Source organism: Bufo bufo, chromosome 1 (genome assembly GCF_905171765.1).
Source record: "Bufo bufo chromosome 1, aBufBuf1.1, whole genome shotgun sequence".
Taxonomy (NCBI): Eukaryota; Metazoa; Chordata; class Amphibia; order Anura; family Bufonidae; genus Bufo; species Bufo bufo.
The window spans coordinates 270092949-270165037 of record NC_053389.1 but is presented as its reverse complement, the minus strand read 5'-3'; positions in this window follow the sequence as shown (position 1 = coordinate 270165037).

Below are 72089 nucleotides of genomic sequence, written 5' to 3'. Positions count from 1 at the left end.
AGACCTCTTCAGCGTCTCTCTGGACTGACTGCGCAGACGCACTCAAATCAGTAGCTTGCCGCGCAGCAAACTCGATTAAAGCAGCGCTGGCTCGCTGCTCGTTATACAGCAGACCTGAGCTTTCATGAATCTGATGCTAAGCAGCAACGGGAGAGAGTCCTTGAAATGTGTGTAGATTTTGTATTTCTAAACTACATTTGGATTTTATGTGATGCCATCCAGCTACAGATGCTACTATTGTCATTCCATTAACTGCCTGTGGAACTGTAAGGGCTCATGCACACGACCGTTGGATGCTTTACAGTCCGCAAATTGCGTATCTGCAAAACACGGATACTTCCCGTGTGCATTGCTCATTTAACGGAAAGGCCGGCCCCTAATAGAACAGTTCTATCCCTGTCTGTAATGCGAACAATAATAGGACATGTTGTATTGTGGAACGGACATACGGACATGGCACACACTAAGGCCTCATGCACACGACCGTTGTGTGCATCCGCGTCCGTTCCGTCATTTTTCACAGTTTAGCGGATGTCCCATTCATTTCTATGGAGCTGTGAAAAAAAACTGATAGTCCTCCGTTTTTTCTCCCATCCGTGATTCCAGTCTGTCAAAAAAATATAACCTGTCCTATTCTTGTCAGTGGAAAACGGAGGACGGACCCATTCAAGTCAATGGGTCCGTCAAAAAAAAACGGATGCACATCTGGTATGTCATCCGCGTCCGTGTCCATTTTTTTCTACAAGACCTTGGTGCAATAAAATTACACTTTTCATTAACCTTCCTTTTTTTTTCCCCTGTCAGACAAAAAAAAGGAAGACACAAGGAAACACAACTGAAGCAAAATCGGACACGGATCACTGAAGCCAAATCACCGACAGTGAAAAAACACTGTCGTGTGCATGAGGCCTTAGTCAGTTCCCTTTTTTGCGGCCCCATTGAAGTGAATGGTTCCGCATACGGGCCGCAAAGAAAAAAGGAACGGACACAGAAAAAAATATGTAAATATGTGCATGAGCTCTAAGACTCAAGACTAAGGCTGGGTTCAGACCTGAGCGTCTTTGATATGCGCGTTTAACGCGCGTTTTTGACGCGCGTTTTTGACGAGCGTTTTTTGCAATAGTAAACGCGCGTTTGACGCGCGTTTGTGTGATTGACTGCAATGTCCTATGGCCACAAACGCGCGTCAAAACGCCCCAAAGAAGCTCAAGTACTTGTTTGAGCGTAGGGCGTTTTACAGCGCGTTTTTCAGCGCTGTAAAACGCTCCAGTGAGAACCAGGGCCATAGGGAAGCATTGGTTTTCATGTGTTGAGCGTTTTACAGCGCGTTTGAACGCGCTGTAAAACGCTCAAGTGTGAACCCAGCCTAAGGCTCAAGCCTAGGACCGCTGTATCCTAATTGGGAAGCGAATGAACTGCTGCACTTAGGTGCTTGCCACTATCCAGCATCTGCCTGTGATTGTCAGCCTGTGGAACTACAAGACTCAGCAAGCTCATGTCTGCTGTATAACGAGCAGCGAGCCAGCGCTGCTTTGCTGGAGTTTACTGCGCGGCGAGGTACTGATTTGAGGGCGTCTGCGCAGTCGCTCCAGAGAGACGCTGAGGAGATCTGTGCTAGCAAACAGCAGCAGTGAGTAGCATCAGGAGTAATACCACAATTACTACATCTCCCCACATTTCCTTTCTATTTATTGTCATTTGTGAATTTTAATCCGGATAGCATATTATTGCTACTTCTAACAATTATGTGATTTAGTATATCATATGCTTGTAATTTATTTTATGACTTTTATGATATGTGGAAACTCTTACAATGCTTTCTAGCCCTCCAGTTGTTTCTGACTGATTGCCTAGAGAGCCCAGATGTATCTTATTCATTTCTGTACTTTGCATGTAATGAATTCAGCAGAATCCTCATCTATAAATTCCCTTCACCTCCTGAACCATGGAAGCCCCCTGCCTTACAAATAATGGGGTTCTCTATGGCCTCATACACAAAGACAAAAAATAGATAATTATAGATGGATAGATTCATAGATGGATAGATAATGTAGGTGGTTAGATATGTATTATATACAGGTAAAACTCCCAAAAATTTGAATATCGAGCAAAGTTCTTTTATTTCAGTAATGCAACTTAAAAGGCGAGACTAATATATGAGAGAGACTCATTACATGCAAAGCGAGATATTTCAAGCCTTTATTTGTTATAATTTGGATGATTATGGCTTACAGCTTATGAAACCCCAAAGTCACAACCTCAGGTCCCCTTTGCTCAGGGGGTATGGATTAATTAGCTGACTAGAGTGTGACACTTTGAGCCTAGAATATTGAACCTTTTCACATAATTCAAATTTTAAGCTGCATTAATGCAATTCCTTTTAATTTGCATTACTGAAATAAATGGACTTTTATACGATATTCAAATTTTCCGAGTTTCAACTGTAGAGATAAAAATGGCAGCACGGATAGATAAACAGATTGATACATTATATATACACAGTGTAACTCTTTTTAGGGTACTTTCACACTTGCAACAGAGTGATCCGGTAAGCAGTTCCGTCGCCTGAACTGCCTGCCGGATCCGTCAAAACGTATGCCAACTGATGGCATTTGTAAGACTGATCAGGATCCTGATCTGTATGACAAATGCATTGAAATGCCGGATCCGTCTTTCCAGTGTGATCCGGAAGGATGGATGTTCAGGCAAGTGTTCAGTTTTTTTTGCCGGAGATAAAAACGTAGCATGCTGCGGTATTATCTTCGTCCTGAAAAGTCAAAAGGACTTGGTACCGGATCCGGCATTATTACATTTCAATGTATGCTGCGGTATTTTATCCAGCCAAATACCGTAAGAGGGACTGAACTGAAGACATCCTGATGCATCTTGAACGGATTGCTCTCCATTCAGAATGCATTAGGATAAAACTGATCAGTTATTTTCCGGTATTGAGCCCCTAGGACGGAACTCTATGCCGGAAAAGGATAACGCTAGTGTGAAAGTACCCTTTATATTACGATAACATAAAATGCAGCTTATGTAATATTGCAATGCTTCACATTACAAAGAACCATAAAATGGCTAAGGGTACTTTCACACTTGCGGCAGAGGATTGGCAGGCAATTCCGTCGCCGTAACTGCCCTCCGGATCCGGCAATACGGATGCAAACTGATGCCATTTGTCATACCGATCAGGATCCTGATCGGTATGACAAATGCATTGGAATGCCGGATCCGTCTCTCCGGTGTCATCCGGAAAAATGGATCTGGCATTAATTTCTTTCAATTTTTTTTTCGGTCTTAGCATCTGCAGACAGCAATGCCAGATCCGTTTTTGCCGGAACTGTTTTTGCCTTGGCCGGCATTAATACATTTTAATGGGAAAAAATGCCGGATCCGGCATTCCGGCAAGTGTTCCGGAATTTTGGACATAGATAAAACCGATTTTTGCGGACCGCACATTGCTGGCACTTTCATAGAAAATGCCTTTTCTTGTCTGCAATTAGCGGAACGATCCAGAAGTGCAGATCCGCAAATGCGCATGCGGACAGCACTTTCTGGCCCCATTGAAAAGAATGGGTCCGCACCTGTTCCGCAAAATTGCGGAACGGATGCGGACCCATTTTGCGGACCCTTAAATTTGAGGCAAGGTTAATGTCTGTATCGGGGATTTGGTATGATGTGGAGCTTTTACAGTCAGACATATTTGAAGGAACCTCATAAGCAGATTACCATAAAGCTTTTATACTTGAGCATTGCCGCCATATGTAATAATAGGTGCCCTCCTCTGCCCCACACCTCCAGCACGTAGGGCTCACTTCCGGAAAGAAGGTATTATAAAGGACTAACCAGGTGGCATTACACCCCTAGAAAGTAACATACTGTGTAACTCTCGACCCACTGCTGTAACGGGGTGCCGAAGGCGCACTCGGTCTCCCATCAGCCACAGACCTGCTGCTTAGCTTCGGGAGCGAAGATCTGTGTTTGACCTCGTTCCCAGGGCAGCATTGCTAGCTGGGAGGCTCCCTGCTCCTAGGTCTGCCTTGAGCGCCGAGCTGATCACTCGGTGCTCGACTGGTCGGTCTGTCGGTCATGTGACGCTGGCCACGTCACATGACCCTCACTTCCCACTATAAATACAGGCAGCCTGCTGGCCACAGGTTGCCTGTTAATTTAGGTTCCTGGCGTTTGTTGGATACCTGTACACTTACCTGATCCTGTTCCCTGACGATCCTTTGCCTGCTCCTCCTGTACTGCGCACTCCTCCTGGTATTTTGACCTAGGCTTCCACCTGACTATTCTTTGCGGACTCCTTTGGTACTTCTCGACTCTCCTGGTATTTATGACACCGGCTTCTCCTGACCATTCTTTGCTTATCTCTCTGTACTGCGTTGTCCTCTTGGTTTTGACCCGGTCCATTCATTATCCGTTATTTGTTTTGTCTGTCCTTCCCGCACGTATCCTAAGTTAGGGACTGCCGTCCAGTTGTCCCCTGTCATCAGGACTCATGAGGCAAGTAGGCAGGGCCAGGGGTGAGGGTGGAGGGCAGTGGTCACTATCCTCCCCCCTGTGTGTGTGTGTACGTGACCGTTACAACTGCACTATGAATTTGTAATCTCCAACTACAACTCTCAGCAGGACTTGATCTCGTTTGTTTGCAAGGGCATGCTGGGCATTGAAGCTTTACAACAGCTGGGAACCCACAGTTTGCAGATTATTGTCCTAGACCTATAGTATAATACCACTCCAGCACATCATATCCCTCATGTAGTATGAACCTGCAACTTACAACCACTAGATGGCAACAGAGTACAGGACAACTCATCCATCATCTTCCAGCAACTAGATGTGTTACTTTCTCTCAGGAAATGTACTCTAAGCATCAATATAAGAAACAATATTTATCCGCCATGTTAATATTTTCCACATCTGTATACTGCGTTCATGTCACAGTACAACTTCAAAGACTTGTCTCAAAATGATAACCTCTATCCAAAAGCCTCATGGATCATAAATATATAGGAGCCCAAAGAGGAGTGGCGGTCGGGGGTTGGGGCAAGACATGATATTAATTGAGACCTGTGAATTTCCACTGATGTGAAGTGAATGGTGCCATAGGTTTCTACATTACTGCCCGTTGATGAGACCGTTGCCCGTTGATGAGGTGAGACCTAGCCCCGTTATTTGTGTGGGTCCCTGACCGCAGTACCATCTCTACTGCCCTGATAGCCCTCTTCAACCTCCACCTCTTATTCAGTTGGCTCCTGTAGGGAGTTTGCTCAGAGGGCCAGACATGGGTTGGTTTCAGGACACACACCAGCTTTCTTCAGAGAAGGCGTCTTGTTGAGACAACATCTCTAAGTACAGTAGGACTATGCTCATTATGTTCCTAACCACGTGAAACTAAGGACTTGCGCTTAAAGAAGTGCTCTTTTTTTTTTTTTTTTCTAAAATACCCTTAGTCTTTCTTTACTCCAGTTCTCCCCTCCTCTACCCTCAGTAGTTTGATCGTGTGACCAAAGTCTGAACACTGCTCCATAACAGCAAGGCTTGAACAAGCCAGAGGTCGGGATTGGCATGCATCACTGACTTCCTCTGAACTACACGGTGACGTCAGCACATTAAAGTCTCCTCCTTGACTCAGACTTTCTCTCCTCCTTGTCCCACAATTCACTGCCTGTGTATGGTGTCCATGCTCTGTTCTGGCACTTTGGGGGAGATTTACAACAGTCAACCAATCAGATTCCACCTTTCATTTTTCAGAGCTCCACTGGGAAATGAAAAGTGGAATCTGATTGGTTACTATGGGCAACTAAGCCAGTTTTCCTTTCCACCAGTTTTGATAAATCTCCCCCATGTGCCTTTGTAGGCGCACAAGAGCTACGCCCCCTTTGGAGCTCGACATTCTGGGGCTTGTAGGAAAGCTGGGCAGTGCGTGGGGCAGCATAACCAGAAACCAGTAAGAAGGGGGGGGGGGGGGGGGGGAACACAGCAGAGTGCTTCTTTAATATTCCTGCTCACTCACATACCTCACTAATTCACTGAAATACAATGCATAGGGTCAGAGAAATCTCAAGCGAGAGAATAATTTATAGATAGACAGGGGAAGATCCTTTACGTAGTTAGGGTCCATTCACACGTCTGTTGTTTCTTTCCTGATCTGTTCCGTTTTTTGCGGAACAGATCTGGACCAGTTCTGTACCCATTCATTTTCAATGGGTCCTGAAAAAAATCGGCAGCTCAATGTCTGATTTTTTTTCAGGACCCATTGAAAATGAATGGTTACAGAACTGGTCCAGATCTGTTCCGCAAAAAACGGAACAGATCAGGAAAGAAACAACGGACGTGTGAATGGACCCTTATTCTAGGCAGCTTGTTGACAGTATCCAGGCGTTTGGACAGTTTCTCTACACTGCATGCAGTTCAAAAAAAATAATTATAGTGATATATATATATATATATATATATTACTATAAAGGGGTAATTTTTTATAGAAATATACACCACTTTTTAGCATATTTAAAATCGCAGATTTTGAAGCAAAATCTGTGACTATTCCCTTCTCACGCCACTTTTCCAAGGTGAATAAAGTGGCCTAAATGGAAGGAAATGCTCAAAAACCCCAAACACTGTAGCGTATTTATAATCGGAGGAGCAATTCCTCTGCATGTTATCCGTTGCTAACTGCATTCCCCAGCAAAAATGCATACAATGGAGGATGCCGGAAAAGTGTGGAATGCACACGGACTGCAAAACTGATACGGTCGTGTGAATGTAGCATTAGGAACGTTCATCCGCTGTTTCTGAGTTGTCCTAAGCTAAGAGAGCTGCACTTCCAAACTTGCCGATGTAACTTGTAACCCAGCTTTTCACAGATACTGAATATACAGTCCCAGTTACACCCTGCTCCTTCCCTACTAAATGTCAGTCTTCACTGTAGATTCCTGCATTCTATTCATTAATCAGGAGGTTCAGCCTGAACATTGTTCAGTATTAAAAGTAGTCAATATACCCACCACTAAGTAATTCTATACTTGCAGAGCAATTCACATTTTTTTAGACCCCTCCCCCCCCGCCCCCCCTACATTCATTGCCTAAGATGACTCTCCGTCTCTTTGCTTCCCTGCAGGATATCCCCAGCTTTTAAACATGCATCATTACCACGAACCAGACTGCGAACATAAATCTATGGTCTGCTAAAATATGAGCATATTTTACAGGCTATTAAAATTTCCCACTTTGACGTCGGTCATTTCCAATTAAATGCCTTCATTTCCCCAAGTATTCCCGGCATGAATATGGAATATGTTAATGGTCAGTAAACTAGAGCTATGTTCCCCATGCCATATAACGAGATGATTGTTTTTATGTAATATACAAAGTTATTTAGTCCGGAATTTCTTCAAAGCCACAAATAAAATTAATCAAAAATCACAGAAAAACATACTAAACATCCTGAACGATATGATAACTGAATATGCGGATGTACATGACAACATTTAAAAGGAAACTAAATGTAGCCATGCACATTCGCATATTGAGCTATCATATCGTGCAGGATGTTTTGTATGTTTTTCTGTGATTTTGAAATGTATGTTCTTGAAGGAGAGGCACTTTCAGGTGTGAATGCGCTTCTATTATGGGAGTAGCATCCCTGTGCACTTTTTCCCCACCTATTTAAGGCTACCTTCACACTAGCATTTTCAATTCCGCTATTGAGATCCGTCATAGGATCTCAATAGCGGGGGAAACGCTTCAGTTTTGTCCTCATTCATCGTCAATGGGGACAAAACTGAATTGAAAGAAACAGACTGCGCCAAAATGCATTCCATTTAGTTTGGTTGCGTCCCCATTGCGGACCAAATAACGCTGCAAGCAGCGTTTTTCTGTCCGCGATGTGGTGTGGAGCAAAATGGATCCGTCCTGACACACAATGTAAGTCAATGGTGACGGATCCGTTTTCTCTGACACAATAATGGTGTTGATGACGGATCCGTCATGGCTATATAAGACATAATACAACCGGATCCGTTCATGACGAATGCATGCGGTTGTATTATTGTAATGGTAGCGTTTTTGCAGATCCTTGATGGATCCGCAAAAAAAAACGCTAGTGTGAAAGTAGCCTAATAGGCAACCTTGATTAGGTGATACATATAGCTGTGTGCGCTCCTCCTCTCATTGGTTGCTTGGTGCACACAGAGGTAACTAGGAGCAGCACACTATATGTGCAGGGTCTGCTCTCCTGAATGTAGATGCACAACGGCATAGATAGGTTTAGAGTAGGATCTGTCTGACTGAGACCACCTTGGCGCTGGTAGGCGGGCACAGATGTGTTTTGATCAAAATACACTGCTCAAAAAAAATAAAGGGAACACTTAAACAACACAATGTAACTCCAAGTCAATCACACTTCTGTGAAATAAAACTGTCCACTTAGGAAGCAACACTGAGTGACAATCAATTTCACATGCTGTTGTGCAAATGGGATAGACAACAGGTGGAAATTATAGGCAATTAGCAAGACACCCCCCAATAAAGGAGTGGTTCTGCAGGTGGTGACCACAGACCACTTCTCAGTTCCTATGCTTCCTGGCTGATGTTTTGGTCCCTTTTGAATGCTGGCGGTGCTTTCACTCTAGTGGTAGCATGAGACGGCGTCTACAACCCACACAAGTGGCTCAGGTAGTGCAGCTTATCCAGGATGGCACATCAATGCCAGCTGTGGCAAGAAGGTTTGCTGTGTCTGTCAGCGTAGTGTCCAGAGCATGGAGGCGCTACCAGGAGACAGGCCAGTACATCAGGAGACGTGGAGGAGGCCGTAGGAGGGCAACAACCCAGCAGCAGGACCGCTACCGCCGCCTTTGTGCAAGGAGGAACAGGAGGAGCACTGCCAGAGCCCTGCAAAATGACCTCCAGCAGGCCATAAATGTGCATGTGTCTGCTCAAACGGTCAGAAACAGATTCCATGAGGGTGATATGAGGGCCCGACGTCCACAGGTGGGGGTTGTGCTTACAGCCCAACAACGTGCAGGACGTTTGGCATTTGCCAGAGAACACCAAGATTGGCAAATTCGCCACTGGCACCCTGTGCTCTTCACAGATGAAAGCAGGTTCACACTGAGCACATGTGACAGACGTGACAGAGTCTTGAGACGCCGTGGAGAACGTTCTGCTGCCTGCAACATCCTCCAGCATGACCGGTTTGGCATTGGGTCAGTTATGGTGTGGGGTGGCATTTCTTTGTAGGGCCGCACAGCCCTCCATGTGCTCGCCAGAGGTAGCCTGACTGCCATTAGGTACCGAGATGAGATCCTCAGACCCCTTGTGAGACCATATGCTGGTGCGGTTGGCCCTGGTTCCTCCTAATGCAAGACAATGCTAGACCTCATGTGGCTGGAGTGTGTCAGCAGTTCCTGCAAGACGAAGGCATTGATCCTATGGACTGGCCCGCCCGTTCCTCAGACCTGAATCCAATTGAGCACATTTGGGACATCATGTCTCGCTCTATAAACCAACGTCACGTTGCACCACAGACTGTCCAGGAGTTGGCAGATGCTTTAGTCCAGGTCTGGGAGGAGATCCCTCAGGAGACCGTCCGCCACCTCATCAGGAGCATGCACAGGCGTTGTAGGGAGGTCATACAGGCTTGTGGAGGCCACACACTACTAAGCCTCATTTTGACTTGTTTTAAGGACATTACATCAAATTTGGATCAGCCTGTAGTGTGTTTTTCCACTTTAATTTTGAGTGTGACTCCAAATCCAGACTTCCACGGGTTGAAAAATTAGATTTCCATTTTTTTATTTTTGTGTGATTTTGTTGTCTGCACATTCAACTATGTAAAGAACAGTATTTCAGAAGAATATTTAATTAATTCAGATCTAGGATGTAACATAACATAGTAACATAGTACATAAGGCCGAAAAAAGACATTTGTCCATCCAGTTCGGCCTGTTATCCTGCAAGTTGATCCAGAGGAAGGCCAAAAACCCTGTGAGGTAGAAGCCAATTTTCTCCACTTTAGGGGAATAAAAAATTCCTTCCCGACTCCAATCAGGCAATCAGAATAACTCCCTGGATCAACGACCCCTCTCTAGTAGCTATAGCCTGTAATATTATTAAGCTCCAGAAATACGTCCAGGCCCCTCTTGAATTCATTTATTGTACTCACCATCACCACCTCCTCAGGCAGAGAGTTCCATAGTCTCACTGCTCTTACCGTAAAGAATCCTCTTCTATGTTTGTGTACAAACCTTCTTTCCTCCAGACGCAGAGGATGTCCCCTCGTCACAGTCACAGTCCTGGGGATAAATAGCTGATGGGATAGATCTCTGTACTGGCCCCTGATATATTTATACATATTAATTAGATCTCCCCTCAGTCGTCTTTTTTCTAAAGTGAATAACCCTAATTTTGATAATCTTTCAGGGTACTGTAGTTGCCCCATTCCAGTTATTACTTTAGTTGCCCTCCTCTGAACCCTCTCCAGCTCTGCTATGTCTGCCTTGTTTACAGGAGCCCAGAACTGTACACAGTACTCCATGTGTGGTCTGACTAGCGATTTGTAAAGTGGTAGGACTATGTTCCTATCACGGGAATCTATGCCCCTTCTGATGCAACCCATTATCTTGTTGGCATTGGCAGCAGCTGCCTGAAACTGGTTTTTGCTGCTTAGTTTGCTGTTTATTAAAATTCCTAGATCTTTTTCCATGTCAGTGTTACCGAGTGTTTTACCATTTAGTATGTACGGGTGACTTGCATTTTTCCTTCCCATGTGCATAACTTTACATTTGTCAGTGTTAAACCTCATCTGCCACTTATCTGCCCAAGCCTCCAATCTATCCAGATCCCTCTGTAGTAGTATACTGTCCTCATCAGTGTAAATTACTTTACACAGTTTAGTGTCATCTGCGAAAATTGATACTTTACTATGCAAGCCTTCTACAAGATCATTAATAAATATATTGAAGAGAATAGGGCCCAAGACTGACCCCTGAGGTACTCCACTAGTCACAGTGACCTAATCTGAGTGTGTACCATTAATAACCACCCTCTGTTTTCTATCACTCAGCCAGTTACTTACCTACATACAGATGTTTTCTCCCAGTCCGAGCATTCTCATTTTATATACTAACCTTTTATGTGGTACAGTGTCAAATGCTTTGGAGAAGTCCAGATATACGACATCCATTGATTCGCCGCTGTCAAGTCTAGAACTTACCTCCTCATAGAAACTGATTAAATTAGTCTGACATGACCGATCCCTCACGAAGCCATGCTGATATGGCGTTATTTGCTTATTTCCGTTGAGATGCTCTAATATAGCATCTCTCAGAAAACCTTCAAACAGTTTACCCACAACAGATGTTAAACTTACTGGCCTATAGTTTCCTGGCTCTGTTTTTGGCCCCTTTTTGAATATTGGCACCACATATGCCACGCGCCAATCCTGTGAGACATTCCCTGTCAGTATAGAGTCTGCAAATATCAGAAATAACGGTCTGGCTATGACATTACTTAATTCCTTTAGGATACGGGGGTGTATGTCATCCGGTCCTGGCGATTTGTCTATTTTAATCTTTTTAAGTCGCTGATGTACTTCTTCCTGGGTCAGACAGGACACTTTTAATGGGGAATTTATTTTTACATTCTGCATGTCATCTGACAGTTTATTTTCCTCAGTGAATACATTGGAGAAAAAAATATTTAACAGCTTTGCTTTCTCCTCGTCGCTCTCTGCGACTCCCCCCTCATTACTCTTTAAAGGGCCAACACCTTCAGATTTATACTTTTTAACATTTATATAATTGAAGAACATTTTAGGGTTAGGTTTACTCTCTTTGGCAATTAATCTCTCGGTCTCTAGTTTGGCCGCTTTTATTTGTTTTTTACATGTTCTATTTTTTTCCTTATAGTTTTTCAGTGCTTCCGTGCTACCCTCCTGTTTTAGTGTTTTATATGCTTTCTTTTTGTCATTTATTGCTTTCTTTACAGTTCTATTTATCCACATTGGTTTCTTTTTGTTCCTTGACCTTTTATTACCATACGGTATGTACCTCTCACAATGAGTTTTTAGGATGTTTTTAAAGATATCCCATTTTGTGTCTGTATTTGTGAGGACTTTGTCCCAGTTAGTTTGGCCTATGGCCTCTCTTAGTTGGCTAAATTTAGCTTTTTTGAAGTTTGGTATTTTTGTTCCTCCCTGTAACGCTCTTTTGAATGATAATTGGAAGGTTATTACTTTATGGTCACTATTTCCCAGGTGTCCCCCAACCTGCACGTCTGTTGTTCTGTCAGGTCTATTGGTTAATACTAAGTCCAGTATGGCCGTCCCTCTAGTCGGGTCCTGAACCAGTTGGGAGAGGTAATTGTCTTTGGTTATTGCCACGAACCTGTTTCCCTTATGAGATATACAAGTTTCAGTTTCCCAGTCTATATCTGGGTAGTTGAAGTCCCCCATAATAACCACCTCATTATGATTTGCCGCCTCGTCTATCTCGTTTAGTAGTAGATTTTCTGTGGACTCTGGTATATTCGGTGGTTTATAGTAAACTCCTATTAGTAATTTATTGTTGTTTTTAGCTCCATGTATCTCTACCCACAGTGACTCCACATGTTCATGTCCCTCACTTATATTTTCTCGGACTGTGGGCTTTAGACAGGACTTTATATAAAGGCAGACCCCTCCCCCTCTCCGGTTTTGACGATCCTTTCTAAACAGACTGTAACCTTGTACATTAACTGCCCAGTCATAGCTTTCATCCAGCCATGTCTCAGTTATTCCCACTATGTCATAGTCCTCCTCACACATCACTAATTCCAGTTCACCAGTTTTATTAGTCAGGCTTCTGGCATTAGTATACATACATTTGAGAGGTTTATGTATATTTTTTACCCTACACCTTTCCTTCTGAACTGTTCTAGTCCCTCCTTCCATTCCTCCCCCATTCTTATTACCTTGCCCCCGGTCTCTATCTGCACTATCTTCCCCTCCTATAACGTAATTACCCTCCCCCCCAGTCCCTAGTTTAAACACTCCTCCAACCTTCTAGCCATCTTTCTCCCCAGCACAGCTGCCCCTTCCCCATTGAGGTGCAGCCCGTCCCTACGATAGAGCCTGTAGCCGATAGAAAAATCAGCCCAGTTCTCCAGGAACCCAAACCCCTCCTTCCTACACCAGTTTTTGAGCCACTTGTTAATCTCCCTAATCTCCCATTGCCTTTCTTGTGTGGCTCGTGGTACAGGCAGTTATTTTTGTGTTCCCTTTATTTTTTTGAGCAGTGTATATTGGCTGAGAGTCTCAGATTTTATCATATGAGATTGAGGGCTTAATCTATATGTAATGTTTGCATCTATTGTGTTTGTGCATTATTTTCCGTGATTTTTTCCTTACAAATAAAATTCCTCAAGAAACTGCCTAATAATCCGGCACTAGTAGTTTCTTCTAAAGGGGTATTCCATCTCATATCCACAGGATCCCACAGGATCCCACCTATGGCATAGGCATATCGCAATCCCCATTGGCTGCATTTGCTCGTCTCTTTCCATTCTGTTCAATAGGAATTAAAGGCTATGGACACCATCGGGGTATATATTTTTTTATAATTGAATTTTAACCAAATTATTTTTTTGTTAAATATTTTCAATAGTTTTTGTTCTACAGTATTCACTTTCAGTGTATTAGGTTTCTGTGTTACACTGAATCTGTAAGGGAGCTGCTCTGACAGCTCAATGTGTAGCCCTTATCTCTGAACTCCTGGCAGCTCAATGTGTAGCCCTTATCTATGAACTTCTGACAGCTCAAACACTCACTTAAGCCAAACTGATAAGAATATGGCTTAAAAGAGTGTTTATGAGCTGTCAGGAGTTCAGAAATACAGGCTGCACATCCAGCTGTCAGAGCAGCTCCATGACATTCGGTATAAAAAAGAAAGCAATAATCTGAAGATACACTGAAAGTGAAGGCTGTAAAAAAAAAAAAAAACGGTGGAAAATTTAGAATAAAGACCAAGTGAAAAAAAAAATGATTTAGCCCAAAATGAATAAAATGCAATGATTAAAATTGTCTTCAAAGGTGTCCATGGTCTACAAGAATACAGCCAGGTAAGGCTACTTTCAGAGATCCTTCATAGGGTCTCAATACTGGAAAAAAAAGCTTCCGTTTTGTCCCTATTCATTGTCAATGGGGACAAAACGTAACTGAACCGAACGGAATGCTCCAAAATGCATTCCGTTCCGTTCTCATTTCGGAGAGCAAACCGCAGGATGCTGCGGTTTGCTCCCAGTCCTGGGATGCAGAGCAAAATACCCACTATCATGACTTATAATGCAAGTCAATGGGGACGGATTAGTTTTCTCTGACACAATCTGACACAATAGAAAACGATCCGTCCCCCATTGTCTTTTAATGGAGTTCCTGACGGATCCGTCTTGTTAAAGATAATACAACTGGATCCGTTCATAACAGATGCCGATGGTTGTATTATCAGTAACAGAAGAGTTTTTGCTGAACCCTGCTGGATCCAGCTAAAACGCTAGTGTGAAAGTACCCTATTCAAGATGGGTTTGGGGACCTATGTTCTCTACATAAGTACACATAGTTGCCAACAGTCCCGAGAAGGAGTAGGGTGTGTGCATATTTGCCTCAAAGTGAGCAGTTTAGGTGGTCTTTGGGGCAAGTCTTAAATGTCCCAGAATATGTTTCAACTATACTGCAGTCTTAGCAGTGGAACCCGTACCTATCAGAAATATATGGAATATCCTGCTGGAATTATCAGTGAGGGAACCTCCAGAAAAGCTGTTCTATGGCACCCCAAATTTGTCAAAACACTCTATTTAACACAGAGTACTTTGATATAGCACTCGAATAGGGGCTTCCTAAAGGCTGTATTACACTGGCAGATCATTGCTAACGAGGGTTCATAGGAATGCTCAATAGCGATGATATGGCAGTGTAATGCTGCTGCGGCTCGTTCATCGGGCAATCCAGAATTTTAAGCATGTTTAAAGATCATTGCCGGCGGCAGAGCATGCCGTCTAATAATGATCTGCTGCTGGTAAGCAATGAATCAGTATGGGGACGAGCGATGGCATTAGTGATCCCCATACTATGGAGGAGATCACTGTGTACTCAGCCACACTCCCAAAACACTCAGATTTGACCAATTTCGTAGACATTAGCATAAACTTTGTCCCTTTTGTATATCAGTTGAAATGATAGTCCAGTGATCTCACTGTTGTCAACACTGGTGGGCACCAGGGGCATGTGCAGCAGGTCTGTTGCCTTTTCAAATTCAATTGAGTATGAATCCTCCATCTCCTCCCCAAGGTGCCCTAGATATCTCTACCTACTTCCCAACAGTTTATTATTTTGCGAGCTTATGAAACATACTTCATAAGGGCAGGAGGAAGCTTAGGCAAATATGCCCAAAAGGGGCAGTCTGTGAGCTTTTGTGAGTAATGATCAAAGACAGAGCTTAAAGGGCATCTGTTAGCAGATTTGTACCTATGAAACTGGCTGACCTGTTACATGTGCGCTTGGCAGCTGAAGACATCTGTGTTGGTCCTATGTTTATATGTGCCTGCACTGCTGAGATAAATTATGTTTTAATATATGGAAATGAGCCTCCGGGTGCAACAGGGTCTTTGCCGTTGGGGCGTCTGTGGCGAAACCAACCTCGCCACTAGGTTTTGGAGGGGCCTGTTTGCCAGCCTCTTGCCTCAGGATTATGGCCCATACTAACTTTAAAGGAGAAGACAGACCGGCCGCACAGCTTAAATCTGTGGAACTGTTTTGGGCAAGAAAGCCATGCTTGCGATCGGCCAAATGTGACTTCCATGGAATTCGGGAACCCCTGCTCGGATCTGGGTGATTTTTGGATATGTTGTTCACCCAGATCAGAGCTATCCATGGATGTATACATTGTGGGGATATGTGGGGTTTTGAGGTGTGTGACAGAACCATCTGTCTTTGGAGTTTTGTTGTATGTTATGTGAAGGTACCCAGATAGCTAATTTTATTGTATTCGTGTATTCTGAGTGCCATTCACCTAATAATATGCACTCAGACCTGAGCTATCTGGGGATATGTTAAATGTCTGTGTTTACTGTAAGGGTTGTGACATTGTATGTTTAAATGGTGATTTCTGTCCTGTTGTCCCCACATGTGTATTGGCGATTTCCCTTTGTCCTGAGAGATAATTGAATTACTCCTCGGGTGTCTCCAGGGCAGAGAGGAGGAAACCATGATGCATTGTGGGGATGTATTGTGTCTGTGTATCCTAAATTGCTGCATATCTGTCCTGTGTCACAGTCTTCCATCTGGTCCCCTAGGGGAGTGTCCACCAGATGGGGACCTGCATAAATACGGGCAGGTAGCCCTCAAAGAGTTCCTGTTTTTACCCTTTACCAAGTTGAGGCTGGTGTTTGGGTAACTGATCGACACTGGGGGATTGCTATACGCTGAAGATTTGCTATACTTCCCTGGCTATAACTACTAGCTCTTGTAAGAGCTGTTCCTGCTCCCTGGATTTAGGAGAGGTTCACCCACTGGAGCCTGGAGCGTTGTCGTAGGTCCAGGGTGGGTAGGAGACGGTGAGACCTCAACCAAGCTTCGGCGGTTCGTGGGGTCTGCAGCGCTTACATTGTCAAGTGGAGTGCTTGGAGTCCTCGGGAAGCACTAGGAGCATCATTCAATGGAGGTACCTGGTCGGGGTGCTAGGAGATTCGTTACAGCGTCAAAGCAGCATCAGGGGCAGTGATAGGGCAGTGTCTATGTAACTAGCTGGTGGGAGGAGCTATAAACTAGCTGGGTATTAGGGGCAGTGATAGGGGAGTGTATATGTAATTAGCTGGGAGGGAGGAGCTATAAACTAGCTGGGTGTTATTATGGGCAGTGATAGGGGAGTGTCTATGTAACTAGCTGGTGGGAGGAGCTATAAACTAGCTGGGTGTTATTATGGGCAGTGATAGGGGAGTGTCTATGTAACTAGCTGGTGGGAGGAGCTATAAACTAGCTGGGTGTTATTATGGGCAGTGATAGGGTAGTGTCTATGTAACTAGCTGGTGGGAGGAGCTATAAACTAGCTGGGTGTTGTTTTAGGTGGTGCTCAAGCTGTGGAAGAGAAAGAAGTGCATCATGGGTTTGGTTGGATACAGCAACAGGAAGTGCTACATACAGGATGTAGACAAACCAGAGTGATTGGTTTACATGGTAAAAGAGGTAATGGCGGAGATGTACATGAGATAAGTAACTACATGAACATATCTATTAAAAACCATAGTAATCTCACAAAACCTCTTTAATAGTGTCTAGCAAATGAGGATTCAGGTATTGGGAGGTATGTCTTCAGAGTCTACTCCTAGTTGGAATCAGGGGCGTAGCTTAAGGCTCATGGGCCCTGGTGCAAGAGTTCAGCTTGGGCCCCCCTTCCCTCAAACCTTCGTGCTGCATGAGGCAAAAATTGAAACTGCACCCCCCCCCCCCCACTCCTCCATACCAAATTCTTAATCTAACCCCTTCTGTCCAGCCAGAGGTGTAACTTGTATACACTTTCTATAATATCAGTGTCTTTTTATGTGGCACAAGGGTCTTTGGGCCCCTCAGGCTCCTGGGCCCGGTAGCGACTGCTACCTCTGCACCCCCTATAGCTACGCCCCTGGTTGGAATGTATGGCATATGTGTACAAAACTGTGTACGTACCAATGGTTCGTCTGCTTGTCAACAGTAGTTTCCCTGTTGGTTAGGCTAGTTTCACACTGGCTCTAGGAACAGCCTAGTAGCCAGTATCCAGCCACCATGGTAGTGCCAGAATATCAGGTAATTTACATTAAAATCTGACTCAGGACTATTTTTGTCCAGTACCATATTATCATTATTTCTAAACCATAGGAAGCATTTACAGTCCAACGAAACACCTCTGAGCATGTTGGATTATCGGAATTGTATTGTGCTTTTCCTGCAAAACAGTCCAGCAGCACCTCAGATCATTCCGGATTATCAGAATTTTTCCAGCATTTTTCCTTTAAGTTGTTTTTTCAATATGAAATGTTCATTATATATATTTTTTTTTCACATGCTCAAAAAACATTAAATGCCCCCAGCTTTGAAATGAGTCCTGAATGTCTATGTAAATATTGAGTGGAGCCGCCGTGAACTGCTCGTGCTCGGCGAACGCTTTCAAAGAGTGCCTTAACCAGCCTAAGTAAACAGGACTGTGAACTTAAAATTGCTGGGATTTTGTAAACACACTAAAGTGCTGTGCTGCATGTCTGCAGAGCCGAGGTACCGCATGTCTGTCAGAATTTAATCATGCTTCCCCGAGCTTTGAAAATAGCTAATTATTTGTGAAAATGCCCTCTGTGCGCTTGACGGATATCAAGAGGAACATTTTCGCAGAGATGTGCGGTGGCCGAACACTTTCCCGTGTGCCGGGAGTAATTGAACAAGTCTCTTCTAATTAATGTGCCCACTGCGATTTATTAAAAAAAACGGGTTATTAGATAACGCTGGCAATGTGTGGTCTGTGGGTCAGCGGTACCAAGCTGTGGACTGGTACAACCCGGGTGGCTGCTCAATTGTTTTGATTGATGTTAATTGGAGTGAAAAGATTCCAAGCTTCATTAAGTTAAAGGGAAATGACAAAGATTGTGTCAGAGTTAATGATATAATTGCTGGGGCTGATTGTATGGCTGTTTACCGTGAAGTTTCTCAGGCTTTCCTGATTTGGTCCAAAATATGATCTAAACTACTGTACGTCTGGAAAACTGGGAACATGGAAATCGTGAGATGTCTGGGTTTCTAGATCATTTATTATGTACTTATGTCTTTATTCATATTTCTTATAGATAAATAGATATGAACAAATAAATATTAGAGAGAGATAGATATATATATGAGATAGATAGATAGGAGATAGATGTATATGAAATAGATATACCGTATATCAGATAGATAGATATGAGATAGATTTGAGATGTATTTTAGATAGATAGATAGATAGATAGGAGATGGATAATAGATAGATATGAGATGTAGATAGCGAGAAAAATTCCACGGCTTCCTGGGACTGCTTGAGAAAGATCCCAGGGAGCGGATTGAAACGTTGCGGGTCTGGTGAATAAAGTTTGGTACTATTTTACGCCTTGGAGGTGCCGTGGAATTTTTCTCGCTAATTATCTGAAGGGGTATCGCCTTCACAGCCGCTGGCACTCCGCCTCTTATTGATATACAGCTGTGCTGCCCAACCCTTATATTTTTTCTATGAGATGTAGATAGCTAGATATAAGATAGATATGAGATGTAGATAGATAGATATGAGATGTAGATAGATAGAAGATAGACTAATGATAGATTTGAGATAGATGTATATGAAATAGATATACCGTATTTGAGACAAATAGATTAGATAGACTGATAGATTATATAGGAGATAGACTGATAGGAGATAGATTTGAGATAGATATGAGATGGAGATATGAAATAGATAAGTATTAGATATATAATATATAAGTCAGTCACCAACCGATATATGAAGTGCTTCTCGGTGTGGTGGAGAGTTTGGTGGAGGATTAGGTTCAGGAAATGATAGATGGTCTATATATGGAGAGGATTTACATCATGGGATGTGATCGGACACCCTAAAAATGTGTTTTTAGGAAGCGCCTAAAACTGCATATGTTGTCATTTAACCTAATTTCTAGTGGTAGGGAATTCCAGAGAACTGGTGCAGCTCGGGAGAAGTCTTGGAGCCAGGAGTGAGAGGTTTGAATTATGGTGGATGTCATTCATAAATTGTTTCCAGAGCGTAGAGCATGGGTAGGGTGGTAGACAGAGATGAGGGAAGAGATGTAGGGGGTGCAGCACTGTGGAGAGCTTTGTGGGTGAGAATGAGCAGTTTAAATTGGATTCTATACTGTATGGGCAACCAGTGCAATGACTGGCACAGGGCGGAGGTATCGGAGTAGCAGTTGGACAGATAGGTGACCCTGGCTACTGCATTAAGGATAGATTGGAGAGGGTAGAGTCTGTGAGGGGGAGGCCAATTAATAATGAGTTACAATAATCGAGGCGGGTAAAACTTGTACGTTAAACGGATGCCATACAGTGGCATTCATCACCATAGAGTTCCATTGTAAGAAAACTTTTTTTCACCAGACTCTGCAGGATGGATAAGCGTGGTGTACTACGCCTTTGCATTTTTTTTCTCCAAACGTATACATTAAAAGTAGTGCAAAAACGTCCTGTGAACCCAGCCTAATAATCACTATTTTCATTGTTTAGTGTTTCTACCTGTTAGTTTGCCTTTCTTTTCTGAAGACTTTCCATTTTTTTTATAAAAATCTGCAGGTATTTTTTTCCCAGTCTTTTCACAATTAACCCTGAGGCTCAGTCTTTGACATTTTGAGCATTTTATTTTATTCAACGTCAAGTGATATTTAGGTCTGGGCTCTGAGGTGGCCCATCCGTTATTCTGAGACCACAGTAGCTTTTGTGTTTTAGAAGTACAGTAAGTCTCAATCTTCCCAAGAGTTGCTTGGGGTCGTTGTCTTGTAGAATTAGTCTTCTCCCAAGCTGAGGCCTTCCATAGGGTATTCCATGATGTATTCAAGTTCATTTGTATTCTGATCATCACTCATGCCTCCAGATCTGGTTTTACATCTCCCAGACTTGCCCTGATCTTCCCCCATGTTTGAAAAGTCTTCCATTGCTTCATCATTCATATACAGGATTACTTTATGTTACTTTAGATTTTTAAAAGGGCTTATATTTGGACTTATGAGTTGAACCTTCAACCACATCTCAAATGACAACTTTTTGTTTAAAATTTTTAATAGTTCTGTGAGCCAACTTTAGAAATGCCTGTATTTTTTATACTCTTTATTTTTTTGGGAACTTTCTTTGTGCAGGTGAATCATTTTATACCCAAACTCCTTTTATATGTCATTTAGCCATTTTAGTAGGGCAGCTAAGGTGTTTTGAAGGCCAAATCAGAAGTGGATTATAAAAGGATAGATAGTATTATGGACAGATACTACTTCTCTTTTTTTTTTATCCATTCTTGGTTTTGGCTTCAAAAATGGCACTAAAGACCTTAACCTGTTTTCCTATGTAGTTGCAGGTCAGCATGTACCCTTTCTAAAAAAAAAAAAAAGACTGACCCAAATGTTGCCTTGTAGCATTAGCCAAAGTGTCTATTTGAAGGAAAGAGTGCTAAGTAATATTGATATACTTGGCATTGTTTCCAAACTACAGTCAAGTCACTCTTTCTCATTTTCACCTGGTAGTACACATCTACATGTTACATGTATGAGTGCCTATGCTGCTGTAATTACAGGACTTTAACTAGCAGCTGTCCTCTACAGATAGGTTAAGAGCTCATTACTCCTTGTTTAGGAAAGATATATCTCTTATACCTTACTGTATTATTAGAACAATCTACATGATGAAATAAGAAATGCTGGAAACCATAGATGGTGCTTATACTGGGTATTGTAACTCACAAAAGAGCAATGGCTGGTCCCAGCTGACCAAGAGCAAAGGTCTTTTTTTATTCATTTATTCTTTCATTTTTTCTATTATAGGAGGGGGTCAAGGAACTTTTTGCAATGACTTTGCATTTACATTTTCCTGACTAGAGCTAGCAACACACCCACGGGACATCTCAGTGATACCCACTGTTGAGAGTCAGCTCACCCCCTGATCCCCTGCTGTGTGCCGCAGGGTGCTAATCAATGTTTTCTTTTATAAAGTGGGAATAACTATTGAAAGCATTGTCAACATATTATAAATATCAAGTGCTTCCAATTATCAGGAGATCTGTTAATCATGGCCCCTACACTTCATCGACCCGTGCAGAAATATCAGGCTGTATGTGGCTGACTCAACATAGGACCCTCCATTATTATATGACACTGTATAGTTAAGATCCAACACACAGTCTGTAGACTGACATTTCTTGTAGCATACAGCTCTTACCCAGCAGGCGTCGCTGTTGCCTTTATTGTGTAAGGAAACTTCTAGTATTTGGCAGAGCTCGCTAATGACAGCTTCTGGACTCAGACGAAATCCTGAAAAGCATGAACAACATGAAAATAATTCAAATAAACAGCTGTATGTGTACGAAAGATATCCATTGCCTCGATATTGTGAGTTCTGGGCAGGTTTAATCTACCAGATGCTTCCAAAAACCTTTACTCAAAGCAAGCAGCATAGAATAAGATGCTCTAAAGTGAAAAGGCAATGAATCTACCATGTACATACATAGGGTATATGGATGTGCGTGTGAACAATTGAAACCCCTATTTGCAACATTTAGGCCTCTTTCACACTTGCGTTGTCCGGATCCGGCGTGTACTCCACTTGCCGGAATTACACGCCGGATCCGGAAAAACGCAAGTGTACTGAAAGCATTTGAAGACGGAACCGTCTTCCAAATGCGTTCAGTGTTACTATGGCACCCAGGACGCTATTAAAGTCCTGGTTGCCATAGTAGGAGCGGGGAGCGGGGAGCGGGGGAGCGGTATACTTACCGTCCGTGCGGCTCCCGGGGCGCTCCAGAATGACGTCAGAGCGCCCCATGCGCATGGATGACGTGATCCATGCGATCACGTGATCCATGCGCTTGGGGCGCCCTGACGTCACTCTGGAGCGCCCGGGGAGCCGCACGGACGGTAAGTACACTGCTCCCCCGCTCCCCGCTACACTTACCATGGCTGCCAGGACTTTAGCGTCCCGGCAGCCATGGTAACCACTCTGAAAAAGCTAAATGTCGGCTCCGGCAATGCGCCGAAACGACGTTTAGCTTAAGGCCGGATCCGGATCAATGCCTTTCAATGGGCATTAATTCCGGATCCGGCCTTGCGGCAAGTGTTCCGGATTTTTGGCCGGAGCAAAAAGCGCAGCATGCTGCGGTATTTTCTCCGGCCAAAAAACGTTCCGTTCCGGAACTGAAGACATCCTGATGCATCCTGAACGGATTTCTCTCCATTCAGAATGCATTAGGATAATCCTGATCAGGATTCTTCCGGCATAGAGCCCCGACGACGGAACTCTATGCCGGAAGACAAGAACGCAAGTGTGAAAGAGCCCTTATATGAACACATATCACTTCCTGCAGCAGTAGAGGAGGAGAGTTACTCTGTGGCTGGGTGGCAGTGCATGGAGGGTCTCCCTGACTATTACTGTGTAAGGAATTCTCTGTCTGGGAGTCTCTGCCTGTGTATGGCTGGTTCCCTTTATGGGGAACTCTCTGGTTGGAGCCCTCTGTATTAAGGCATTTTCTGACTGGAGCTCTGCATATGGGGGCGCTCTCTAGCCGGGGAACTGTTTATAGGGGAACTCTAGCTGTGGTAGTGCTCTCTGACTGGAGACTGTGTAAAGGGCAACTGTATAGCTCTAGTAATTATTTCTTAACGCCATGGTGGTGCACATACATAATACAAAACAATTGCAATAAGCATGAACAAGACAAGTTACAGACTGGTAGAGAAGGAGAGAGGACCCTGCCCATAAGAGCTTACAATCTACAAGTGATGAGGAAAGGATACAGTAGGTGAGGGTAAAGCTGGTCATATATCGGTGTAGTGGCAGGAGGCTTACTGTAGGTTGTACACTTGTCTGAAGAGGTGGGTTTTCTGGTTTCTTTTGAAGGTTTCCACTGTAGTTGAGAGCCTGATATGTTGGGGTAGAAATCTTGGAGGCAGTTGTAGGTAGGGTTGTCACGATACCAAAATTTTGATTCGATTTCGATACCAAAAAGTATTGCTATACTCGATACCACGCAAAAAAAAAAATAGAACATCAAGAAAGCCGCGTACATTCCGCATTTTATGGAACGTCCGGGCCATAATCGAACAGTCCTATCCTATTTTTGGGGAGGGACAAGGTGACAAAAAAAATGGCGAATTGCGCAGTTTTTATTTTTTTATTTTTTTCCGTTACGGCGTTCACCGCATAGGAGATTTTTTAAATATTTTAATTAGTTTGGACTTTTCGGACGTGGCGATATGTAATATGTTTATATATTTTATGTAGAATTGGGAAAGGGGTGATTTTATACTTAATATTTTGGTGTTTTTATTTAACCATTTAAGGTCCATATTTTTTTTTTTATTTTTTTTTGCATTTTCGTTTTGCTCTCCCTGCCTTCCCAGAGCCATAACTTTTTTATTTGTCTGTTCACATAGCCATATGAGGGCTTCTTTTTTGCGGGACAAGTTGTACTTTCCAACGCCACCATTTAATATTGCATATAATGTTGTAGGAAGCGGGAAAACAATTCCAAATGGGGTGAAATTGCTAAAAAAAAAAGCTATTCCACCACAGTTTTATGGGTTTTTTATTTAAGACATTCATTGTGCGATAAAACTGACCGGTTAGTTTTATTATACAGGTCAGTACGAATCCGGCGATACCTTATATGTATATTTTTTCTTGCATTTTATTTTTTGTTGCCATATTTTGACCCCTATAACTTTTTTGTAATTATGTGTATGGAGCTGTATAGGGGCTCATTTTTTGCGGGGCGATCTGAACTTTACATTGATACCATTCTGGGGTGTGTATGACCAAAAACGTCCAATCGGCCATTGGACACTTTTTTTCCGTTTTGCTGTTTGCCTTGTGAGGAATGTATTTTTATACTATGGACGTATATGTAAGAAAGCAGGCGGCCACCCGCGGCTATGGCCCACTCAGCGGGCAGGAGCAGGCGCCATCTTTAAACACCCGCCCAGCCTGGCGTGAAGGGGTTAATAACCATTTCCCCCCTTAGGGGCTAGAACCTGGGATCTTTTAATCCCTTGTCCTATTCACGCTAACAGAGCTCTATTTGGCCCCCTGCAGACGAGCGAGTATTCAGTGTGGGTGCAATGCGTGATGCGAACTCTGCTCATTGGTGGCAGCAGCAGCAGCACAGGGGGAGGGAGAGACTGCTTCCTTCTCCCTTGTGCTGCTGAGGGAACATAGCACGTGCTGAGAGCAGCGCATGCCATGTTCTGGGATACAAGGCTGCACAGTAGCACAGCCTAGTATCGGTAAAAGGCAATTCCCGGTATTGAATTGATACCGGTACAAAAGTATCGATTGGGTATCGATAATTCAATACCCGGTGCAACCCTAGTCTTAGGAAGAGGCAATAATAGGGTAGACATTACGTGGGGAGATGTATCTGGAAATTAGTCAGAGACAGGTTGTGAACGGCGTTATATGTACAGTGGCATGCAAAAGTTTGGGCACCCCTGGTCAAAATTGCAGTTACTGTGAACAGTTAAGCAAGTTGAAGATGAAATGATCTCCAAAAGGCATAAAGTTAAAGATAAAACACATGCTCAACATTTTAAGCAATATCCGTGTATTATTTTGGTCAGGCCAATGATACTAGTCGTGACGTCACTGGGCCTGCGGTAAACAGCGAGAAGGCCGCGGCGCTACTGCCAGCGCTGCTGCCTTCTTAGTCAAATCTGTTTTTATTGTTATATAAAAGTTCAGTATACACATAATCAATGTAGGTCAAATACAGTCATCATAAATCAAATGACAGATTACAAATATTCACATTAACATATTCTAGATCATTTTAAGCTTCCAGGTTATCAACCCCACAATACAGGTAGGTGAACCAATGCAATCATGCAGACCCTACTTGCTATTCACTAGGTGAAAACCTAAGTGCTTGTAGAACACGAAAATAAGGAAATAAGGAAATAAAAGACAACGTAAAAAACACATAATAACAATAATAAACCTGTCCTCTGTGACTTCCCCGATTTCACGGCTGTTCGTCACCTATCTGGTTAAAGAAGGTATACAATGTACTAAGCTAACATAGTATATCTTGTCAAGCATATATTTGCTGATCCCTCAGGATATCCATCCTTTTAATTGCGTCTCCAATATGTTCCAGCTCACTCGACATTCCTGTTTTTCGCTGCTGCCTTCTTAAACAGCTGATCGGCAGGGGTCCCGGGTGTCTGACCCGCGATGATCAGATGCTGATGATCTATCCAGGGTACAGATAATCAGTTTAAACAAACTGCAGAACCCCTTTAACTGTTCACAGTAATTTTGACCAGGGTTGCCCAAACTTTTGCATTCAATTGTATTTGTTAGTATTTTAAACTGAATTCAATGGGCAATGGGGAGCCAGTTAAAGGGATTGGCAGAGGGGAGAGGCAGAGGAGTAACAGGGGGAGAGAGGGATTAGTTGGGCAGCAGAGTTGAGGATTGATTGGAGAGGTGCGAGGGTGCTAGATGGAAGGCGACAGAGGGGTATGTTACCGTTTTCAAAAGGCGGGCATGCACAAGCATTTTTGCAGACTCCTGTTTGAGGCATGTGTGGATCTGAGTGAAATTTGGGAAAGATGATAAATTCTGTTTTATCCATGTTAAGTTTTAGAAAACGAGAGGAGAAGAAGGAGGATATAGCAGATAGGCATTGTGGGATTCTAAATAATAAGGAGGTGAGATCTGGCCTAGAGAAGTACATTTTCATGTCATCAGCATAGAAGTGGTACTGAAATCCATGGGACTCTATGAGATGCCCCAGGCTGAAGGTGTCTGTTGTAGTTATGATAGTACCCACTGACTGGAGCTCCGTATATTAGAGCACTCTCTAGCTGGGGTACTGTTTATAGGGGAACTGTAGCTGTGGTAGCACCCTGTGACTGGGGCACTATTTGTAGGGAAGACATTTTCTCCTGTGGTAGCACCCTCTGCCTAGAGCTCTGTGTATAGGGGATCGCTCTAGTTTGTTTCATTTATGGACCACCCTCTTCCTTGGTTATTGTTTATGGGGATTAGGGATCACTCTTTGACTTGCACTGTACATGGAGCATGTTGGCAGCAGAGACCATTTTAAGAGATTACTATACAAGAAATTCCCTAATAGATCAAAAGTGTACCGTTGATTTGGAGGTACACTTAAAATTAATAGTAAAACCACCAGGGGGGGGGGGGGGGAACCATTTCTGTAAGTCGTGTCGCTAGAAAATTAGGGGCTGTTGGCACCTGCGCTCGGTAAATGTGGACGCGGCTAATACTGTAAATATTTAACCGCCCTTTATTAATGTCTTAGACAGTTTTTGCAAACACTCTACCAGTAGCCACTGTACATTTGGCATTGAATTATCAGTGATCCCTGGTGTATATACAATATGTTTAAAAACTACTCGTCGTATTCATATCCTCTGATATTCGCCAAAGAACTGTCTATTACCTATCTGTTTATTGTATGGCTTACAGAAGATGGTACACATACAGTAGCTATCACAGAGTGAAGGTTCTCTGTAATAACCATATATGCCAACCATTGTGAAGGGACATAAAAGTGGTGTTCAAAGTAGCAAATTATCTGTGCAGAGTTTTTTTTTTACTCTATGCTCTGCCCATTTTAATAGGCCTAACCTCTAATCTACTTACTTTTGTATCACGAATACTACCTATGACTCCTACTTTACAGACTTAAATGGAAACATACTCCAGACCAGACCCGCTGCACAAATGCAGCCACAATAGCAGACCCTCTAAATCAATACAGATACCCTGATCAGCCCCCCAAACTAAATATACATCCCAAACCACCTATATACAAACTCCGGGCATGAACCCCTTAACCCCTTCAACCCCGGGCCTGTTTTCACCTTCCTGCCCAGGTAATTTTTTGCAAATCTGACATGCCACTTTATGTGGTAATAACTTTAAAACGCTTCTACTTATCCAGGCTATTCTGAGATTGTTTTCTCGTCAAATATCGTACTTCATGACATTGGTAAAAATAAGTTAAAAAAATAATCATTTTTATTCATAAAAAAATACCAAATGTACAAAAAATTTCGAAAAATGTGCAAGTTTCCAAATTTCTATTTCTCTACTTTTTATAATAGATAGTAATACTTCCAAAAATAATAATTCCTTTACATTCCCCATATGTCTACTTCATGTTTGGATCATTTTGAAAATTACATTTTCTTTTTTGGGGACGTTAGAAGGCTTAGAAGTTTGGAAGCAAATCTTGAAATCTTTGGGAAAATTTCCAAAACCCACTTTTTAAGGACCAGTTCAGGTCTGAAGTCACTTTGTGAGGCTTACATAATAGAAACCACCCAAAAATGACCCCACTTTAGAAACTACACCCCTCAAGGTATACAAAACAGATTTTACAAACTTTGTTAACCCTTTAGGTGTTCCACAAGAATTAATGGAAAATAAAGATGAAATTTCAGAATTTCACTTTTTTGGCAGATTTTTAATTTTAATCCATATTTTCCAGTAGCAAAGCAAGGGTTAACAGCCAAATAAAACTCAATATTTATTACCCTGATTCTGCGGTTTACAGAAACACCGCACATGTGGTCGTAAACTGCTGTACGGGTACATGGCAGGGCGCAGTAGGAAAGGAACGCCATATGGTTTTTGGAAGGCAGATTTAGCTCAACTGGCTTTTAGATGCTATATCCCATTTGAAGCCCCCCTGATGCACCCCTACAGTAGAAACTCAAAAAAGTGACCACATTTTGGAAACCTCGGGATAAGGTGCCAGTTTTATTGGTACTATTTTGGGGTACATATGATTTTTAATTGCTCAAAATTTATGTTTTGGCACCGTTTTTAATTTTTTATTTTTAACAACATTCATCAGGTTATATCATGCGCTATTTTATAGAGCAGGTTGTTACGGACACAATTATATAATTATATATAATATGTCTACTTTCTATGATGTTTGTTTCAGTTTTATATAATAAAGCATTTTTTAAAACAAAAATTAGGTTTTTGCATCTCCATTTTCTGAACGCCCTATTTTATTTTTTTTTTTCTGTCGATCGTCTTGTGCAGGGGCTCGTTTTTTGCAGGAAGAGTTGACGTTTTTATTGGTACCAATTACGGGTACATATGATTTTTTGATCATTCATTATTACAATTTATGGGGCAAGGTGACCAAAAAATTGGTTGTTTTTGGCTCAGTTTTTATTTATTTATTAGGTCATGTGACTTTTTTTTATAGAGCAGATAGTTACGGACGTGGCAATACTTTTTTTTATATTTTTTTTAACTTTAGCACAATAATAGCAGTTTTGAAGCAAAAAATAATCATATTTTTGTGTCTCTATTGTCTGAGAGTGATAGCTTTTTTATTTTTTGACCGATTCTCTTAGATAGGGTCTAATTTTTTGCTGGATGAGGTGATGATCTGATTGGTACTATTTTGGGGGGCATATGCCTTTTTGATCACTTGCTGTTGCAATTTTTGTGATGTAATGTGACAAAAATGGCTTTTTTTTTATTTTTATTTTTTTTTATTTTGTTTTTATGGTGTTCACCTGAGGGGTTAGGTCATGTGATATTTTTATAGAGCTGGTTGTTAAGGACGCGGTGATACCTAATATGTATATTTTTTTTATGTATTTCACTTTAGCACAATAATAGGAGTTTTGAAACAAAAAAAAATAATGTTTTAGTGTCTCCATGTTCTGAGAGCTACAGTTTTTTTTATTTTTTTGGCGATTGTCTTAGGTAGGGGGTATTTCTTTTGCGGGATGAGGTGACTGTTTTATTGATACCATTTTGTGGGACATACGTCTTTTCGATCGCTTGGTGTTGCACTTTTTGTGATGTAAGGTGACAAAAATGGCTTTTTTTTTACACCGTTTTTATTTTTATTTTTTATGGTGTTCGGACAGGGTTGATCATGTGATATACCTAATATGTGTGTTTTTTTTCTTTTTTACTTTATTAATTTTATTATTTTATACATTTTATTAACTTTTAACTTTATTAATTTTATTAACTTTTTTTTCCTTTACTTTATTTCTGATGTTCACTTATAGCGGTCTGATCCCCTCGGCAATACATTACAATACATCTGTATTGTAATGCATTGCCTGTTAGTGCATGACTCAGTGTCATACACTAACAGGTTGCCTAGGAGACCTAGCCTGAGGCTGGATATCCTTTGCACCCGTAGAAGGCAGTTCCCGATGCCGCGCAAGGGCTGCCTTGTCACGCATCGGGTCCCCGCCACAACAGCGCGGGGACTCGATGCGATCACTCTCCCGACACAGAACCAGGTTATTATGTACTCCAGGCCGGACAGTAGACCTCAGACCAGACACCCTTTTTAAAGATACCATGTGCTATTCACACAAACCCAGGACTAAACCACCTGTCCTTAATACATACACAAGACTAGCCCTTAATTCAGAGCCCAGTCCAGCTATATAGCTACTCACCTCTCCCCGTTCCAACACCCCTCTTCACCTGCTGTGCACTGCCACAGACAACAACCTGATGCTGGGAATGGCCTCAGAACAATCTCTGCAGCAGCGTCTAGGAGTGAAGAAGAGTGCAGGAACTGGGAAAGGTGAGAATATTTTAAAAAAATATAGCACTTCTAAAATGTGCTTGGTCTAGAAAGTCCAGAAATTCTCTCCATTTTTACAGTAAGGCTACTTTCACTTCTGCATTTTTGCTGGATCCGTCATGGATCAGCAAAAAACGCTTCCGTTAGGATAATACAACCGTCTGAATCCGTTGTGAATGGATCCGGTTGTATTACTTCTGAAATGAACAAGACTGATCTGGCACTAAAACCATTGAAAGTCAAGAAGACAACCCCACTTGATTCTGACTGAGAAAATTACTTAAAATTAGAGTCTGTCGCTAATTGGATGATTACACAATTAACTTTATTAGACATCACAGATGATAGATGATATATCTTGTGTTTGCAACAATACCAAAAAAGCTTATGATGGCGTTTATAGTTGACATGCATCGTGCATAGATGGAAGACTGGGCCCTCAGAATTATTTTAAGGATACTGCCTGCAAACACATTACACATTTTTTTTTCACTGATATTTGCTAACTCTCTTGCTTAGCAACAGACACTGGGTGACCAAGTCTAATCTCAGGTTGATATTCAGTAGCATTACTTAATTTACTCATAAGGACTGATGACACCGGTCCCTCTCCATTTTCACTCCCTGAGCGATAAGATGTTAAGCTGGTCATAAAAATTCAGTAGCCGTCGGGCAAATGATTGTTTGGCCGAAGCTATCACTGCCAACTCCCCCATACAAGTTTGGTTTGGCTGCGTGTGTAGGCGTTGTCAATGGAGACAGAGGAGGAAGCCGTTGCCAGACACTTCTGGTGGTAACTTATCTCCTGGTAGAATAAAAAGAACGGGCAAAAATATTCAGGTTTACCCATTCCTTCTCATTTGGCTGACGGCTCTCTCTCCCGACTCCACCATACATATACATGTTCAGTTTGGCATGTGTATACGTTGTCAATGGGGACACTTCTGGTAGCAGCTTATCTCCTGGGAGAACAAAAGGATCGGGTGAAAATATTCAGTTTGTCGAATCCTTCTCTCCCCCGACTTCATATGTCATCATCAGGGGCAGAGTCTGGAGCTCCCCATACACATTAGGGGCTGTTCACATCTAGTTTTTACTGTATGTCAAGCGGAAACAATTGTAAGCAGAAAAAACATATAGGAACATATAGGCTTGACGTAGTTCAAAAGTCACTGTTTATGTTTCTGTTTGTCTTTTTTGCAGGACAGATTAATGTAGCATACCACACTTTTCTGTCCTGCAAAAGAAACAGATAGAAACGTATACTTTTGTTTTACATTGCAGTGAATGGGAGACGAATTGAAACGTAAGACAGTATGTTTCCATCCAGTAAACGTATCAGTTTTTCTTTTTCAGGTAATTTCTTCAACTCTTAAAAATAGGTTTCACAAAAAGATATGCATTTTTTCTTTAAAAAAGGAGACTGTCACAATCATTGTGGGGGAAAAACTGCACACTAAACACAGGAGGGAAGGTAAACAGTAACTTGGCCTGGAGACTAGGGAAGGAACAGGTCACCTCCTAAACAACCCTAATCTACCTATCAATATGAATAGACCTTGAAGATAGGAATATTCATATGCTGGATACCTAGGCCCTTATATCCATATAAGGCCCTGGAATGAGGTTAGGACCAGAGACAACCCATTCCTCCCCAGATGGACGAATGGAAGTCTCTGTCTCAGGCCCAGATACAAACAGGGAATATACCAGACCCAAAACAATAGGAAAAGAAAAGACTTATCTGAAAGTAGAAAACTGGCAACTCGAAAAGCACCACAGAGTACAACCGACCAGCTAGTTAGAAGGCAGGAAGAAAATCTATAAACCGCGCCCTGAGAAGTGGCTACTTATGGGAAAAGTAAATTACCAACACGCAACACCTGAAGCAAGGGGTGTGGCATTCACCAAAACACAGATACAATAAGATCCACAGTGAATTTGTCAATTTAGCCCACGAGTTGCCAGTCTCTCCGATCTCCTGGTACCATGGGAAAGTCTGTGACAGTACCCCCCGCCCTTCTACGGGTGACCTCCGGGCACCCAGGACTGACCTTATCCGGGTGAGATCTATGAAAGGCTTTCACTAAATGATTGGCATTAACGTCGGATGCCGGCACACACATCCTCTCCTCTGGTCCATAGCCACTCCAGTGGACAAGATATTGAAGGGATCCACAGAGAACTCTAGAGTCAACTATTTCCGCGATCTCGACTTCCAAATTACTGTACACCATGACCGGAGCGGGTGGCAAGGAAGATGGCTGTAAACTTAAAGGTTCCACATATTTTTTCAGCAAAGACCTATGGAACACATTATGAATTTTCAGGGCATGAGGAAGACGAAAAGCTACCGGATTAATAATGGTCCTGATCTTATATGGGCCTTTTATTAAACCTTGGACCCAATTTCCAGGAAGGTACCTTCAACTTAATGTTTCTTGTGGACAGCCACACAAAATCACCCACACTTAGGTCCGGACCATTCATACGTTTCCTGTCAGCCACACGTTTATATTTGTTGCCCATATTTTTCAAGTTATTTAGAATTTTTCGCCATATTAATGACAATGATGACAAAAAACATTCTTCCTCAGGGATACCAGAAGGATTAGAACCAGAAAATGTGCCAAACAGCGGGTGAAATCCATAGACCCCAAAAAACGGCAACTCGCCAGTGGACTCCTGACTACGATTGTTTATGGCAAACTCTGCCAAAGACAAAAAGAAAGACCACTCCTCCTGGTTCTCAGATACAAAACATCTCAATTAAGTCTCCAGACTCTGATTAGTGCGCTCTGTCTGTCCGTTCGACTGAGGATGAAAAGCTGAAGAAAAGGACAGTTGAATTCCCAGACGAGTACAGAACGCCTTCCAGAATCTGGAAACAAACTGAGTCCCACAATCTGAGACTACGTCAGAGGGAATGCCATGAAGTTTCATAATGTTGTCAACAAATACCTGTGCAAGGGTTTTAGCATTAGGTAGGCCTAATGCTAAAGCGATCAACTACCACCAGAATAACTGTCTTTCCTGAAGAATTAGGTAGTGTAACGCTCCAATGGGTGTGGACCTGCTGTGCCACTTACCAGTTTGGCTTTGGGCCAAACTTGGGAGCGGAATCTAAGTGTTCCCCTGGGCTTCACCCTTTATCCCCCTCCAGGATGCGGTAGCTGGTCTTAGCTGCAGGGGAGACACCAGGTCGCTACCGCAAGAATGGTCCCGGCTAAGTGGCAGCTGGACGAGCAGGCCAGAATGCCCCAGTGCAAGCACTGGGGATACAGGCATGTGGATTGAGCTGTCGCTGGATGGAAGAAGCGCAGCAGCAGAGTCAGATAAAGCAGAGCTGAGTTGGTCATTAAGCAGAGCTGAAGCTGTTAGAACAGCATTGCTCAGGTGCAATTGGTGTAACAAGCTGAACAGCAGACAGAGGCGTGGTCAACAATCCGAATCATACACTTTAGAGCAGCGAGGTACAGGAGGATCAGGCAGAGACGAGGTCAGGATACAGGCTAAGGTCGGAAGCAGGATAGCAACACAGGAACAACAAGCTGGAACCTTCGCTGTAGAAAACTACAATATTGCACAGGAAGGGGAAAGCACCCTTATAAAGGTGGTGCCTGGCTAGGATTGGAGAGAAGGCGGAATCAGGGGCGTGCACGAACCCTTAAAGAAACAGGACGCGTGTGGCTCCTACAAGGTGCAACTGAAGCTGTCGCCGACTGCGACAGTGCAGTAAAGCTGGTCCGGAGCCTGCAGCGGGGAGGAGGAGCCTTGTGTGCAGTTTGACTGAGGTACATAGCAGAATGCGCTGCACGCTGGCGGCTTCCAACTGCTATTGTTACAGTATCCACCCTCTCACTCCCCTTCTTCTTGGTCCTGATGTGCTGAAAAAATATTTTGAGAAGATTCAGAGCATGTACATTTTCCTCCGGCTCCCAGGAACTTTCCTCAGGACCATAATTCTTCCAGTCTACAAGGAAGTGTCATGCTCTGCTACAGATAAGTTGGTTTTGTTTCTCTCTTGTGTTCTGTCTAGGCTTTTAGGGAGACACCTGCTCCCTCCTTGCTTGAGGAAGCAGGCTGTCTCTTTTCCACTATCTTAGGGATCTTAGGGTTTCTTCAGTCTTCGGCACGGGGGCACGTTTATTCCCACCTTCAGGGTCTGAACATGGGCACAAAAGTCCAGGGAGAGTTGGTAGGGATTTGCTAGGAGGTGACCTTTATCCACAGCTTCTGGCCTAGACACTTGTTTCTTAGTTTTCTGTGTTTCTATTGTATCTTGTATCCTACTCAGCGTGACAGAAAGTACCTATTGCCACCAACTACCTTGAAATAGAGGATGTTCTGTACTTCAAATTCATATTCTTCGCTAGTAGGAACGGAAGTAGTGGAGGAGGGGGGTCTGAAAAAGGAGTTGAGGACCAATGGTTTCAGGAGAGATACATGGAAGGAATTTGGAATCCGGAGGGTAGGAGGCAACCGGAGTTTGTAGGAAATAAGGTTGATGCGCTGTATGATCTCAAACGGGCCCAGAAACCGGGGAGCAAATTTGTAACAGGGTACCTTTATGCAGATGTTCCGCGAGGAAAGCCAGACCTTGTCACCAGGAGAGAACTGAGAAGGTGGTCTAAGTCTGGTATCTGCATTCTTCTTCATACGGGTAACTGCCTGAGAGATAGAGTCCTTAGTCTGTCTCCAGATGCTGAGGAAGTCTCTGAACAAAGAATTAGCAGCTGGTACCTCAGAAGATGCAGACAGGGGAAAAGGAGCACTGGGATGAAGTCCATACACTATATAGAAGGGAGAAGAGCCCGTAGATTCTCCGGAATGGCTGTTGAAAGAGAATTCCGCCCAAGGCAGGAGCCGAACCCAGTCATCATGCTGAGCAGAGACAAAGTGACGTAGGTAAGATCTGGTTAATTTGTTCAACTTTCCTATTAGACTGAGGATGGTAACCAGAAGAGAAATCCAACTTGACCTCAAGTAGCCCACAGAGCGCTCCCCAGAATTTGGAAGTGAATTGTACCCCTCGATTAGACACAATGTGCAGAGGTAGACCATGAAGGCAGGAGATGTCTTCTATAAACAGACAGGCCAATCGATTAGCAGAAGGCAATCCAGAAAGCGGAATAAAATGTGCCATCTTGAAAAATCTGTCTACCACTACCCAGATTACGGAGTGGTCAAGTCGGGGGAATAGATGAGGATATCATCGAGATACACCACTACACAGTTGTACAACAGGTCCCGGAAGATATCGTTCACAAATTCTTGAAAAACTGCAGGAGCATTTCATAGGCCGAATGGCATGACCGGGTACTCATAGTGGCCATCACGGGTATTGAACGCCGTCTTCCATTCGTCGCCTTCACGGATTCGGATCAGGTTATACGCACCACACAGATCCAACTTGAAAATATCTGGGCGCCTCGGATGCGGTCGAACAGTTCAGAAATCTGAGGCAGAGGGTACTTGTTCTTGACCATGATCTTGTTCAGCCAACGATAATCTATGCACGGACGAAGTGAACCGTCTTTATTGGCCACAAAGAAGAAACAGTCTCCCGCCGGAGAGGTAGACTTTCGGATAAATCCCCTCTGGAGGTTTTCCTTAACATACTCGGCCATAGCCCGAGTCTCAGGCAGAGATAATGGATAAATCCTTCCGCGAGGTGGAGAAGTCCCAGGTAGAAGATCGATCGGGCAGTCATAAGACCGATGAGGTGGTAAAGTCTCAGCCCTCTTCTTACAGAAAACGTCCTCATATGCCACATATTGCGGAGGCAGACCTTACAGTTTCATAGGGACGGACGAGGAGATGTTGAGCGAACCACAGACAGACAGGAAGTGTGACACTGAGGACAAAGTGGAGAATATCGCCCGTATGCCAGTCTAAGACGGGAGAATGCTGCTGTAGTCAGGGCAATCCCAGAAGCACTGTGGAATCCGGCAGGACATAGATATTTCTTCTGAATTTAGCACCCGGACCAGTTTAACAGGAGCAGTGATTAACTGAATAGGTCTGGGCAGGGGTTGTCCATTTACAATAGTTGCCACCAGAGGCTTCGCTAGACGAGAAGTGGATAACTGGCACTGGGTCACCAGGGCTTGATTAACAAAATTTCCGGCTGCGCCGGAATCCAGGAAGGCAGGTACAGATATACTGGTTTTCCCAGAGGACAAGACTACAGGAACAAGAAGTTTGGGACAATTGTCTTTTACCTAGGGTCACTTCTCCCATAGAGCATAGGCACAGAAGTTTTCCGCCTTCTGGGGACAGGTACGAACAACGTGACCCTTTCCGCCACAGTAGAGGCACAAGTCTTTTGCTCGCCGCCGCTGGCACTCCTAATCAGAGAGCTTCAGGCGTTCCACCTGAATAGGCTCTTCAGGCGGAACCGCAGCAGGAGTCTGAACGGTCCTCTGGAAGACAGGTGCGAGTCTAGATGTCCGCCTGACCCTTGCGGCTTGAGAGAAACGTTCTCGAAATCGCACGTCAATACGTGTGGCCAATGTGACTAAAGCGTCCAGAGAGACAGGAAGATCCCTTCCCGCAAGTTCATCTTTCATACGGCTTGTTGGGCTTTATCATACCAGGACAGTTCTGCGGACAGAGTACGGAACTGAATTGCGTATTGTCCCACTGTCATTGTGCCTTGACGCAGACGAAGGAGGGCAGTGGCTGCAGACGAGGCACGACCTGGTTCCTCAAACACCGTACGGAAGAAAGGAAGGTTTGAAGGTTTGCAGTCTCATGTCCGCTTCGCTCCCATGTAGGATTAGCCCAGGCTAGAGCTTCTCCAGAGAGCAGAGACTATGAAAGCTACTTTCGCTTGGTCAGACTGGAACTTGTCTCCATCTAGCTCAAAGTGGATCAGGAACCCTCTGGAAGGCTTTCGGATCGCCACTGTAGCGTGGAGGCAAACGCAGCTGAACAGCAGTTATGCCATGGTTTGAATACGATGCAACAGGATTTGCAGGAGTTGCTGGGACTTGTGGTACGGCAGGAGCAGGTGTAGATAGCGCATCCAGATGGGCAGATACACTGCAGCAGGACATCTTGGCGTTCGCTCTGGCGTTGTAGCTCTTGCTATAAATCTTGCACCACAGGCTTGGATTTGCCAGCGGGGTCCATGGCCTGAGCAAACTGTAACGCTCCAACGGGTGTGGACCCGCTGTGCCACTTACCAGTTTGGCTTTGGGCCAAACTTGGGAGCACAATCTAAGTGTTCCCCTGGTCTTCACCCTTTATCCCGCTTCAGGATGCGGAAGCTGGTCTTAGCTGCAGGGGAGACACCCGGTCGCTCCTGCAAGAATGGTCCCAGCTAAGTGGCAGCTGGTTGAGCATGGCCAGAACGCCCCGGTGCAAGCACTGGGGATACAGGCAGTTGGAGCGAGCTGTCGCTGGATGGAAGAAGCGCAGCAGCAGAGTCAGATGAAGCAGGGCTGAGTTGGTGATTAAGCAGAGCTGGAGCTGTTAGAACAGCATAGCTGAATAGCTCAGGTGCAGCAGGTGTAACAAGCTGAACAGCAGACAGAGGCGTGGTCGACAATCCGAATCATACACTTTAGAGAAGCAAGGTACAGGAGGATCAGGCAGAGACGAGGTTAGGATACAGGCTAAGGTCGGAATCAGAATAACAACACAGGAACAACGAGCTGGAACCTTCGCTGTAGAAAACTACAATATTGCTTAGGCATCACAGGAAGGGGGAAGCACCCTTATAAAGGTGGTGCGTGGCCGGGATTGGAGAGAAGGCGGAATCAGGGGCGTGCACGAACCCTTAAAGATACAGGACGCGTGCGGCTCCTACAAGGTGCAACTGAAGCTGTCGCTGCCTGCTACAGTGCAGGAAAGCAGGTCCAGAGCTTGCAGCTGAGAGGAGGAGCCTTGTGTGCAGTTCGGCTGAGGTACATAGCAGGATGCGCTGCACGCTGGCGGCTGCCAACTGCCATTGTTACAGGTAGATCAGTGATAAAGTCCATGGATACATGAGTCCATGGTCTGGACTTAATGGGTAACGGAAGTAAAGATCCAGAAGGTCGAATATGTGTCACCTTCGCACGTGCACAAGTAGTACAGGCTGACACATAGTCCATAGTCACACACTTACGCCATCCCGGCCACTAGAATCTTCAAGATATGAGGTTGGCAGTGGACCTACTCCCAGGATGTCCTGTAAGAACCGTACAATGATGTTCCTCCAACACCTTGTGACGCAATTCCGGTGACACAAATAGTTTCCCAGAGGGACACGAGTCTGGTACGTCTCCCTGAGCCTCTAACACCTTTACCTCAAGGTCAGGGTAGGGGGCGGATATCACCACCCCTTTAGATAGTATGGGACTCGGGTTTTCAAAATCACCACCTCCAGGAAAACTACATGACAAGGTGTCCGCCTTGACATTCTTAATCCCAGGACGATAGGTGACAGTGAAATTGAATCTGGTGAAAAACAGTGCCCATCTGGCTTGTCTTGGGTTCAGTCGTCCAGATAAGCAAGATTTTTGTGATCAGTGAATACTGTGATCGTATGAATCGCCCCTTCCAACCAATGATGCCATTCCTCAAAAGCCAATTTAATGGCCAGCAACTCTCTGTTACCCATATCATAATTTTTCTCAGCGGGGAGTAGTTTTTTTGAGAAAAATGCACATGGTCGCCATTTACCAGGTGATGGGCCCTGTGACAAAACTGCTCCTACCCCCACCTCGGATTCGTCCACTTCCACAATAAACGGTTGTGACACATCTGGCTGCACCAGTATGGGAGCAGAAGAGAAGCATTCCTTAATCGCAGAAAAGGCTTGCAACGCCGAATCACACCATACAGAGACATCCGTCCCTTTCTTAGTCATGTCCGTTAAGGGTTTTACTATTGTCGAATAATTTTTAATACATTTTCGGTAATAGTTGGTGAATCCTGAAAACCGGCTAAGGGGCTTCAGATTTTCGGGTCGATCCCAGTGTAATACAGCACAGACTTTTTCAGGATCCATTCGAAAACCTGAAGATGGCAGGTAGCTGTAACGGGGTGCCGAAGGCACACTCGGTCTCCCATCAGCCGCAGACCTGCTGCTTAGCTTCGGGAGCGAGGATCGGTGTTTGACCTCGTTCCCAGGGCGGCTTTGTTAGCTGGGAGGCTCCCTGCTCCTAGGTCTGCCTTGAGCGCCGAGCTGATCACTCGGTGCTCGACTGGTCGGTCTGTCGGTCATGTGACGCTGGCCACATCACATGACCCTCACTCCCCACTATAAATACAATCAGCCTGCTGGCCACAGGTTGCCTGTTAATTTAGGTTCCTGGCAGTTGTTGGATACCTATGTACTTACCTGATCCTGTTCCCTGACGATCCTTTGCCTGCTCCTCCTGTACTGCGCATCCTTCCTGGTATATTGACCTCGGCTTCCACCTGACTATTCTTTGCGGACTACTTTGGTACTTCTCGACTCTCCTGGTATTTATGACCCCGGCTTCTCCTGACCTTTCTTTGCTTATCCCTCGGTACTGCGTTGTCCTCTTGGTTTTGACCCAGTCCGTTCACTATCCGTTATTTGTCTTGTCTGTCCTTCCCGCACGTATACCAAGTTAAGGACTGCTGTCCAGTTGTCCCCTGTCATCAGGACTCGTGAGGCAAGTAGGCAGGGCCAGGGGTGAGGGTGGAGCGCAGTGGTCACTATCCTCCCCCCTGTGTGTGTGTGTGTGACCGTTACAGTAGCCCAAGATTTGCACCTCGTGTACAGCAAAAACACATTTCTCTAATTTTGCAAACTATGTATTATCCCTTAGAATTTGTAACACCTGTCTCACATGATTTTGATGTGTTTCCATGTCAGGAGAATAAATAAGAATGTCATCCAAATACACGATCACAAACCTCCCCACCAGGTGATGAAAGATGTAATTCACAAAATGTTGGAAGACCGCCGGGGCATTGGTCAACCCGAAAGGCATGACCAGGTTCTCAAAGTGCCCCTCAGGAGTATTAAAAGCTGTCTTCCATTCATCCTCTTCCTTGATCCTAACCAGATTATATGCCCCCCTTAAGTCCAACTTTGAGAACACCTTGGCACCAATAATCTTGTTAAACAAATCTGGAATCAAAGGAAGAGGGAAAGGATCACGGATAGTAATCTGATTGAGTTCACGAAAATCCAGACATGGCTGGAGACTTGGAAGGTCTTATGTGCCCTTTCTTCAAACTCTCGGCAATATATTCTCTCATGGCCTACCTTTCAGGTTCAGAAAGATTATACAACCTAGATTTAGTCAATTTAGCCCCGGGAATAAGATTGACAGGGCAATCATATTCCCGATGGGAATGTAAATCCTGACATCCACTCTCAGAAAACACATCGGCAAACTCGGATATAAAAGAGGGTACAGCCTTAGTAGTAACCAAAGAAAAGGATGTATTGAGACAATTATCAGTGCAATAGTCCCCCCAATCCAGAATCTGCCTAGCTTGCCAATCGATAGTTGGATTATGCTTGGAAAGCCATGGTGAACCCAGAACCATAGGTGCAGGGAGACCTTCCAAGAAAAAACATGAGATAACTTCTTGATGAAAGCCACCCACACTTAATCTGATATCATGCAAAAATTGCGACAAGCTCCTCTTAGTAAGAGGGGCAGAATCAATAGCAAATACAGGAATGTCTGTCTTTTTTTTTATGTACTTGGTGATAACCTGTGCATGTGGACAAACTGAGCATTAATCAGGTTCAGCCCGGCCCCGCTTTCGATAAATACTTCAATTTCCACCGTTTTTGACTCTAGCGCCAGCTCGACAGTCAAGAGAAATCGGTTACTACTAGCAATGGACAAATGCACATTCTCTGACTTCCCACTCACACCTCCGATAGTCAGATGGGATTTAGACACCCCTTTTTGTTTCTCTTTTTGCCGCTGAATGCTTGGACATATAATGACAAAATGTCCCCTTTGACCTCAGAAAAAACATACTCCCTGCTTGCGACTCTTACTTTTGCAAGCAGATCCCAGAGTTGCTCCCCCTAATTGCATGGGTTCATCCCCAGGTATAAGCTCAGGAGTATCTTCACCCAAAGAGTCAAAGGAATACGGTATGTTCTGTAATAAAACGCCCTGAGAGAGTGGGCCCTTAGATCTCTCTCTTAGGCCTCTTCAGCCTCTCAGATAATCCCTGACAAAACTGGCTATGGAGAGCTGGATCGTTTCACTCAGTATCCGTAGCCCACCTCCTAAATTTGGAACAATAGATCTCCGCTGAACACTCTCCCTGACGCAGGCCGCGTAATTTAGTCTTGGCCAAGGAAGGTTCGGTCCGTGTCATCATAGATGAGACCTAAACCTCTGAAAAATGCATCTACTGATCGAAGAGAAGAGAAAAGCCCAAGACTGGGCGTCCCCTTTAAGCAGCATAATAATCACACCCACTCTCTGGCTCTCGTCCCCAGATGAGTGTGGACGCAACTTAAAGTACCATTTGCATGTTTCCCTGAACCGAATAAAGTTATCACTCCCCCCCGAGAATCTATCCGGAAGAGCAACTTTAGGTTCAGGATAGGTCAGGTAACCACTACTAGGATGAGCCAACAGTGATCTCTGCATTTGTAAGACGGTCGTGCGGAGGTCATCCACCTCCAGCGACAGCCCCTGTAGCTGTCCGCTCAGTGCAGCGATAACATCCATTGCTGAACTGATACAGACAACAAAATGACGGTTATTCGGCAGTTTATAATGTCACGATCAGTGTGGGGGAAAAACTCCACACTTAACACAGGAGGGAAGGGGAACAGTAACTGGGCCTGGAAACTAGGGAAGGAACAGGTCACCTCCTAAACAACCCTAATCCGGGCCCTAACTACCTATCAATATGAATAGACCTTGAAGGTAGGAATATTCATATGCTGTATACCTAGGCCCTTATATCCCTATAAGGCCCTGGAATGAGGTTAGGACCAGAGACAACCCATTCCTCCCCAGATGGACGAATGGAAGTCTCTGTCTCAGGCCCAGATACAAACAACAGGGAATATAACAAACACAAAACAATAGGAAAAGACAAGACTTACAGTGAGGAACAGAAGTATTTGAACACCCTGCGATTTTGCAAGTTCTCTGACTTAGAAATCATGGAGGGGTCTGAAATTCACATTGTAGGTGCATTCCCACTCTGAGAGACAGAATTTTTTTTTAAAAAAATCAGGAAATCTCATTGTATGATTTTTATAAAAATATATTTGTCTTTCACTGCTGAACATTAGTATTTGAACACCTGAGAAAATCAGAGTTAATATTTGGTACAGAGGCTTTTATTTGCAATTACGGAGGTCAAATGTTTCCTGTAGTTCTTGACCAGGTTTGCACACACTGCAACAGGGATTTTGGCCCACTTCTCTAGATCTATCAGTTTTTAGGGCTGTCGCTAAGCAACACAGTTTCAGCTTCCTCCAAAGATGTTCTATTGGATTTAGGTCTCCAGAACCATGATATGCTTCTTACGGAGCTACTCCTTGGTTATCCGGGCTGTGTGCTTTGGGTCGTTGTCATGTTGGAAGACCTAGCCATTACCCATCTTCAATGCCCCGACTGAGGGAAGGAGGTTGTTGCTCAAAATCTCACAATAAATGGCCCTATTCATCCTCTCCTTAATACAGTGCAGTCTAGAGTTGTTGCGATACCAAATTTTTGATTCGGTTTCGATACCATGAAAAAGTATTGCGATACTCGATACCATTCGATACCACGCGAAAAAAATAAACAAAAAAAGCCACGTGCATTCCTCATTTTTAAAAATGGCGAATCGCGCAGTTTTTATTTTATTTTTTCTGTTCCGGCATTCACCACCTAGATTTTTTTTTTTATATTTTAATAGTTTGGACTTTTCTGACGTGGCGATGTAATATGTTTATTTATATATTTTATATGTGAAATTGGGAAAAGGGGGGTGATTTTTTATACTTCATATTTTAGTGGTTTTTTTTTTTCACTTTTTATTTAATAACTATTTCCCCCCCTTAGGGGCTAGAACCTGGGATCTTTCATCCCCTTTTCCTATTCACCCTGATAGATCTCTATCAGGAAGGTGAATAGGACTCCACACTGTCCTGCTGCTCTGTGCTTTGTGCACACAGCATCAGGGATGTTACCATGGCAAACCAAGGGCTTCTGTAGCGTCCCTGGCTGCCATGGTAACCGATCGGAGCCCCAGGCTTACACAGCTGGGGCTCCGATCAGAAGCTGCCACTGCACCACCAATGAGGGGGAGTGGAGAGGTCCCTGTGGCCCACTGCCACCAATGATTTTAATACTGGAGGGTTGAGAGGGGCCGGCGCACTGTGCCACCAATGATTTTAATGGGATGGGGGGATTGAGGGGGGGGGGCACACACTGCACCACCAATGATTTTACCCCTTTATACAGGAGGCGGGTACTAGCAGATCAGCGGCAGTTAACTGCCGCTGATCGCAGCTCCCTGTCAGGGGCAGGGTGCCGGCAATGCGATTCTGCTGCCGGCACCCGCCTCCTGTATGTGTTAAAGACTGACTACTGTATATGAGTCCAGACTTTCACTATCAGGCCACACAGAGCGGCGCCCAGCGATGTCTCAGCACTCACCATTTAGTCCTGGGCGCCGCTCCGTTCGCCCGCAGTGCCCCATTACTGTCTCCTCTCCTGCTCCACATGCTGCTGATTACTATCGGAGCGATGGGAGGAGACATCAGCTTCACTAGTGGGCGTTCCTTCTCCCTGGCTGTAGCGCTGTCCAATCGCAGCGCAGAGGAAAAGGAACGCCCACTAGTGAAGCTGATGTCTCCTCCCATCGCTCCGATAGTAATCCTATCATTGCTGGCGCAGTGCGCCCCGCCCCTCCTCCGCCCCTCTCTTCTTATTGCCGCCCCTCCTCCACCCCCTCTCTTCTCATTGCCGCCCCTCCTCCGCCCCTCTCTTCTCATTGCCGCCCCTCCTCCGCCCCTCTCTTCTCATTGGTGGCAGCGGCAGCAGCACAGGGGGGAGGGAGGACAGCTTCCTTCTCCCCGTGCTGCTGAGAGAGAACATGAGCGCGCCGATAGCAGCGCGCTCATGTTCAGAGATACTAGACTGCGCAGAAGCGCAGCCCAGTATCGAAAAAACGGAAATCCCGGTATCGTATCGATACCGGGACAAAAGTATCGATTGGGTATCGAAATTTCGATACCCGCAACAACCCTAGTGCAGTCATCCTCTCTCCTTCGCAGAAAAGCACCCCCAAAGCATGATGTTACCACCTCCATCCTTCACAGTAGGGATGGTGTTCTTGGGATGCAACTCATCCTTCTTTTTCCTCCAAACACGACGAGTGAAGTTTAGACCAAAAAGTTATACTTTAGTCTCATCTGACCACATGACTTTTTCTCCCATGCCTCCTCTGGATTATCCAGATGGTCATTGGAAAACTTTAGACGGTTCTGGACATGTGATGACTTGAGCAGGGGAACCTTCCGTGCAATGCATGATTTGAAACCATGACGGCGTAGTGTTCTACCGACAGTGACCTTTGAAACTGTGGTCCCAGCTCTCTTCATGTCATTGACCAGCTCCTCCCTTGTAGTTCTGGGCTGATTCCTCACCTTTCTTATCATCAGTGATACCTCACGAGGTGAGATCCCGCATGGAGCCCCAGTCTGAGGGAGACTGATAGCCTGTTCCAATTTCTAACAATTTCTCCAGCAGTTGATCTATTTTCACCAAGCTGCTTGGCAGTTGCCCCGTAGCCCTTTCCAGCCTAATGGAGTTCCACAATTTTGTCTCTGGTGTCTTTTGACAGCTATTTGGTCTTCCCCATGGTAGTAGTTGGCATCTGACTGACTGTGGGTGGACAGGGGACTTTAAAGAGCTCAGACAGGTGCTACTAAGTTAGATTAATGAGTGGAGTAGAGGTGGAATTTTTTAAGGCACAGTAACAGGTCTTTGAGAGCCAGAATTCTTGCTGTTTTTCAGGTGTTCAAATACTGTTCAGCAGGGCAAGACAAATAAATTCTTTAAAAATCATACAATGTGATTTCCTGATTTTTTTTTAAAAAAAATTATTCTGTCTCTCAAAGTGGGAATGCACCTACAATATGAATTTCAGACCCCTCTATGATTTCTAAGTGGGAGATCTTGCAAAATCGCAGGGTGTTCAAATACTTCTGTTCCTCACTGTATCTGAAAGTAGAAAACTGGCAACTCCAAAAGCACCACAGAATACAACCGACCAGCTAGTTAGAAGGCAGGAAGAAAATATATAAACCGCACCCCCAAGAGTGAGAAGCTGCTACTTATGGAAAAAGTAAATTACCAACAAGCAACACCTGAAGCAAGGGGTGTGGCATTCACCAAAACACAGACACAATAAGATCCACAGTGAACTTGTCAATTTAGCCCACGAGTTGCCAGTCTCTCCGATCTCCTGCTACCTGCCACGGGAACGTCCTTGACAGAGACACAAACGTATTGAAGAGTATGAGCAAATATATATATATATATATATATATATATATATATATATATTTGTGTATGTTTGACATATAGCAAAAACGAGATGTGAACAGACCCTTAGACTGATGGCCAAACCTGACGTTCTTAACAGGGTCGACGAATAATGCACTAATGTGTATGCTTACAGGAGTTGTTTCATCTGGAACTTTGATGGCATATCGCTAGGATATGCCACCAATGTCAGATAGGTGGTGGTGGATAGGTGGAAAATAGATGCACACAGGCTCAGCTATTTCCAGCAGTCTCACAGAAGTGAATTGGGCAGTGACTGCGCTTGCGTGGTGCGCTCTCCATTCATTTCCATGAGTCTTCCGAAAGTAGCCGAGCTCTGCCTTTTTTGGCACTCCCATAGAAAGACTGGAGAGCATGCCACGCATGTGTGCTCTCCTTCACTTTGGGGGCCCATTTTAGGGGCTGATAGTTGGCATATCCTAACAATATGCCACCAATGTCTCGGATGAGACAACCCCTTTAAGATTTGTAGATTAGCGAGATTGCGCGTATTTCAGTTCTCCCAATCACAGGTATAACCACTCCCACTGCGGCAAAGAGAAGTCAGGTCCCACAGACATCCTCTACTTTAGAACATCCTGTGGAGCATCAAAATGCGCCAATAGTGAAGCACAGCTATTTAGATCTCAACTAAAACTGCGCTGATATACTCACAAGCGCACGCAGGTAACAGGCACATCAAGTAAATTCAAGTCTCCTTTTCTCTTCAATAATCATCTCCTATGTTATTCTGGTCCTAGGAATAAAGTTCCTTCCATAGTGAAGTACCATCAGTAACTGTATACAAAAGGGTTTATTGTACTCACAAGCGTCTTTAAAATCAAGCATATAAAACACAAATCCCGCGTCCTCCTACAGCCCGACCCGGGCTTCGCTTCATTAGCTTCATCAGGGATATAACCCCTTTAAGATGACCACTGGCTAAGAAAGGGGTTGTGTCATGAGAGGGGGGACCCATACCTATCCGACATTGGTTGGCATATCCTAGCAATATGCCACCTGTATCTCAGATGAGACAACCCCTTCAAAAGGACCACTGGTTAGAATTGTACCTGACAAAAGAAAGACTTCGCCAGATACTGAAGTGAAAACACCACCTGTGAATAACAAGGTATATCTTGTGGTTTCAATGTACCCAAAATTTTGTATAAGGGGCTATTTGCACTGTGTCTTTTGCAGACAGAATTTGGCACTCATTCCTTTCTTGGAACTGTGGGAGATCTTATGAGACCCAAGCCACCAAGTCACATGTCGGACAAGAAAGTGTAGATAAACCACAGTCTGTGTCTGGGGATGACCAGCTGGAACTTTGAAAGCCACTATGGATGTTAGAAAAGAAACGAGGAATATTTAAAACGTGTACAATAATTTATTCAGCTATATAGTTAGATTAATACCGTACGTTTTGCAGATGGAGTAGACTCTGTCGTAGTAGATGGGGTAATGTTTTCAGGGGTTCTTGTATGGTGAAAGGTTGTGAATGACAGCGTTCTACGAGGGTATAATTGGCGATCACATTTATAGCTCAGTGTAATCTATACTGTTCTGGCAGGTGCGTGTTAGGAAGCTGGAATAATACACTGCCTTCAAAGGATGCTAGAATAAAAGCTCATAGACTCCCAAGTTGATCCTGTCAGATTTAGCCTTTAGCACAATAACGGTAGTGCCAGTTTGTGTATTAAAGTGAACCTCTCACCTCTCCTGACATGTCAGTTTTAGTAAAAACTTGTATTCCCCATGTTGTAACAATTCCGGAGCATCTTTTCTCATGATGCCGTCTTGTGCAGCAAAATTGTTTTTTCATAGGGAATACAATTATCTACTGAAAAAGACAAGTCAGGAGAGAGCTGACAGATCTAGCTGCCTCTCCAGCATCAGATCTCGGTGACATTGCTTCTTTAGACTTCACAAGGACAGTATCTGCTTTGCAGTCTCATTGATTTCTCTGGCTGGACAACAGGGGTCCACCATCCAAGAGGTGAGAACCTTACCCTTCCTGGCCAGTCAGTCTCTCAACCCTGCCTACAAGATGTTTTTTTTTGGTGTGTAGTTGACAGATTCCACCGCTTGACGTGTCATTTAAAAAAAAAAATCCAAATCATCAGATCACCTAGTTTTAGTGTATTTGTGCACGTAAAAGTAAAAGCAGTATGGTTTCTACATTATTAGCATTTCCATGAGACACACATTTTCCGATGCCAGCAAATATGGGTTAGTCTCTGCCCCTCTCTGGCATTCAGAGAGTTGAGCGAGATACAATTCAGAAAGTGCTAAACTCATACTTCTCCTAGACCTAGATGTGCATCTTTTAGGTTAAGAATTTTTTTTATTTTCTGCTAGGAGGGGGAGCGGCAACAGCATGGGCTGCCACAATATGGTGCAAGGACACTCATCTTAAATTATAAAATTGTGTTGCATCAAAACAGGATACCCTGAGGAGAATGGGTTGTTTCACATCAAATTTGGTGGCATTTCCCTTTAGTAAAGGGGTATCTGGTTTAGAAAAATCATTGTCAAATATCTTACTAGAGCTTTGAGTTAATAGAAGGACATTTATCAGCCAGATGGGCGAGTAGCTACCAGGATTATTTCTCGCTTCAGAAGACCCACTATGTCTGTTGCTAACATGGACAACCCATTGGTTTACAGTAATCATGTAATGCTTCATTTCCCCTGTGGTGGCGCTAAAGTGAAAATGAACAGTTAACTGCCCGATTCCCCGACAGATTGCAGCCATCTCTGCTGTAAATTACATATATATATATATATATATATATATATACTGTGTGTGTGTGTGTGTGTGTATATATAATATATAAATACACCGCAGCACTTCCAGTAGGTGAAAATAGTGGGATCCTTTCATTCACCCATGCAACGTTTCGATCCACTTGCTGGGACCATTTTCAAGCAATACAACTCAGTACACGGTGCGTATTTATGAGGTCACATCATATTAGCATACATAAGTGTCAATCAACTTTACATAGAAAAATATACTAGAATATGTGTGTGCATATAAAAAACATAGTGCTGTGTAGCAAATATCATTTTGCACATAGATCAATACAAAAAGGCTGTCCATATGCATTAGTATCGAAAAAACACAATATTTTACATAAGTGGTAATTAATAGTGATTGGTAGTCACCTGTGTGTGCAAAAAAGTAGGAGGGCCAGGCATGGAGTTGGGCGCGCTCAGCGGTCGGTGGATTCCATATCATAAGACTAAAACTCGTGGATACAGCTTTCCCGGAACTCGAACTGCGCATGTCCATGTTGTCACTCAGAGCAGTCACGTGATCATGAGCATCAAGTCACGCGGCCGATCATATGATCAGTCACATGAGCGTCAGGTCAAACGAAGGTAAACAAGTAATAATAATAAGTAAGTAAGCCAACCTAAATCAGGACAATTCACCCTAGGTAATATAATAGAGGATGTGCTGTCCTTCTACGCACTATCCTCCAGTATATGTAGGTGAAAGTAGCATGTCTCACCCACACTTGACTAACCTGTGGCAGGCGATAATGTCCAAGGTGGCCGTAATGAGCATTATAAAAGCAAGACCATTAATGGAACGCACAAGGTGGAAGCCCACCAAATACATGCCTAAATGTCACGGAATGCATCACTAGTATCCTAGAGATCGTCCATCCAACTGGTGAGCTAAGCCTCTCCATCTGTTGGTCCTGAAAAGGTGAAGGTTAAAAAATATATTATATTATTAAAAAATTAACAGTTTATTCAATACCTCGGCTGACAAGGACAAGGTTAACATGAAATCATATAAATAGCCAGGTTTGTATTCAACGTTTAACCCCCCCCTGGTTTAACTGTTGCAGTTTGAAATCCACTCTGATTCACGCTTTTTTAGCATTTTAATGCGATTGCCACCCGTACGTGGTAATGGGACGTGGTCGAGAATCATAAATCTAAGATCACTCTCCCCATGTCCCTTGTCTGCAAAGTGGTGGGAAACCGGCAGATCTTTCCGTTTTTTTCTAATGGAATAACTGTGTTGAGTTTTTAAATCGCATGTGGTCTCGCCCACATAAAGTAAATTGCATGGGCACCACAAAACATAAATAACATAACATGAATCACAGGTCAGATAAAACTTCAGAGTATAAGAGGTCCCACTGCTTGGATGTGTGAATTCTCGTCCCTTCACCATGTATTTGCAATTGCCACATTTTTGGGGGGCCAAATATGATTGTTGTATACCTCTATGTGAACCAATATCATTTTTTTACCAGCTTATCCTTTAGGTTTCGTGCCCTTCTATATGACATTATAGGTCTATTTGAAAATTCTATAATGTTTTTGTGCCCACTATTTAGAATCGGCCAGTGTTTGTTAATGATTTTATTAACATATGGACTAGCTTCACAGAAAGTGGATACAAAGGGTATTTTATTAGAGTTATCTCTCCTGGTACCTTGAAACAATTGGCGCCTATCTCTTTGGTCAATTCGTGTACGTTGCTGTTGTAGTATAGAAGTTGGATAGCGTCTCTGTCTAAAAGATTGTGTAATTTTTTCCAGAGTTCTATCTAGTGTAGATGTATCACTAACAATCCTCTTCGCTGTAATAAATTGGCTATAGGGAAGTGATTGAACCATCATCTGCGGATGAGCACTGTCATATCTGAGGATTGTGTTACGATCAGTGGGTTTTGTGTAAACTTCAGTATTCAGAGTAGTTCCAATGCGATTAACGTTGACATCCAAAAAATGGAGTGAGTCAGTAGAAAATTCCAAAGTAAATTGTATGTCAGGGATAAGGCTGTTTAAGTAGGTATGAAACAGCTTCAATTCAAGGACCGAACCGGTCCATATGACAAAAATATCGTCTATGTATCTCCACCACCTCAGCACATGGCTGAAGTGGTGGGATACATAGACATATTGTTCCTCCAAATGAGAGACTACCATGTTGGCATAAGTGGGGGCCACATTCGTCCCCATAGCCGTCCCCATAATTTGCATATAATAATCATCGCCGAAAAGGAAATAATTATTATATAAAATCAAACGTAGCAAAGCCAGTAGAAAGGTTTTAGCCTCCATGGTGTATTCCGAGTCCGTCAGAGCCGATTCTACAACAGAGATGCCAATATCCTGCTGTATTGAATTATACAGACTGACTATGTCGGACAGCACTCCAAACGAAACAAAATGTATTCACCCATGTAGCAAAAAAGAAGCTTATTTTTTGCCACATGGGTGAATACATTTTGTTTCGTTTGGAGTGCTGTCTGATTGTCCTTTTTCATATTTGGGCTTTGAGCATATGCCCTGGGACATAGCACCCACCCTACGCTTAGAAGTTCAGTGCCGCCATTTTTTCATATACAGTCAGGTCCATAAATATTGGGACATCGACACAATTATAACATTTTTGGCTCTATATACCACCACAATGGATTTCAAGTGAAATGAACAAGATGTGCTTTAACTGTAGACTGTCAGCTTTAATTTGAGGGTATTTACATCCAAATCAGGTGAACGGTATAGGAATTACAACAGTTTGCATGTGTGCCTCCTACTTGTTAAGGAACCAAAAGTAATGGGACAGAATAATCATAAATCAAACTTTCACTTTTTAATATTTGGTTGCAAATCCTTTGCAGTAAATTACAGCCTAAAGTCTGGAACGCATAGACATCCCCAGACGCTGGGTTTCATCCCTGGTGATGCTCTGCCAGGCCTCTACTGCAACTGTCTTCTGTTCCTGCTTGTTCTTGTGGCATTTTCCCTTCAGTTTCGTCTTCAGCAAGTGATATGCATGCTCAATCGGACTCGGGTCAGGTGATTGACTTGGCCATTGCATAACATTCCACTTCTTTCCCTTAAAAAACTCTCTTTGGTTGCTTTTGCAGTATGCTTTGGGTTATTGTCCATCTGCACTGTGAAGCACCGTCCAATGAGTTCTGAAGCATTTGGCTGAATATGAGCAGATAATATTGCCAAAAACACTTCAGAATTCATCCTGCTGCTTTTGTCAGCAGTCACATCATCAATAAATACAAGAGAACCAGTTCCATTGGCAGCCATGCATGCCCACGCCATGACACTACCACCACCATGCTTTACTGATTATGTGGTATGCTTAGGATCATGAGCAGTTCCTTTCCTTCTTCATACTCTTCTCTTCCAATCACTCTGGTACAAGTTGATCTTGGTCTCATCTGTCCATAGGATGTTGTTCTAGAACTGTGAAGGCTTTTTTAGATGTCGTTTGGCAAACTCTAATCTGGCCTTCCTGTTTTTGAGGCTCACCAATGGTTTACATCTTGTGGCGAACCCTCTGTATTCACTCTGGTGAAGTCTTCTCTTGATTGTTGACATTCACACACATACACCTACCTCCTGGAGAGTGTTCTTGATCTGGCCAACTGTTGTGAAGGGTGTTTTCTTCACCAGAGAAAGAATTTATTCGTTTCCACCAAAGTTGTTTTCCGTGGTCTTCCGGGTCTTTTGGTGTTGCTGAGCTCATCGGTGCGTTCCTTCTTTTTAAGAATGTTCCAAACAGTTGTTCTGGCCATGCCTAATGGTTTTGCTATATCTCTGATGGGTTTGTTTAGTTTTTTCAGCCTAATGATGGCTTGCTTCACTGATAGTGACAGCTCTTTGGATCTCATCTTGAGCGTTGACAGCAACAGATTCCAAATGCAAATAGCACACTTGAAAGGAACTCTGGACCTTTTATCTGCTCATTGTAATTGGGATAATGACACACACCTGCCCATCGAACAGCTGAGAAGCCAATTGTCCCATTACTTTTGGTCCCTTAACAAGTGGGAGGCACATATGCAAACTGTTGTAATTCCTACACCGTTCACCTGATTTGGATGTAAATACCCTCAAATTAAAGCTGACAGTCTGCAGTTAAAGCACATCTTGTTCATTTCATTTTAAATCCATTGTGTTGTTGTATAGAGCCATACATGTTAGAATTGTGTCAATGTCCCAATATTTATGGACCTGACTATGTATGTATATATATATATTATAGTATCCCCTTAGTTTATTGTTTCAGTTGATAAGAAAAGTATAAAAGTCAAATCCTCTTGACTCTACCTAACATGGAAAACTGGAGGTTTTGGACTCTACCTGACATGGAAAACTGGAAGTCGTCAAGGACCACACAGGCTCAGCTCATCTGCCAAGAAAAGCCTATGATCTAATTTCAGCTTTGTCATGTACTTAAGAACAGCATTGTCCACTTAAAAGCACCTTATGAAAAAGATGAACAGAAGGTGGAGAAGAATATGTGAACACTATTAGCGTGACAGTAAATTACGGCTACTACAAGGCATCAAGTCATGGAATTCTCCGACAAATTAAATCATTCCCATCAGTGCAACAACCAGAAAACCTTACATGGTGCTATCAACACTGGGGACCATGGAGGATGGAATTTCCTTCAGCGATCTACCATCAGATGATTTTAACTCTTTGCAAATCGAAGCATACATCTCCATGGCTCCATTGTCTTTTTTGTGAGAGATACTGATATATTAAGGTAGGTTTATTTAGCGCCACGTTTTGTGCCTGTGCCATTTTTAGTTTGCACTAAGTTTATGGAGATGCAACAACGTGCATTATACGCCATAGTGCTTTTTCTATCAGAATTGTACACCACTTTTAATACCACCTTGGAACTGATTATATAAAATTTTTGTCTAAAACGTATCAAAAAATAGTATTTTAGACAGGGTTGTGACATGGCTTAATAGAAATGCTGTGGTTTTCTCATAGACTGCAGTATGGTATAAGCACATGTTCAAGTGCCCTAGAGAGAATAAAAGTAAAAAATAAATGAAACAATAAAAAAAGATCAAAAATCCAAATCATCCTCCCCTTTCCTAGTGTTATCACCAATCATGGACCCTACCTCCATGTTCTGCAGTACAAAGACTCAACATCCGTTGTTCATGTACGACAGATGTCTGGAATGGGTTAAGGAGCAAAGCCTCTTTCACGTTTCAGTGGATCATGGATGTGAGCCATACTTGGTCTCTGCAGACTTCTCAAGTGTCCATTGACTTTAATGTGTGTATTCTCACATCAGTGGTTTTCATGAAAGCGGGCCCTTGTTTTTGTCTGCGGGTCAGTGAAAACCATGGACATGACACAGATGCCATCCGTATTTGGTCCATGGTTTTCACGTTGCTAGGATATGCTCTGGGAACTCCTTTTTAGCCTAGCAGTGTATGCGGAAAAAAATTGAGATGCGGACGAAGCACAGATTCTTCACAGACATCTTCATGGATGAACCACTGACCATCTTATCATTGCAGATGTGAATGTGTGAAAAAGGTCTTGGGGTGCTGCCACACATGCAGCATTTGTAGCCAAAATTAGTAGTGGATCATAATAGTAGAGAAAGTATAAAGAACGGATAATATCTTACCTGTTTATTTAAATCCATTCAGGTTTTGGCTTCAAAAACTGCACCAAAAAACCTGAACATTTGGCAGCACCCTTACTATTGTTTCATTAAATGACTATTTCATTTTTTCCGTAACAGAATAGTACGAGCAATTATAAGAATCTTTGTAATATGTCTCCTCCGATGTGGCTCCATTCCTGCTCCCTCCTCCTCTTCACTTAGGGTGCTGCCACATGTCGCAGCCATGCTGCCTTTTGGATGCGACAATAAAAATGCTTAAAAAAGAAGTGAGATTTTTGCACCAACGTATCTGCAAATCACACACAGCAAAACTGAATTACATTGATTACAAAATAGAGTTACATTAACCCCTTCCTGATGCAGCGATTTTCTGTTTTTTTGCTTCCTGCCTTCCCAAAACCATAACTTTTTTATTTTTCCATTCACATAGCTGTATGAGGACAGTTTTTTTCGTGGAACAAATTGGGCTTTCTAATGGCACCATTTAATATTGCATGGAATATGGTGGGAAGCTGGAAACAAAATTCCAAATGTGGTGGAATTCGGAAAATAAAATGCACATTTCTATAGGGTTTGTTTTTACGGCTCTTTATTCTCAAGGTCAGTATGATTATGGTGATACCACATATGTATAGTTTTGCTTTCATTTTAATATTTAAATAAAAAAACTTTTGAAACTTTCTTTTTTTTTCTTTTCATTACCATATTATATTACCTCTGGATCAACTTGCAGGATGACAGGCCGAACTGGATGGACAAATGTCTTTTTTCGGCCTTATGTATTATGTTACTATATTCTGACCCCCATAACTTTTTTTTATAGTTATGTTTCCGGAGATGTGTGAGGGCTCATTTTTGGCGGGACGATCTGTACCATTTTGCGATGTATATGACTTATTGATCACTTTTTATTCAATTTTTTGGGGAGGTAAAGTGATGTTACGCCATTTACCTTATGGGGTAGGTTTATTTATATTTGAATAGTACAGGTGATTTTACATGCAGCAATGCCTATGATGTTTTTTTTATTATTATTATTATTGTTTCAGTATTTTGATTTTGGTGAAAGGGGGGTGATTTGAATTTTATTAATAAATCTTTTTTTCCCCCCTACTTTTTGTGTGGACCACAACATGCAATCATCATTCCTATAGAGTAAAGGAATTTTCTCCATATTCCTATCCTAGATCACTATATTACAATTCAGTTGCTGCCACCTGCTGGCCTGAATTATAATATACAAATAATGAGCCTGGAAAGCCTAGTACAGGCTCAGGCTCATTTACTTACAAAGAACACCTGCACCAATCTCTGCCTGGGGGAAGCATTCCTGCCCCATGAAGTGCGTGCTTCCGGGTTTCTGGCCTCTGAAATGCTGTGGTCACATTTGACCACGGCATCTGAGGGGTTAAATGTCCGCGATCGGCATTACTGACAATCGCGGACTTAAGCCGCCGGTGTCTGCTGTAGAAACAGCAGGCACCGCTAACTATGCCGTTTGCTCCGCTTCAGAGCGGCGCCACCTTTAAAGACCTGACATCCGCCCAACATGTATGGCAAATGTCGTGAAGGGGTTAATGTAATTCAAGATTGCTGTTTGTTTTCACTTATTGGAAGGAAATCTAGCAGAAATGCACATATTTTTGTTGCAAAAAATCGCAGATTTTTAATGTTTTTTTTTTTTGCTCATCCACAAAGCAGCACCCGCCGCAAAATGTAGCAAAACCCTAAGGGCCTTACTAAACCGTCAAGACCTAGTATCGAATCGGACCAAACCTGTACTGGTACATATCTGCCTGAGACATAACTAACATGCCGAGTTTGGCAGCAATCTTTGTACGTTATTTTTTTTTAAAATTTAAGATTTTATTTCTTTAAATAGTTTTTACAAGATTGTTGAACTGAGGCAGGATTTATTAGCGATTGGGACATGGCATGCTATGAAGCCCTACCGAATGCCCCGGTTGCCAAAGCAAGTACACTGCACCCCTGTAGTTGTGTTCACAGGGGTGTCGATCAAGGAGCACCCTCCTGTCTGACCACTCAGATACTGTGGTCACCATTGACTGCCGCATCTGCGGGTCAAACTGCCGGGATTGGAGTTACCTCTGTTCCCAGCAGTTAGAGCCAGGTGCTGACTCTGTATTATACATCAGTGATGAGCCTACCATTCACCTTGTGGCAACCAGTTTTGATTTCAGTTGCTGTTGGTTACAATCCTGTAGTGGAGCATGTAATGTAGGACACAGGAAGACTCATTGGTAAAAGCAAGGGGTGTGTTTAGAGTCACATGATCTGGTGATGTACGAACACATCTCACTGCCCTAAGGCATGATGGGACAGCAGTCACATGACAAACCAGGAATTCGGATTCAAACATGGGGGATAAGAAAAAAAGTAGGAATGGGAACTACAGTAATTGATGGAAACGCACTTTAAAATGAAAAGTAGTTTATGGCACAACCTAATTTCTGCTGCAGTTTTTGCCACATTTTTGCTGCGGACTTGTAACGGATTCCACCGTATACACTGCAAAGTGAAATCCAAAGTGGAAATGTTTTTTTTATTTCTTTTTTGTACCTTTTAGTAGACTTCTGCAGCCAGAAAAAGTCATTTCTGTCTTTTTCAGCCGTTTCCAACCAAAGTGCTATGGCTCTATATGTTGGCTGTAATTGGTTGGGGTGGTGTCTGTCACACTTCCAGGCATGGAAACCCCATCAGTGTTATTTTTCCTAGTACGCTTATTCCAGTATATGTGTTGCCATCTACCATGCTGTGCTCAAAATCACTGAAAGCTTTTAATTCCCTTAAAGTGTACCTTCAAGAATAATCCCATATAGAAGGTGCTGTCACTCCTGGAGCAGTCAGGTGCAAGGTGTGAACATTATTCTTTGTATGACGGTGTAAAAAGGCACAATTGCAACTCTCCCAGAATGTCTGTCTGAAAGAGAAGATCTTCAGACTCTGGAAGAGCAGGCAAATCTCCTGTGTGCTCCACAACTTTAAAGTGATTCACCATTAAAAGGGAACCTGTCATTAGAATTGACCTATAGAGCTATTTACATCTTCCTTGTGTTCATTCTCTCCTTCATACAGCAACAGTTTTTTTGTTCAGGATTTAAAGTAGTAGTAGCCATGCGAAATCTCCCACAGGTGCAGAAGACCTCCTTGCGCTGTTGCGATACTGACATGCAGAGTGAATGGAAGTGTATACACCTCGGCTTCAAGCGCTCACTGAGCATGCGCTGAACTTGCTGGGATTGGTGTCAGCTGACTGTTGTGAGACAGTACTGTATACACCTGCCGGATAGCTTTGCCTAAAGTGTGAAGTTAGCCTAAGGCCTGTTTCACACGTGCGTTGTTCTGTTTAGTCCTAATGCATTCCGAATGGAAATTCTTGATTTCACACAACCGCATCCTAACGGAACGGATGCATCCTGATGTGCAGAATCTCAATACCGGAATTAGCAACGCAAGTGTGAAACAAGCCTAAGGAGATCCTTTTTACTTTTAACGGCAGTGTCCTGGCATACTACAATGTACTGGCATATGACCATATACACTTCCCGTACAAAAAAAAAGTCGCCACCAAAAATATTTCGTTGGACAGTCTTTTTAGCTTTCGCTGTGGCATTGTTTCGATAAGCTTCTGCAATGTCGCAAGATTTATTTCCATCCAGTGTTGCATTAATTTTTCACCAAGATCTTGCATTGATGATGGTACAGTCTGACTGCTGCGCAAAGCCTTCTCCAGCACATCCCAAAGATTCTCAATGGGGTTAAGGTCTGGACTCTGGTGGCTAATCCATGTGTGAAAATGATGTCTCATGCTCCCTGAACGACTCTTTCACAATTTGAGCCCGATGAACCCTGGCATTGTCATCTTGGAATATGCCCGTGCCATCAGGGAAGAACAAATCCATTGATGGAATAACCTGGTCATTCAGTATGTTCAGATAGTCAGCTGACCTCATTCTTGGAGCACATATTGTTGCTGAACCTAGACCTGACCAACTGGAGCAACCCCAGATCATAGCACTGCCCCCACAGGCTTGTACAGTAGGCACTAGGCATGATGGGTGTATCACTTCATCTGCCTCTCATCTTACCCTGTTGCGCCCATCACTCTGGAACAGGGTAAATCTGGACTCATCAGACCACCTTCTTCCATTGCTCCAGAGTCCAATCTTTATGCTCCCTAGTAAATTTAAGCCTTTTTTTCTGGTTTGCCTCACTGATTAGTGGTTTTCTTACGGGTACACAGCTGTTCAGTCCCAATCCCTTGAGTTCCCTTCGCATCGTGCATGTGGAAATGCTCTTACTTTCACTATTAAACATAGCCCTGAGTTCTACTGTTGTTTTTCTTCGATTTGATTTCACCAAACGTTTAAGTGATCGCCGATCACGATCATTTAGGATTCTTTTTCCGCCACATTTCATCCTTGAATTCGATGGGTCCCCACTATTCTTCCAGTTTTAATAATGCGTTGGCAGTTCTTAACCCAGTTTTAGTAGTTTCTGCAATCTCCTTAGATGCTTTCTCTGCATGATGCATGCCAATGATTTGACCCTTCTCAAACAGACTAACATCTTTTCCACGACCACGAGATGTGTCTTTCGACATGGTTGTTTAAGAAAGGAGAAGCAACTCATTGCACCAGTTGAGGTTAAATAACTTATTGCCAGCTGAAAGATAATCGCCCATGCAGTAATTATCCAATAGGAGGCTCATACCTATTTGCTTAGTTAAATCCAGGTGGCAACTTTTTTTTGGGACAGGCAGTGTATGTTAACCTGTATAGTAATACTTCACAGTTACTGTAGATTTTAAGGTATACAGTACCTAATCTCAAGCTGCCCTGTGGTTCTTCAATGGTGTCTCAGCTGTCTGAGTGAAATATTGTAGGTATGATCCCCAGCCCCAACACAGGGATTTCTTGTGTTACATGCAATGGAGGTGAGAGGGTACCTTCCTTTTGAATGCCATGATCAGCACTGAAGATGTTGGGTGCTATGACATCCCCCTCACTTCTGTCAATTCAAAGAATGTGCACCCCATACATGACAGTTGCAGTACCATCTGCTGATGATTCTAGGAAGCAGCGATAGTTTAACTATGCCATTGCTTATCTGTGATTTAAGCAAATTTGATATATCATGGAATTACTAATTATATAGTTTTCTGTTTTATAGGGTTTTCAACTTCTTTTAAGGTGGTGCATCACCTTAAAGGGTTAAACCAGTGGTAGATTTGATCATTCAGCTTTACAGTGATAGCATTACTGTTCATGATTCTCTAGAAGATGTCTCAAAGTACACGTCTTCTCATCCTCAAGGAACAACAACACTGCCTGTATAGCGGAAATATCAGCCGTGGCCCTTAATGTGTTAAACTCCATATGCAAAAGGTCAAGAAGAATATGCTGGTCTGGAAGTCAAGAATTGTTACACTAAAGTGGAGCATTAACAAATTCAGTTTGTTATTAGTGTGGGAGACTGATACAGTAGACTCGAATAATATAGGGTTACCTAGTTACTGTTCCACCTTGGTCAATATGCATTATGTTTGGATACTAATGTGAACAAATGGTCTCTTTGTCATGTTGGGCAGATCTCACACGCATTTAATATAGACATTCCCATTCCTCTTGCCAGGAGTTTTAAGTCATTTTATGAAGTGGTACACCATTTGGACTTGAATTATGGAACGAGCTTGTGAATTTTCTGCTGACAGAATGGAAAATTTAAAGTGATGGCAGCAAGAACCTACTTATTTCTAAAGGACTGCATGTTATACAGTAAAACATACCTTGCGGCCCATAAAACCTGTCCATAGCTGTTAGCCCTTTGAGGTTGAAAATATATTGTTGGTGGTTTACACTTTTTCCTTCATTTAGACATAGGATTTTGTTTCTGTTTGCATTATAAAAAATGCCGTCAGCTTGCTGGTACAGAATAACATGTGGCCACCACACAGATTCCATTGATGGTGGATGGTTCTGAGCTCATTTTGAAACCACAAAACAGACTCCGTCACCCGTACAATGATATTCCTTCAACTTCTGATAGACATAAACTAACATTGATCCAAACCAATATCTATTCCCAAACATTTACCTTCTATAACAGAGAACAGCTACTATAGCTAATCACAAAACATCAAACCAAAAATCGTATACTTTTATAGTTCCCATTAAAAAGTAATTTTAAAATACCCAAATACACATTCATATAGTGAGGAAAAATATAATCTCCTACAACCAGATATCTAACGGAGTGCAAGTTCTAGGCTAATTCATAGAAGGCCAATGTTGTAACTAACTACCATTCGCAATGCATGGATATAAGCTGAAAAAAGCAGTAACCTACTAATAACTATACTGTCTATACTATACGGTTAGATACCCGTCTGCGGAAGCCATCTTGATGCCTGGTAGATGGGCCTGACACATGTTTGTTAAAAAATGTGCGCTAAGAGCTTCCATTTTTCCATTTATAGTAGGTATACCTAATACCACTTTAATTTAGAATGATCCCCATTTCTCAGCTCTATTGTTTGTATGTGAAATGTTGTGCAGCCATTTTTTTATCAACCATGTTTGCTTGATGGATATGCACTTGTTACTATGTATATGAATGTGCTGGTCTAAACTTTCTTGTAGTATGCTGTCATATCCTCATTGATCATAAAAACGTAATGACATAATATCCTCAGACAAATAGGCAAGTTCAAATCCCATTATTAATCCCATGATCCGGGTCCCTCAATACCTTTTCGGCGTGCATCTTACAGCGGCATACTAGGCAAGTGTTTATAATGCTATGGTGCAATGAACGAAGTTATTTTAATAAAATTTTTGTTTGATGTTTTGTGGTAAACTAACATTGGTTGCATACATCAGTGGACAACAATGAGGAACCATCATCCCAATGATTGTCACACCTACCCTAAGGAGTCTTTAAATTCTTTAGACATAATGCCCACTGAAGATAAAAAATGGCCTAACTCTATGACAACCTAAAGGGACACAAAATAGGGTCAGTTTCATGGAGGTTTACCTAAGCATCTGAAGGAAACTTACTGGAGGGCCTAGATGAGAATATACAAACATGGGCAAATCCTACAAATTCCTTGAAGATGTTGCCATATCTTATTTAGACTTGCATTCACAAATATTACGTTTTCTGCCCTAGTCCTGTATCGAAGTACCTTGGCCAAGACAGAGTGCCTAGTTGGTGCCTCCCCTGCCAGGTCACATTTTCTGCAAACTCCACCCTAGCTTCCTTGTGCTGTCTACCAGTATTTCGGGATCTTTTGCTCCCACGCCCTTCGTGGACTACCTGGTCCACTTTAGATATGTGCACATGCAGGTTCAGAAAGGTTCATTGTACTTCAACCTCCCTATGCTTCCTTTACAGGTCTAGAACAGGTCCATTGAAAAATCAGGCAGTTTTTCATTGGCCATACTGGTGGAAGCTGTAAAACATCCCTTTAAAAGGCCTGTGGAATGGGAGGAATTGGGAACCAGAGACAAATTTATTAAATTTTTTTAATATATATTTTTTTATTTTACAAAGGACCATTCTCATTAGTTTCTGCTCAGACATTTCCATCTGGTTATTTCAGAACAGATTTAAACATGTCTAGTGTCACATTGCCTTCTGCAAAATGCCCAACCTCACAAACTATAATATGTGCAGTCATTGAGAAGATGAGATGTCTATCCATGTGCATATTTTCCAAGTATGTTAAATGGGCCGTCACTAGTTAAATGCATATTTCTGTATTGTTGTGTTTTATTGTCACACATTTTTTCCTGCTTTGGCTCATCTAGACAACTTTTGAAAAGGAACTCAATTTATCTTTAGTGCATATCCAGTTAGGATATGGACAGCTATTCTCAAGGAATGATTGCTATGTGGTAGGACTGCCTGCTTCCCCTAACTTGCCTCCTATACTGAGAATCCATCTTAAACACAACGCACTCGAAATTCTTGCCATAACCCTATATACTGAAATAAAAGTAACAGCTCCCGATCCTTGTTCAAGCTGCACGGGAAGGGGCAATCCCCAGGTCAAATCCAGCAAAGAAAATCCCAGCAGCGTACTTGTTTTCAATCAGTGATATTCTTTTATTGCAACTCAGGATAGGATAATCACAGGACGTTTCGGCCCGTCTAGCCTTTCTCAACTGCATGATCAGGATCACCTGGTCATGACATCATCAGCTGATTAAACAGACAGGAAATGACATATATAACACAACAGAGTGTCCAATCTTGCTTCAAATCATGTTATCCTGCAGGCCCAAAAACCTTCAACTCTCAGCGTGGCATTGCAGCCTGCAAAAAGAACACTCCAAATTATAAACGATTAGAAACACATAATCTCGTAATCCCTATTCATCCCCTTTGGTTGTAAGGTATCCAATGTATGGATCCTATATGCCTCCCTTTTAAGTAGTCATTTTTTTCAGATCACCTCCCCTCCTTGGCTGATGTACCCGCTCTATAATCTGGAATTTTAATTGTGAGATGGAATGATTACATTTATCAAAATGGAACGGTACAGGGAATAATAGATTCTTTTTCCGTATCGTGGACTTATGTTTACCAATGCGGTCCCTTACTGTCTGCATGGTCTCTCCCACATACAGTAGACCGCAGGGACATTTTATGAGGTAAATCAATTTGTGGTGTCACAGGTGTAATAGCCTTGATCATATACGGTTTTCCAGTATTGAGGTGTAGAAAACCTGGCCCTTTTGAACATTCGAACATTGCATGCAATGAAGGCAGGGGTATGTACCAGATTTTTGATTAGTGAGGGTTCTTTGTATCTGTCTCCCTCTAGTACTCCCTATGTCAGCCCGGACTAATTGGTCTCTCAAACTTGTGCTACGTTTATAACAAATGAGAGGCATGCTTTTAAATTCCTCCACTGTTGGATAGGACTTAGCCAAAATGTGCCAATGTTTCCGTACCACATTGTCAAAATGGCGATTAAAAGGCGATTAACTCGTTTTCTGTAACTGCCACAGTTTCTAACAGTAGATAACGCTGATGACAGTTGAAGATTATACAAAGCGCATGCGACCACCTCAGTGAGGTGGACAAGAAATAAGGAAAATGACAAAAACAAACAGCAGGTGGCGCTATACAGATACCATTTATTGAATGACTCGGTGGCTATACAAAATTTTTAATTATATGCAATTACAAAAGTATTCAGATCCAAGTGCTGGTTTGGAAAAGTAATTTGTGCTTTTTAGAAATGTCCGATATCCTCTGCTATCCTTGAGGCATTCAGACTCTTTCCAACACGGCTTGTGTGTTTTTGATGTGAAAAGATTGCAGGCATGTGACATTTAGCTTAAACCGTTGTGTCCGCTAATGAATCTTGAATATTCTATGAGGAGATGCTGTATGACAGCTTGTTTTTGTATTGAACTCGCTTGCGCTTGTAACTCACTCTTAATTGCTTTACAAAAGACGCCATTAACCAAATTATTTGCTTGACTAGGAAGATGTGAGTGTGAAACCTGGAAGTAACTGACCTTCTTCCTATTTCTGCTCCCTGAACCAAATTGTGAAACGTGATAGTACACAACTACAGGGAAAAGATATAGACTGTTGTGACCGTAACTGACCCCTGTTGCTCCACAAAAATCTGCTGTGACGCCTTGTCAGAGATTTTGATGAGCTGTCATATATTAGTAAAACCATTTTCTACAATTATTTTTGTGAATCTAAGTTATGTTGCTTACTTTAGCACTGTTGCGATTTAGACACATTTGGGGGTCAATTATGAAACAGAAATACGTCTATATTAGGTGTATTTCTGGCGCAGATTGCATCGCAAATGTCCTTTGCGCCGCAATCTGCGACTTTTCCCCACTCACACCAGGTCTAAAAAAGTGAGCGCGGCAGGGAAGGGGACGGACCTGTTTTTGGGGTAGAAAATGGTCTAAAGGGTCTATTCACTCGTCCGTATTTCTGGCTCCGCATCCGTTCCGCAATTTTGCAAAACGGGTGCGGACCCATTCATTTCAATGGGGCCGCAAAAGATGTGGATAGCACACAGTGTTCTGTCTGCATCCGTAGTTCTATTCTGTTGCCCCGCTAAAAAGATAGAGCATGTCCTATTCTTGTCCGCAATCATTGACAAAAATAGAGATTTCTGGGGTCACTTTTTTGGAGTTCCTACTCTAGGAGTGCATCAGGGGGTCTTCAAATGTGACATGGCAGCTTAAAATTATCCCAGTGAAATCTGCCCTCTCCTTCTGCTCCCTGTCATGTGCCGATACAACAGTTTACGATCACAAATGGGGTGTTTCTGTAAACTACAGAATCAGGGTAATAAATATTGAGTTTTGTTTGGCTGTTAACCCTTGCTTTGTTACTGGATTATTTTTTTTTATTAAAATGGAAAATCTGCCAAAAAAGTGAAATTCTGAAATTTCATCTACATTTTCCTTTAATTCTTGTGGAACACCTAAAGGGTTAACAAAGTTTGTAAAATCAGTTTTGAATACCTTGAGGGGTGTAGTTTCTACAATGGGGTCATTTTTGGGTGATTTCTATTATGTAAGCCTCACAAAGTGACTTCAGACCTGAACTGGTCCTTAAAAAGTGGGTTTTGGAAATTTTCAGAAAAATTTAAAGATTTGCTTCTAAACTTCTAAGCCTTGTAACATCCCCAAAAAATAAAATGTCATTCCCAAAATGATCCTAACATGAAGTAGACATATGGGAAAGTAATAACTATTATATGAGGTGTCACTATCTGTTTTAAAAGCGGAGAAATTGAAATTTGTAAAGATGCGATTTTTTACAATTTTTTTGGGGTAAATTTTGTTTTTTTTTAAATAAAAATGAAAAATATTGACTGAAATTTACCACTATCATGAAGTACAATATGTGAATAGCAAACAGTCTCAGAATGGCTTGGATAAGTAAAAGTGTTCCAAATGTAACCCCTTCAGGACCCTGACATTTTTCACCTTAAAGAGGACCTTTCACTAGTTTAAAAACTAAAAACTAACTATATCAGTGGGCAGAGCGGCGCCCAGGGGTCCCCCTGCACTTACTGGTATGTCTGGGCATCGCTCCGTTCGCCCGGTATAGGCTCCGGTGTGTGCAGCTCCCTCTGTTGTATGGGACGGAGTTTTTGTATTAGGGTTGTCCCTTGCTGCAGCGCTGGCAGCTGGGACTCCCAGGCTATGAGCTGTGCGCTACGATTGGCCAGCGCTGCAGTAAGTGACAACCCTAATACAAAAACTCCGCCCCATACAACAGAGGGAGCTGCAGACACCGGAGCCTATACCGGGCGAACGGAGCGGCGCCCAGACATACTAGTAAGTGCAGGGGGACCCCTGGGCGCCGCTCTGCCCACTGATATAGTTAGTTTTTAGTTTTTAAACTAGTGAAAGGTCCTCTTGAAGGTGAAAAATGTCAGGGTCCTGAAGGGGTTACATTTATTTGTTTCTCTATAATTGTGACTTTGATAAGACACCAAAATACATTTTATTAGTAATCAATGCAGAAATCCAGGTCCTTCCAATGGGTTCACTTACTTATTCTTGCAACTGTATTACATTTTTTCTATTTATTGAAGGTTCACTGGATTCTTGAGAAAATAAGGCCCGGAAAACTAAATAAAATACACAGTCTGTATCCTATCTGTCTATCAGGGGGATTCGCTCTGGTAGGAAGGGTAAGTGGACACAGTACAGAGGCACAGAAAAGTTCTTAAAGGGGTTGTCTCACTTCAGTAAGTGGCATTTATCATGTAGAGACAGTTATTACAAGGCACTTACTAATGTACTGTGATTGTCCATATTGCTTCTGGTGCTGGCTGGATTCATTTTTCCATCACATTATACACTGCTTGTTTCCATGGTTACAGACCACCCTGAAATCCATCATTGGTGGTCGTGCTTACACACTATAGGATAAAGTACCAGCCTATGTGCGGTCCCACGGTCACAGCCACCAGAGAGGCTGACACTTTCTCCTATAGTGTGCAAACATGGCCACCACTGATTGCAGGGTGGTCTGTAACCATGGAAACGAGCAGTGTATAATGTGATGGAAAAATAAATCCAGCCAGCACCAGAAGCAATATGGACAATCACAATACATTAGTAAGTGGCTTGTATTAACTTCCTCTAAATGATAAATGTCATTTGCTGATGTGAGACAACCCCTTTAAGCACAAGATCAGTGTTTATTCACACAAGCAAGTTAACAAAAACAAAGGTCATCCTTAGGTTTTAAATTCACACCGTGCCGCTGGTACCGCAGAAGAGGGACAAGTCCAGATTTTTCGCCGACCTGTCTTCCCAAACAGGCCACAGACCGACATCCAGCCACAGGCCTCACGCACACCCCTACTGCCGTCGAGCTGGCCTTTTAAGACAGTCAGCTGTCAGCAAAGCCTGGACCGGCAAATGAGATCCGGTCCAGTGCTCGACTTCACCTGGGTGTCAATCTATCTCATATCTATCTATCTATCTATCTATCTATCTATCTATCTATCTATCTATCTCATATCTATCTATCTATCTCATATCTATCTATCTATCTATCTATCTATCTATCTATCTATCTCATATCTATCTATCTATCTATCTATCTCATATCTATCTATCTATCCATCATCCATCATCCATCTATGTAATCTATTTTTTAATCTATCTATCCATCGATCAGCAATGTAATTATTTGTGGCTTCACACTGGAACTTCATATGAAATGCATTATTTCAGGTTCCATGTAAAAATCCTGCTGATGCACATTTCTGAAGACTTTCATTTTCTCAGTTCTTCTGAAGGAGTGCCTGAGTTTTGGACTAAGTATATTTGAGCTGTCACTTAGAGCCGTGTGCAGTTTGTCAGGGTCTATATTGGTGGTGGTCTTGTGAAGGCCTTAATTAGTGCAGAATGCAGACCTCTGTACTCCTGCCAGCCTGGATGAAAATGATTTTGGAACGCAGCCGAGAGAAAAGAATTTGTCATAGGGTAGAACAGTTCCAAATGTAATAACCCAGCAGGCAGTGTGGACAAATTGTTTCTCTTAGCTGATGTGTTTGAACTAGTATTTACCTGTCTTATCTCATACTAAAACATTTAAAACTGCTATAGCATGACAGCATTGTAGGATTATGACTTCATTTTTACCTCTCATGGGGGCGCCACATGATACTACCACCACTAATGACTGGCGGAGTGTGTCCAAGAATAACCTAGTGAAACATAGCAGGTCTCCTGCCCTACTGCAGCATTAAAGGGAACCTGTGATGTTGAATATAGTGTCTGAGCTGAAGGTAACCTGTCACGTTGAGCGTGGTGTATCACCTGAAGGCAGCATGATATAGATCAGGAGGAGTTGAGCCGATTAATGTATAGGGCTGCAACGAGTACTCGAGTAATTCGACACAAAAAAAAATCCTCGATGCAAATTTTTTGCTTTGAGGATTCGCTTGTGTCATGTGACCACAGAGCGGGAGTGAAGCGCTTTTTATTACTCCTGCTCCGTGGTCACCCGCTGGCCCGCAATGTGCTCAGAATACTTTTCCAGCAGGGGGCCTCCGGACGCTCCACAGCATGTCCATGGTCCCGCGCTCCTGTGCTGTGTGACGTCAGGCCCAGAGCAGCACGGGACAATGGAGTGTTGGCGCACCTGCTGGAAACGTTGGTGACTCCGAGGGGTGCACAGCATAATAGCAACCAATGATGCTGTGCACTCCGGTTGTCAGGAGGAGGGCAGGCTGGGCTTTCACGGTCCGTGCGTCCGTGGTTTAACTGAAATGTGGCCTGGCCTTAGGGGAGAGATGGCACAAGGGGAGCAGAGACTATGACACAAGGGGGAGTGGAGCTGATGGCACTGGGTGGGGGAGAGCTGATGGCACTGGGTGGGGGAGAGCTGATGGCACTGGGTGGGGGAGAGCTGATGGCACTGGGTGAGTGGAGGTGAAGGCACTGGAGTGTGAGAGAGCTGAAGGCACTGCGGGAACGGAGCAGTTGGCACGGGGGGAAGATGATGGCACTGGGAGATAGTGGAGCCGATGGCACTGGTGGGAACGGAGCTGATGGCACTGGGGGGAACTGATGCACTTGGGCTGATCGCACAGGGGGGAACAAATGGTGTTGGGGACTGATGGCAGGGGGTCTGATGAGTTTTTATAAAGGAAAAAAGTCTATTAATTAGAGTACTCGATTAATCGGTAGAATACAAATTTTTCTGATACATCGGTTAGCAGTGGGGTAGATAGGGCTGCTATGGAGCCAACTGTAAATTAATACACTGGTCTTTTCAGGAACAACTATCCCTGGTTTGTTTCACTAATTTACAAATAGAAAATGCTTGTTTTTTCCCCCAACAACTTCAGGGCAAGAATTAAAAATTACTAATACACAATATTACCCAGTAAAATCACATACTGAAAGTATGGACATACTTCAGGAGGTTCTGGAGAGGGAACTTGCTACAATATATAAATGCAAATCTAATAAACAATATAAAAATGTATAATCTTACTAGAGAACAAGGGGAAGCACTTAATCATTTGGAAGATCGCTCAGATCTCATTATAAAAATGGCTGACAAGGGGGGATCAGTTGTGGTGATGGACAAAAAGGTTTATTTTCAACAAATGGTTAATCTATTATCTGATGCCTCCACGTATAGAAGGTTGGAGAGAAATCCTATAGATAAATATCAAAAGGAATATATTACTATCCTGGACAAAAGTAAAAAGAATGGATTTCTGAGTGAGAAACAATCCGACTTTCTACGCATGGAGGCTCCGATTACACCAATTATACAGGCACTTCCAAAAACACATAAAAATATCAATCCGCCTCCCCTACGACCTCTAGTCTTGGGAATTGGGTCCTTATTAGAAAAAATGGGGGTGTGGTTAGACGCCTAGTTAAGAGATTACCGGGTCATATTAAAGGGACCCTGTCACCTGGATATCACTTACTGAGCTAACAACATCACCACATCAGTCTCCACGATTTACATTAAAATATACTAGTATTACTGCCCTGTGTCTTTTATTAATAAAACCCATTTTATAGACAAAATAAAAGACACAGGGCAGTAATACTAGTATATTTTTAATATAAATCGTGGAGACTGATGTGGTGATGTTATTAGCTCAGTAAGTGATATCCAGGTGACAGTGTCCCTTTAAGGATACATCTGATGTACTCAGAGTTTTCTTTGAGAAAACTTGGAATAGAGAATATATTTGGCTATATCCCTCTATTCCCCATAATGTAGCTCTGGAAGCACTTGAATATCCCTTACACAGATATAGTAGACATTCAATTGAGTTTACTGATTATATTTTGGAGGCAACATCGTTTCTTTTAGCACATAACTATTTTTGTTTTGATTGAAAGTCCTTCGTACAGACTAGGGGTGTGTCCATGGGGGCCAAATTTTTGCCGTCCCTCAACAATATAACCATGGTGTACTGGGAGGAGCGTTACGTCTTTTCAGAGTACAATCAGTTTTTCGGAGGCTATTGTCTGGTATAGAAAATACATTGATGATTTGCTACTTATTTGGAGCGGCGATGTATCTGCCATACCGGACTTTGTTAATTATGCCAACAATTTGAAGTTCACCCACCACATGGACTTGCAATCTGTTTACTTTTTGGATTTGAAGTTGACTGGAATTCCAAACCAGAATATTAATACAGAGACTTATCTCAAAGAGGTCTCTGGTGTAATACCTAGAGGGCATGCTAACTGGATGTTATCCAGAGCCTTGAATATAGCCAAAAGAAAAATAAAATAGACTTACTATTCAAATCTAAAAAGAAAAGTCAGGCCCAAAAGGAAACGGGGAGTGCAGAGAAACCTATACTTGTCCTTACATATAGTCAAACATTTTCTCTAATAGAGCAAACAATATGGAAATGCCTCCCAATTTTATATGAAAATAACATCCTGTACAATGTCCTTATAATAATGGATGCAGGATCGTGTCGTAGACGACCGGATACGCTGGCAAACAGCCTATCCCCGTCAGTATTTACACGCACCCACAGTACACCTATAAATACCTGGACGAAATATCTAGGTTTTACTAAACGTGGGACACATTCCTGCAAGACATGCAAATTTGCTTATCCAACTAAGAATTTTGATGATGCCTCACGTACAGAAACCTTCCCAATTACGAGTTATATAAATCCTAACACTGAGGGGGTTATTTATATAATCAAATGTACTAGCTGTGATATTACGTACGTGGGCAGTACGAGTAGAAAATTTAAAGCTAGATTACGGGAGCATCTTAATTATGTTACCAATCCCCAGGCAACGCCAGTCATTTCATTAATAAACACAATAGAAATACGGATAGTCTCCGCACATATGCCATTGAGAAAGTGTTTATCTCACCCAGGGGAGGCAACCTCAAACTAAAAATCCTGTTGCGTGAAGCTTACTGGATCTTCAGATTGAATACTCGCTACCCTACAGGACTTAATCTGAGGAAAGAGTTTACGATACATAGGACAGTTCAAATATCCAGACTATGAATTGAAAGAGTTAAATTGAATATAATACATTACGCTCAAATTTAAATTTAATTCATATGGTCAGAACGGAAGACGTAATAACATCGTAGAGGAAAAGCCATTTTCTAATCCTATGGATTAGGATCGTGAACAACCTCAAACCCAGTAGAGATCATTCCCCAAGGATCTCAATAGTCTTTTGCACATATTAGCACAGTGTGTATATTCACTCAATATACCCAATTGAGGGGTTCTGCTTGCTTGTTTGTTTTTCTCTCCTATGTCACACACTTTCCTTTATTTAATGTGATAGTGTTTTTGTTACTGCTTTTTATAGCATAGATATAACCATGTAATTAAATGTGGGTGGAGGATAGTGATCTTGTGAACATGATGGGTGATTGATTATGTGGAGTCCGGCCCAAGGAGAATTTTCTTCCCCCCCTCCAAAGTTTTCTCTCCCTTCCTCCATTTTTCCATTGGAGGGTGGGTTCTGTTTATCCCTGAAGCTGAACACCACATGAGGTTACGAGGTAAGGGGACATTCACACTAGAGCCGCCGGCTCACTGCGCACAGTGCTTCTACTTCCGGCGGCTGCTTCATGAATTATTATCACAGGGATCGCAGGTCAGTGAATGTAACGGAGCATGAGATTGCATAGAAAGGGAGAATATAAATGTAATTTTAACTCCTAAGACTCCTGTGCCCAGCCTTCTGTCTCCCAGGGAAGCACGCATCAGAAGCACAGCGTCCTGCACAGCCCTTCTTTTCTAATGGACGGATGGCCCTTAGCAACGCTCTTTTGAAGAGTGCTGCTAAGGGCCATTTCAGCCCCAGTTTTCTGCCAAAAATAAACATTTTGGCTAAATAAGGTCTATTGCAAAATTGTTACCTATCACTTGCCCTACACTTTTTAGCAAAAAAAAAAAGTATGACAGTTATCCTTTAATTCTTAAAATGAATCCCACAAAAATAATTGATATGAATCTTATAAATATACTGCAGGAATAGTCTAGGATATCATATTGGAAGTTAGAGAAAAAATGACATCTTTGTGGATCACTCTGTTTTCAATTCGTTCACTTGATCGTTGAGCCGATGCAAATTTTAAATTTTTTTAAATAGAACTGGAATCCTATTCCATCATTCCTAGTCGGAAAAAAAAAAAGTGGGTTTCGAACCCACGCCTCAATGGGAACCTGTATTTTTAACCGAAAATGAAATAAAGACGAAGCAACATTTAT